The 72,089-nt window shown below is 32.5% G+C and overlaps 2 protein-coding genes and 1 long non-coding RNA gene across 3 annotated transcripts; 1 reads left to right on the plus strand and 2 right to left on the minus strand.

Annotated features, from left to right (window-relative positions):
• Positions 1–25,929: 25,929 nt before the first annotated feature.
• On the minus strand, positions 25,930–34,137 carry LOC115707294 (aldehyde dehydrogenase family 2 member C4). Its single transcript, XM_030635204.2, has 9 exons — positions 33,636–34,137; positions 29,214–29,356; positions 28,168–28,551; positions 27,562–27,651; positions 27,297–27,470; positions 27,047–27,184; positions 26,807–26,944; positions 26,469–26,530; positions 25,930–26,344 (listed from the first exon to the last, which is right to left on the minus strand). The coding sequence occupies exons 1-9, from the start codon at positions 33,733–33,735 to the stop codon at positions 26,071–26,073; spliced, it is 1,503 nt and encodes a 500-aa protein (XP_030491064.1). The 5' UTR covers positions 33,736–34,137; the 3' UTR covers positions 25,930–26,070.
• Positions 34,138–40,530: 6,393 nt separating this feature from the next.
• On the minus strand, positions 40,531–57,079 carry LOC115705373 (aldehyde dehydrogenase family 2 member C4). The gene is made up of 9 exons (XM_061102970.1): positions 56,812–57,079; positions 48,740–48,882; positions 42,253–42,636; positions 42,087–42,176; positions 41,811–41,984; positions 41,565–41,702; positions 41,299–41,436; positions 41,159–41,220; positions 40,531–41,069 (listed from the first exon to the last, which is right to left on the minus strand). The coding sequence occupies exons 1-9, from the start codon at positions 56,930–56,932 to the stop codon at positions 40,796–40,798; spliced, it is 1,524 nt and encodes a 507-aa protein (XP_060958953.1). The 5' UTR covers positions 56,933–57,079; the 3' UTR covers positions 40,531–40,795.
• A 5,517-nt stretch (positions 57,080–62,596) lies between these two features.
• On the plus strand, positions 62,597–65,049 carry LOC133039885 (uncharacterized). The gene is made up of 3 exons (XR_009688829.1): positions 62,597–62,831; positions 63,688–63,750; positions 64,866–65,049. It is a non-coding gene; the product is annotated as an uncharacterized LOC133039885 (long non-coding RNA).
• The last annotated feature ends 7,040 nt before the right edge of the window (positions 65,050–72,089 follow it).

Genomic DNA, 72,089 nt, shown 5'->3' on the forward strand with positions numbered 1-72,089 from the left:
GGACACATGTACAAGTGACCTAAGCAGTGATGAGATAATATATTAAGTATATATGTTGTATACATGCATGAGAAGAAAAAGATTACAAATTGATATTATATGTCTTTTGACATGGTCAATTTTGGAAATATATAATTTGGGAACTAGCTATAGCTCACCAAAAACATAAATTTACTGAGCTTTGTTCATATATTATATTTTTATACTCATATTTTTTTACCTACGACAAATAAATTAATATTTCTTAATGGTGTATCGTAATCTTTTTGTTTGTGTGATATGGGACGGTCAATATGGGTGGGTTCAACGTTTTCTTATTAGACTTGTTCTCTATATTATATATCACCACCTCGAATGTGCAGACATCCTAAAATAGGGCACGCATTAGGATTATTATGCATACGTGTCGCATTAACTTGAGAATTATCAGCATTTTTTTATGTCTTATTTTTCATATTTTCTTTATATTTATCTATGTACCGGTGATGTGGTGTAATGTAACAGTAATGATAGTAGTAGTAATATAATGAAATAATATTGGTAATAAAAATTAATTTTCGTATTTAATTTGTTATTAAAATAAATAACAAATTGATAAAATTATTCATTTTAATTTTATATTTATATAAAGAGAAGGTATTATAAAGTTATTTTAGTTTTACTTTATTTATATTTTGTGATGTAATATTTTTTATTATGTATGCTTTTTTTTAATGTGATATAGGATTCTATTATATAATATAATCATTATTATAATATTATAATTAATTCCATTATGTGCAAACTAAATATATATATTATAATAGGTAATTTAATTCTATTACAATCACTACAGCAAATATAAGTATTTGGGATGATAAAAATTGCTCCTAAAACTATAGAAATTCATCCTTAATAATTCGCGCTTCAAAGCATTATTAAAGGTGTCAAAATAAACATGAATAATACACGAATTTTTGAAATTTACTTATAATTTTGATACCCTTTAAATTCGCTCCTAAAAAACGTGTTAAAAAAAAAAATCTATTTTTGACTTTTAAGAGCGACTATGTCACTCTTAAATGTCGCCTTTAAAAGTTTTTACATTTAAAAATATATATTATTTTATAATAATAAAAATATTGACATTTAATTGATAAAAAATAATTATAATAATAGATAAGAAAAATATTAATATGAATTATAAATTTCATCAGGTTAACAAAGTAGCACAAATAATTAGCATGTAATATTATTAAATAGTACAATAACATAATAAAGTAAATAGTTCTCATTAATATAATATTAGTTACCAAGACAATTTAAATAAAATAGAAAAATTATACTAATGATATGGTTGTAGTTTTTGGTTCCATAACTGAGTCATAAAATCATCTGATCTCTCGTTCTCATTGAATACTGGAGGAAGCGGTGGCTGGCGCTGTGATGTCTACGGTGGCTGTAGCGGCTGTGATGTCGGTGCCCCCATTATCCATTGATATGGAAAAACTAGCTGAGCATGCTGTGATGACGAAGGTTGTGATGATCCATCCCATATTAGTCGAACCTGGAAAGAAAGCAGAAGGATGCTACTGCAAAATTCCTCTGTACATGTATGAATGTGTGTACGGTGGTCCATACATGTAGGAGTAAGGCAGTGGAGAGTGAAATTGTTGTGGTTGAGGCTGGGAGAGGGTGATGCTGAGATTGTGATGGCAAAGATGTAGGCATGTCAGGCTGTGCCGCTAAATGATGAGAATGTGTAGGTGAACCTTGAGACATGTGAGTCTGAGAAGATTGAGGCGTTGTAGTTGAGTACATACTCTTAAGTGAATTAAAGATTGTTAACGTTGTAGGGTCCCCAGTTGACGAGTTGAATTGTGATGAAAAGAGATTAAACATAGCACTCATGTCATTCACCAAATTTTGTGGAGGCGTCTGTGATTGGGTGGATCGAGCGTGAATAGTTGAAGATATTCCCTTCAATCTGCGACCAATTCCATAAATGTGACCCGCCTCTGACAAAATGTCTCTTCAAATAGGCTAATGTAATTAGATGACGAATCAAAATCAAAATCTGTCTGAGGTTGGGGTGCTCGAGCTGCTCGAGATACCTTCAACCGTTCATGTATTAAAGCAAAATATCATAACAATAATGCAACACTAATATTATGTAAATATAAGAATTAAGTTACAAAAACTTACATAATCTTGTTTTGCATATTCATTAATAATTTATTTATTCTTTTTGGTATAGACTTCCTTCCATGTCTCCATGTAATCTAGGGTTTCCTATAATTTTTGAAATAAACATTAGAGATTTTACAATTTAATATAACTTAACTACATTTGTATTTGAACTTACTAATTCAAAGCGCCTTTGAGCTAAAGATTTTGTTCCTTGGGTTGAAACATACTTCATCTTTTTTCAATTTTTCTTGTTTTGTTCAAATTGAGCTAGAAAAGCTGGGCTAGTAAAAAATTCCCACTACCCGTTGAATGTAAATTTAACTAATTGACACAGAATCTGACTAGGATCAAATTTCGCTTATGGCTATCACGTGCGAAATGATAATAAATATAAAGACACAAGAATTTATAGAGGTTTGACCCCTTTGATCAGGTAATGACCTACTCCCTTTTTAGTTGTATTCACTCTTGAGATAATACCAAGCAAATTAGAGGCTGAAACCTTATAATTTCTAGTTATGACTCTCTTCAATATTACAATAATGAGAATGTGTGTTGCTAGTGAAAAGTATAAGGCTATGAGAGAATGCAAGAACTCTGAACACTTAAAATCTTAGGGTTAATGCGTGTTAGGGCTTACAAAGTTTTTATTTAAAATACATAAAAGATGGAAAATATCCCTAAAGAATAGAGTTGTTATTTGTTGATGAAGAATCCCTAAAATCATGGGCAATTTGAACTATTCCAAAGTTGTAGGAGTGTGATAGGAATTTCCTATCAATTTAGTATAATAGTAGCAATTATAGGAAAATAATGAGTTGTATATTGATTTAGAAGAAGAAGATAACAAGTTTGCTGGGTATTCGAGAGACCCAGCTCTCTCCCAAGAGCTATAAGCTCACTTAACTAAATCATTCACACCCCAAAACTCTTCTAATACTCTCCTTTATATACTCTCCCAATATCCTTATTACAATGACCCATATACCCTTTTTATTTATCCTAAGGCCTAACAATACTGGCCGCCTGAAATTCACCTTGTCCTCAAGGTGAAGAAGATCAACTTCAATGCGTGTAGTCCTAAACTTTGCTCTACCTCTGTCAAAGAACCAAGCCAGCAAGTTGTTCAAGCTAAAACACCATTCAACAAGCCGACCTCGCTCGAAAAACTAGCCGAGCAAGGTCGTATTTCCTACCACGCTAGGTCGAGACACTGCTTTCATTCTTCCTCTATCAAAAACCAAGCAGCTGTCGGTTGTTCCCTCCAATTTCTGGTGACTAAACCAGTGAGTAAATGCCCAAATATTCTTTGGCCATTCCTTGTCAACAATCCAGTAGAAGCATAATCCTTAGCACCTAGATGGGAGCATAAAATAGCCAGTCCCACAATGGTGAGTTGAGTCATTCATGGCAAGCTTTGATTCATGCTTTTGTTTGGTGTATTCACGCCCTCTATCAAAAATCTACACAAAAAATTTGAGTATTTTCGTCTTCCATATCCAATCGCTCAGACCAAATTGTCCCCATGAACAAGAAATGCTTGATTTTCCTTTGTCAAAGGTAAAGCCTTCTCGAGTTCTCTTCTGTCTGAATTGAATAAGGATACTATGCGGTAGCAATTTTATCGCTACTTTTCAAACAGAAGCCCAGGAAAAAGTTTGAAAAATATTCATCCGCCATGAATGAACGGAGGAAGAAGGTATATCATTGTAAATGAAGAAACATAGTTGTGGGGAAGAAGAGATCACGTGGGATTGCTCATTAATTAGCACCTGTTTTCTTTTGTATTGTCCAAGCCAAAATAAAACATCTAAATGGGCTTTACTAGGGTCCCATTGGATCAACCCATGAGTCATCAAGTATTTCTTGTTTGAGTGGGCCCACACTAAAAAGAAATTAAATGGAATGGGCTCGAGTCTTACCTGATATTGGTAAGATTTTAATGCTCCAAGAATTAATTGATCCATTATTTTATTAGTATTGTTGTGGGCTTGATCTGAATAGTAACTCCAAGAATTGGGCCTGCCTTCATAGGGTTGGAAGATCATGTTTGTCAATCGTATACTTTTGGTTCGTCTTCTCCACTCCACCGTCTGCGATTGCTCAGCCCCAGGGGCACTATGTTTGGTAATCGACCGGCTCAACTCTTCATTGATCAACACCGGCAACGTCCTCGGTACTGGTGGCGACTTCTTCTCTTCTCCTGTCAACACCCACACCGGCAAAAGATTGTTCTCTGACGACACTTTCTTCTCAGACGACTCCAACAACGGACGAACACAAGGAGTCCATGAAAAGAGCTCTCCCTGTTTCTTCTCCGACGTCGCTTCCAACCTCTCATTAACACTCGCGGAACCCGGTTGCATTAAATATTTTTCACCATGTTCGAATCTACAGTTGATTCCAACGTGAGTCCTTTGATGCGACTCCAAGTTTCCCAATGATGGTGGAGTTGGCGGAGGTTCATTTCCGTTGCAATGCTTCTCCATCTCTGTTGTCTTTTTCTTTCCAATCTGTAGTTCCATTGTCGTGTCGCTGCAAGTCTTTGTCTGCACATGAAGAGTTTGGAATCCATTACACACAGTTTCTAATGAAGAAACCAAGTCACCAGCAGTGAGAACTTCAGCATTGATCGAGCCATCTTTCTCGTAAGTACTTATATATCGTTGTGGATTTATTTGCTCTATTGGAGAGCCACAAATCTGCAATTCAGGGGCTCGATTGTGCGATTGAGAAATAAGACAGTCATTGATGAGTTTTCTTTCCTCCATCTCATCTCTAACGAGATTGCAAGTATGATATTGGGTCTGCAATTCTTCTTCAACAATGAGCGCCTGGGCTAAAACATCAGCGAGTGTCTTAGGCCTTTGCTCTCACACCTTAATCGCCATATCCATTGGAAGATTCCCAAAGAAGATATCTCGCAGAAAAGTTTCTGGAATGTTTGGCAGCATCGTCGCAACCACCTCAAATTGAGTCTAGAAATCTCTCACCGAATTTTCATATTGTAGTGCCATCAACCTCTTGTACGGATCATCTTCGGTCTGACTACATCAATTGAACATCGCGATTCGAAACTCCAACCAGTTCTTGAATGGGTCTTGCGTCTCCACCGCTTGAAACCATCGCCAAGCAACTCCTCTAAGACAGGCCTTAGCCACAGAGACTTTCATGCTTTCACGAATTCGATGTTGTCGAAAATACTCTTCAATGTCGGTGACCCACGCGTATGGATCATCGCCGTAAAAAATGAGCTTCGAGTTTTCCATGGTCGCCAGATCGATTTGCTCTGATACCATTTGATAAGAATTTCCTATCAATTTAGTATAACAGTAGCAATTATAGGAAAATAATGAGTTGTATATTGATTTAGAAGAAGAAGATAACAAGTTTGCTGGGTATTCGAGAGACCCAGCTCTCTCCCAAGAGCTATAAGCTCACTTAACTAAATCATTCACATCCCAAAACTCTTCTAATACGCTCCTATATATACTCTCCCAATATCCTGTTGGGTTTTATGCCCTAAATAAAACTCTGTTTGAATGTAATCCAGATTATTCTATATCAATAAAGTAACAGAAGTAATTTTTCATTCACTTGTGTATGTTTTGGTTCACTTAATCAATTGCTTGTCTATTTGATTTATAAATTCATCCAAACCCCTTTCACATACTTGAACATGTTTATTGTGTTGTCAACACAGTGGAAAATAAACATGACTATGTGAATAAAGTGTTCCTAGATTTATCAGAACACTGGGTTTCACTGATATGACAATCTACAACAGAGTTTACTTACATTTGGAGAAATGTTATGTTCTTTCCAGAACATAGGTTAAAGTAAAGCTCAGGTTGGATGCATGGAGTATGCATTGGAATGGACCGATATTGAACTTTGAATTAGATTTTGAAACTTACCGTAAACATCTATTCAATTCAATATCAGAAGTTGATCCTAGATCACATGATCTAAATCCTGATATGGTTAGGCTTAATTTCAAGAGTGTTATTCGTGTTCTTTGATTTGTTAGTTAAGCCTAAAACTGTAGTCTGGGCAATACATACATTTTGGGAACACGGTAGTGCGATTGAGTGGGAGCGCTAACATAAATATGGAATCTATAGCTTCTATCTGGCGAATAGTAAGCAAAGGGTGATCTCCTTCGAGCTTAACCAAACGAGATAAATGATTGAGTACTCATTTCACTTAGTTGAAATATCATTTATACAGGGTTAAGTGTTTTAAGAATAAAATACATTGTAGGGTGTTACGGTAATCTAAGTCCCTTTACAGTGTAGATCATCCATATAGAGGATCATTGATCACATTAGGATTATAACAATGGATAACTAATAATGTGTCTGTATGGTGGAACATATAGAGCATTCTATATACTGAGAGTGCAATTCTGAGTTCTATGTGTGGATTCAACGAAGAATTAATAAGTCAGTGAATTTAAGTGGTAAATTCAAGATCTGCTTATTGGAAGCTCGGATATATAGACCCATGGTCCCCTCACTAGTTGAGATGATATTACTTGTAGGACTCATTTAATTGATTTTAATTAATCAATTAAGAATTCTCAAGATAAACTTATCAGTTTGAGAATTTAGCACTCATTAAGGGCAAAACAGTAAATAGAGATTTTGAAGGGCATATTTATTAATTAGGAAACTTTAATTAGTTTCATTATTAATAAAATAAATGATAATATATTATTTGATAATTATTTTTAATTATTAAGTAATTAGATTTATCATTAATATGGTTGAACAATGGACATGACAATTTTTCACAAAAGGGAAACTATCAAGTGTAGGAAAAGGAAAGTTGGAAAAGAGACAAGCCTTGTTTCCACATTGCCTAGGCCGGCCCCCTTTACCTTCCTTTTCCCTTGATTTTCTCAGTTCAAAATGTCCACTACTACAAAAACACCCTTTAGAGGCGGTTTTTAAGCCCTTTAGGCGTCGGTTTTCGCGAAATTCGCAACCGACGCCTATCAGGGCGACGCTAAAGGGTTTATTTGAACCGACGCCATATATACCCCTATGGCGTCGGTTCTTAGCTAAGAACCGACGCCATAGGGGTACATATGGCGTCGGTTCCTAGCCAATAACCGACGCCATATGTGGCGTAGGAACCGACGCCAAAACTCCTCAGATTTCAGTTTTTTTCATTTTTTTTTTAATTTAATTATATTATTTTAATTTTATATTTATTAATTTATATACATATTTATTTAATTTAAATTACATATTTATTTAAATTTTAAATTACATATTTATTTAATTTAATTATATATTAATTACATTTTAAATTAAATAGTAATTAAATTTGGGTAAAAACATAATTTGATTTCATAAAAATAATTAAATATTACACAAACATGTAAAATTAGTTAAAAATATTAATAAGTTAATAAATCTAATTACAAGTTAATCTATAAAAATTACATAATGAAGAAAAATTCTTCGACCTTTGAACCTCAATCGTCACCGTGAATCACCGCCATCAATTGTTCGATCCACTTTCGCTGTAGTGGTAAAATTTCTGTTTTTGGATCGTATTGCTTCTTACCCCCAAACTGTTAAAAAAATTAAAAATTTATATTAGTTTATGTATATGTATATTATATATTTGTTATTATAAAATTTATATACGATGATCAATAATTAAAACTTACAGCTTTTTGATCTTCTATGTAACGGTTGGGGTTGGCACGTGCGACGATGTCAGTCATATATTTCAAAACATAAAAACCGCATTCTTGGCTTTTAGGTTGTCTTCGGGGATGCTTGCTTTGCTTGTGCAATTCCTTGCCACGGGCCAAGATACTGATGTGCGTCCCCTATATACATGAATGCCCTGTTTGGAAAAATTATATTAGCATTTCAATTCGTTAGTTAATTTAAATTCGTTACATAAGAAGTCATTAAATAATTACCTTCCGATCATTTGTTCTATTTCTTCGGGAATTGGGCGGCCTTTTAGAGGGTGTAAATGGATAATTTTCTTTGGCGCAACCACCACTAGCGTCCAATGCATCCTAGAAAATTATATTGGAATATAAGTAAGATAGTATAAAAATAATTTGAAGACATAATATAGAAATGAACAATTAGCACTAAAGAATTTAATAAAGTTTACCCGATATTCCAAGGAATAAAGAACATTTGGTGGTTGATGTTCATTAATGATAACCAATTAGCCAATCGTCTTGCCGCATCGTCAAAAGACTGACTCTGTTCTTCATCGCTGATCCCATGCACTGTGAGAAGCTCTGGGTCGTAAAACTTGAAAATTTTTCTCAGACCGTTGATGCTCTCCCATATGTGCCTGCCAAAAAAAAGTGTTAGTGCCTTATAATAATTTAACTATAATTTGATATAAGGTTAATTAGATTAAAGAAGAGTATACATCATTCCAAACAGCATTCCCTGGTTGCCGATGTAGTTACACGTAGCAACCTGCTGCAAATCCTCTCCAGATAAAATGATCTGGGTACGCGGTGCAATGAATCCTCGGGGGACAGAAATTGTGATTATATCACGTTTATCTTTGAGCCTTAGGAATTCATGAATCATCCATTTCAGCGAATTAGGGATCAACGCCATCTTCTCTTCCGTGAACAACTCATCTTCCCGTGCACCACGGCTTTGTGGAGAAAGCATCGGAGCTTTCCCCTTTGACGCATCACGTCTTGAGGGCGGTTGAGCGAGTGGACCCTAAACAAAACAGAACATAATATATATATATATATCAAATTTTATCTAATTTCTACCGAAATTTCGGCAGCATAACGGTTGTAATTGAATGATCCCAAAAATTTTGAACATGGCTGTATAACGACAAATAACACATATATAACAGTAGTTTGTTCATCCATCCCACCGCAGCACATATATTCGCAGAACCTACTTCACTACGGATGAATATTGAAGATATTCAAACTCCACTAATCATTAATAATTAATTTCAGTTGAGAAGTTACCTCGGTTGTTAAAATTAAGTGTTTAGGCCAAGGAAGGAACATCTGGTACACGTCCCTAACATATCTGAACTCTTCAAGTGGGACTGGGATTTCAGCGTCCTCTTGCAGGATTTCCGAAACCATGATCCGAGCATGTGAATCATCGTAATCCTGGCAGTGAACTTTGATCTCACCCACATGCTCGTACAAATACCCTCGGGCCACAATATTGTCGATGTTGTCAGAGCAGAGATGTACTTGCTGATTAAGGGCCGCATGGTCATCAAAATTGTATAGGATACCTTGGTCGTTGAGGGAAATGAACTCCTCAGCATAAATTTGTGGTTGTACCTCATCCTGAGGAGCGTATGGTTGTGGAACATACGCCTCACCAGCCACCTCTCCTTCTTCCTCTTGTTCGGCAGCCGTTCCTCCGCTCGCTTAAGGGATTGGACTTCGGCTTTTAATTGTTCAATCTCCTTCGCTTGCCGAGCCACAACATCGTACACTTCCCTTTTCTTCCTGCCGAACAGTTGAGATGCCCTGGTCAGGAACCTACAAATCCATAAAATGCAAATTAGCAACGATTTCATTTGTGTAACTAAATAAATACATTTGAAGTAATAGCCATACCAGCAGCCCTGACACGTCCAGGATGCTCTGGTGTCCCGAGCGCCTGCGTGAGGATATCGTTTTGGCCCTGGACCTGAATTTGTCCCTGACTAAGCTTCTCCTCTAATTGAGCCTAATGCACGCATATATTCAAGCAATTAGTATATGAATTATATACACTAACTCTAATTGAATTATATATTCAAGCAATTAGTATATGAATTAATATATACTTACTATCTTCTCGGCAATTTCCTTGTCGTAATCAGTGACAAGTTTTCTACTCTTGGTGCGAGATTTAATCCAAACACGGTGGCGGGGAGGATCTGCAACTTCGAGGTCCTTTTTCTACATAACGTTATAACAATGAAATGAGTACCAATTAAATTGTATAGCACATTATAGCACATTAAATTTTTAGTATTACTTACCACAGCTTCCCGTACGTTCACCATCCCACTCCGACCACTTCGATGTCTGGATTGAATTTTTGAGGAACGTTCACGTTGCACCTTACTCAATTCCTACAATGCCAAAAAAATACATTAGATACATGTACTTGTATTTAAGAGTTTATCTTAGTGTTAATATAATTAGCGTACCGGAAATTCAGGAGTTAGTCTACTTTCAACAAATTTGCACCAATCAGCAGCGTCGATCTCCGGGTGCTTTTCAGGGACTTGTGCCAGTCGTCCCAGATCATTCTCTTTCAACGCGGGCATTATGATGTCTTTTGTCATCCTATTCTTGAATTCTTTCTTTAACTTCCCAGCTAGGATGAGACAATCATGTTTGAAGGTGTCCGGCACAATGAACCCCGTCTATTTTGAAGGAAAACAAACACGGTTAGAGTCAACATTTGGAGTAATAGAAAAACAAATCAAAATTCTAACAAATAATAGCTTACCCGAATGTCTTTCCAAACTTTATTTTTCGAGTCCGGTTGACTTCTTTCCAATTTTTATAAGCCAACCCTATTGTCCGCCGACATCCGACTCCCGTAGTGGATACGAGCTTCGCGTAGCTTTTTCCATAGTATTGACCTTTATCATTAACTTCGAGGGCCACTCTTTTGCCCTGATCCATTAGTTTGGATATTTCATTCATTTGCGTCGGCCCTCGTGTAGGTATTGTGGTTGGACACTCATTTTCTGCTCCCGAATCAGATCCTGATTCTGAGTTCGCCATGTCTACACCATTAACAAACAAACTTCAAAGTTAGCTACATATATAACAAGTAGTGTATATGAAATATTAAAAGCATAAACAAATTGTTAAGTATTCAGGACCATTCACAACCACAATATAAAGTAAGCTATATATCAAGTTACCAATTAGACACGTTTTCTTTTCTTTTTTTGTTTATGTTTGCCTGAATCACAATTGACCCATATTCCCTCATTGATATCGTTTCTAATGTATTCAGCGTCGTCTTCCTCAATGTTACGATCAATTCCCATGAGTTGCTCATGAATTGGTTGTCCAACAATGAAGTCATCGTAACATAAGTCAGCATTCTCCTCATCCTCTTCATCTCTAAGAACCTCCTCTCTCGGTGTCGATAAAACAATAGACCATTTATCATTAGCCGGATCAGAAATGTAAAAAACTTGAGCTGCTTGGCTAGCCATGATGAATGGATCATTCTTGCTTCCTCTCTTACTTAAATCAACCAAAGTAAAACCAAGCTCGTCAGTTTTTACTCCAACGTTGTTGTCAACCCAAGAACACTTAAAAAGTGGAATTCGGAACGCAAAATAATTGAGCTCCCATATTTCTTCAATGACCCCGTAATACGTCATAGTACCTAAAACAGGGTTTCTATCTTTTGCACTTGCAAAGTGCATAGTTTCTGCGACGATACGTATACCACTATTTTGAACCTCTCGAGCATCATCTCTTGACTTTGTATGAAAACGTTTACCCCTTACAATGTACGCTTCATGCTTTGCAACCGCAAAAGTTGGTCCAAGGGCAATACGACTCAACACATCAGATACTCCATGATTCGGTTCGTTCAACTTTGCTATAATGGTATTCCTTAACCACCCAATGAAAGTTTGACGATGTTGGTCTGCAACCCATTTTTGTTTATTTTTTTGATTTCTTGGAACCATTGATTGTAACAGCTCCATATGGTCACTGTAAAACAAGTAAGATAAATCAAGTTATTGTTCATCGTGACTTAAGTAATGTTAATCAAACAAAAGGTACTTACGTTATATATGATTGAACCTCTGCGTTATTGTTCATCACGACTAATTGAGCTTGATCTAGTTCAAGCTTGGACACTGTCACCATTGTCCCTTTGCCCCTTAATCCTCTATCAACATCATCCGGGTCGGTTCTTGGTTTGCTCATTCCTATTGCCTCAACTCCAGCCATGTACTCTGAACAAAATTCCACAGCCTCTTCGTATATGTAGCACTCAACCATACATGCTTCGGCCGATAGTGGTTACGCACATAACTTTTAAGTACCTTCATATTTCTTTCAAATGGATACATCCATCTCGCCCACACCGGCCCACACAGCCTTGCTTCTCTCACTAGATGAACCATTAAATGGATCATGATGTCGAAAAGATGGCGGAAAAAACTTTTCCGGGTTGCACAATGTTTTGACTACATGTTCATGTAATGCATCTAACTTATCCAATTCTAATTCCTTCCCGCACAGCCTATTAAAGAAAATGCAAACATGTGTCAAACACTCTCGAACATTTTTTGGCAAGACTGATCTAATGGCAATTGGAAGTAGATGTTGCATTAACGCATGACAATCATGTGATTTCAGACCCATTAGTTTCAATTCAGTCTCATTCACCAAGTTTTTGATGTTAGACGAGTAACCATCGGGTACTTTCATATTTGCAAGTGATTTGCAAACTGTTTGTTTCTCTTTTTTGGATAAAGTGAAACAAGCAGGAGGCAAATATAAACGTTCACCTTTCTTCTCAGGTGCCAGAGATTGTCGTATACCCATTTCAACGAGATCTAAACGACTATTTAGACCGTCCTTAGTTTTGCCGGAATATCAAGTAAGGTACCAATAATACTCTCACACACATTTTTTTCAATATGCATGACATCCAAACAATGTCGAACTAGTAGACTTTTCCAATATGGAAGACGAAAGAAGATTGACTTTCTTTGAAAACAACCATTAGTTTTTTTATTTTTTTGCGTCTTTCCATACTTAAAATCTACAAGTTGAACTTGTTGGAGAATTTGTTTCCCAGACAGTGGCAAAGGAGCCATATCACCCTCTTCAGTACCATCGAATGCTTTCTTCTTCCGTCTATCAGGATGATTTGCAGGCAAGTACCGTCTGTGACCCATATAACACATCTTGTGTCCATTTGCCAAGCGACGAGCCGATGTGTTAGTGCAACAAATCGGACAACCTTCGTAACCTTTTGTGCTTAAGCCTGATAAATTACTATAAGCAGGGAAATCACCGACAAATTCACAACAACACAGCTTTCAGATTAAAAAATTCTTTTTTAAAACCATCATAGACCTGAACCCCGTTCTCATACAATTCTATTAAATCGTCAATCAATGGTTCCAAATATACATCGATATTATGTCCAGGTTGTTGCGGGCCTGATATCATTAAAGAAAGCATGTTAAATTTCCTCTTCATCACTAACCAGGGAGGAAGATTGTACATAACTAGGAAGACAGGCCATGAACTATGACGACTACTTAGAGATCTATGTGGATTTACTCCATCCGCGTACGGCACCGAGACGAATGTGTCTTGGTTCGATTTGAATTCGTGGTTTATGTAGTTCACTTTTTTCCAAGCTTGGGAATCATGCAGGATGTCTAAGTTTTCCATCTTTCACTCTCTTGGTCTCATGCCAAATCAAATTTTCAGAATGTTCTGCACTACGATATAATCGTTTCAGTCGCGGAATCAAAGGCATGTACCACATCACTTTTTGGGGGATAAGTTTCCTATTCTCCTTACTCTTGTTTACTTTATGGCGGGATAAACCGCAAGTCGGGCAATAATTCATGTCTGCATATTCCTTACGATATAAAATGCAATCGTTCGGACATGCATGAATTTTTTCATACTTCAATCCTATAGAATTTAACGTTTTTTTCACTTCATAAGTAGATTCCGGAAAGCAGTTGGCAAATGGTAAGATATCTTTAAAAGCAGCTAAAAATTGAGTAAAACATTTATCGCTCACTCCATTTTCTGCTTTTATGTTGTAAAACTTTACCATTGTTGGTAATCTTAGTTTTTTACAACCATCGAACAGAGGTTTATCAAAGATCACTAAGAAAATTATCGAATTTCTCGGGATCATTAAGAAATTCCTCCCGTGCTTCGTTAAGCAAGTCCAATGGATAATCATCCAAATCATTACCCTCGATATCATCTACCCCCCGCTTTCCTAATGGATATGGATCATTAGGTAAATGTTCGCCATGGTAATACCAATTAGTATAACTTCTATTGAAATCTCGTAAATACACATGGTCCTTAATCATTGTAATATTCCCTTTAGATACATTACAACAATCTACACACGGACAATGAATACGATCGTGATTTGTAGAATTCTTTAAGGCAAACTCTAAAAATGCATCGAACCCTACTTGAAATCGCAGTGTGTCTCTCTCCTCACGCATCCATGATTTATCCATAACAAAAATCCTATCCAAAAAAATTCAGTATTTAGTAACTACTTATAGCTAGTTACTAATTACACAATGTAACTAACTAAGTTTCTCACAATTTATTCATATTAATTTATAAATTACTTAAATTCTCGTTTTAGATTAGTTCATATTATTAGGTTGTTTTGTTGATTAGAATGTTATTAAAATGTTAAATATTTTTAATAAATAAAATTGAGGGGAAAAATTTTTGGTAAAGCAATAAAGGTATTAACTAATATTTTCCCCTTTTAATTAACTTTTGCTCTTTATTTTCTTTGAAAAATAAAAATCCACATTGAACCTCTCAAATGAAAGATTTAAAAAATAAAAAAAGAAGGATTTTATATGTTTATTTTGTTAATTTATTTAGTAACTAATTATATCTAGTTACTAATTACACAATGTAACTAACTAAGTCTCTCACACAATTTATTCATATTAATCTAAAAATTACTCAAATTTTCGTTTTACATTAGTTCATGTTATTAGGTTGTTTAGTTGATTATAATGTTGGTAAAATTAAAAAGTTTTCATAAATGTGAATATTATTATTTTTTATGTGACCTAACTTCTTATTACTATGTTATAATTAACTATATTATGAATGGTTTTAGTAAGATTTATCCTAATTCAACCGAAATTTCGGCAGCATAACTACCGTAATTGGACGTTCCCAAAAATTTTACAAGTGCCTAAAATAACAAACAAAACAGATAAACAATACAAAATTAATCCACCCATCCGACCGCAGTACATGTATTCGCAGAACCTACTTCACTACGGATGAATATTTAAGATATTCAAACTCAACTAACATGCATTGATAATTAATTATATATTAAGAAAAAGTTAGTAAAAGTATATACCTATAATTGCAAGCCCAAATACGCTACACACAAAATTATGCCGAACCCCTATAATATAAAGAAATACAACGAAATTACAAAATTAATTATTTCATAACTTATAACTAGTTATAAAAAATTGTAACAAGTTACTTAGTTACTAAATTATACATACATATATATAATCAATTATATCTCACACTATTATCTCAAAAAATAAAATTATATCACACACTAATTCCATTTTAAAATTTTTATTTCTAAACTAATTTTTTTTTGAAACTAATAAAATCCCTCCAATGTCATTTTATTCACAATAAATATACATTGCAAAAAATATATAAAATACAATTACAAAATTTATTTTCATAAAAAATATACACACACTATATACACACACAATATATACACACATTATATACAAATATTCAATAAAATATACAAATACATATATATACTATACATTGTGGTATAAATTATTACCTAATAACCGCAATCCGACGACCACCGTAAAAAATCCCGACACTATACACATAAAACACAATAATATTACTAATAAAATAAAAAAACTCAAATAATAATTTACAAAAACATAAAATAAAACAATATACATAATACAATAAGAATAGAAGCAATATTTATACCTTAAACGAGGTTGAGATTGAACAATTTCTCAACAAAAATGGGTGGCCGGATTTCACACCCAAAGTTTACTATTTGGGTTCGGATGACACTTTTAGAGGCTAAAAAATCAGAACTTTTTAGGTGTATGTTATTAAGTATCGAAAATGGAGGATTTTAAAAAAAAATGGGCTGAAATGGTTGAGAAATGAGGGAGATAGGGTGGGGAGAAGGTGGTGGAGGCGAGGGTTTTGGCTGAGAGAAATGGGTCTCTGGTTTTTCTGGGTTGCTGAGTGAAGTGGGGAGGAAGAAGGAAGGTCGAGCAAAAGGGATATAGTCTGATCGACCCTACGGCGTCGGTTCCTTCATAGGAACCGACGGCATAGGGTACACGTGTCAGGTTTACGTGTACCCTATGCCGTCGGTTCCTATGAAGGAACCGACGGCATAGGGTAATTCAGAAAAAAAAAAAATTAATTTCCAACCGCCTCTAAATGGTATAATGCAATTTTATACCTACGGTTTTTATCAAAAAACCGCCTCTAAATGTCAATTTCGAACATAGCGGGTATTTTCACACCCTTTAGCTTCCCTTTTTATAAATGGGGTTGAAAAAACTGCCTCTAAAGGCTAACATTGTAGTAGTGGTCAATCATAGCCCTTGGTGGTCTTCTATAAATAGAAGGCAAAGGCTTCAGAATTTCACACATCTCTGTATCTCTGAAAAAGCTTTTCTCAGCATTATTCTGAAAGAATTTTCTCTCAGAAAATTCTCTCTGAGCCGCCACCCTCTCTCTCTCTATACCTTCACTGTTTCGAAATGTATGAGTGCTAGAGTAGTGCCCACACACATCAAGTAATACCTCAATCATAGTGAGGAAGGCTGTGTAGAATTCAGAGACAACAAAGAAGGACTTTCGGGCTCGGATCTTGATTATACTCTGCTACAGAAAGGAATCAAGGGTTAGAGATCTGAGTGGGAGGAGACATATATATTCCGCTGCAATCACTGTAAGATTTCTGATACTCTTATGTGTTTAATTTCATATCGTTTTAGAAGTTCATATTTAGGTTGTTAAATCAACATACTTGTGAGTAGATCTAAGTTCCTGGTAAAATAACTTCCAACAACTGGCACCAGAGCCATGGTAATTGATTTGCTTGCAAGAAATTTGGACTTAAAACGATTTGTTTTTTTTTTTTGGATGGTATCATGTTGCTTTGAGTGTCATATTGATGTTTGAATGTTGTTTGTGAATTCTGGGAAAAATGGTTACTGTTTTTATTCTGTAATTATTTTTGTTGGATAGTTTGGAAAATTCTAAGCAATTTACTTTTTTACAGAACTCGATTTCGATTTAATTTGAATTAGTTATGAATTTTTGAAAATTGGAAAAATCGGGGTGACGAGCAACCTCATCACGCGCGCGGAAGGGCTGCTTGCAGCCTCCCTGCGCCGTGATTTCTCGGCCAATCACCCCAGATCCGCGCGCGGATGGCCATGCACAGCATGCCATCCGTACAGTTCATCCAATTTTCCAATTTTTTCGATTTTTCATGCTATTTCATGGAATTAAATTTCGATTTTTTGTGTAGTTTTGTATATTGATTTTTGTTTTTCAAATTTCAAATCTAATTATCAGAAATATATTAATTTTAATTTTTAAAATTAATTTTAGATATTAGTGTAATTTGATTTTGAAAATAGGAAAAAATCAAGTTTTGCTTACCTTTTTCTTATTTCCTTTAAAATTTGATTATTTTATTTTTTTAAGGTCAGATATTAATTTTTTTTTGGTAACTTGACCTTAATTAAAATAAGATCATAATAATCATGATAATTTTAAAAGAGGAAATAAGATTTTTTTTTGTTAACTTTTTAAATTTTGTTATTTTTTAATTAAATTAAATTGTAAAACAAGAAAAGGGTATGAATTTACCATTTTCTATTTTATTTTTTAATTTATTAAATAACATGAAATTTAAAAGGAAAGTTAGCAATTTATTTTGAAATGACATTTAGGTTACCCAAAACCTAATTTTTCAAAATGGTAGGTTTAATTTTATTTTTATTTTTCGAAATAAATGATTAAAATTAAATAAATCCTACATCCAACTATCCAAATCTAACCTTGTTGCAGGAGTATGTGTTTTAGATTGTTTGTAAGTTTTTTAAAACCTATTATTGCTTGATCTAAATTGCCTTGGTTAAATTGATGATAGATCAGTTGATCTAATTTTAACCAAAGGTTCAATTGACGATAGATCAAGTAAATAATTTGTAACAGGTGATTTTTACAAACTTCTTTCATCTGTGTATGACTTAGCAACATGATAGGATCCATCCAAATGTGTATGCCTGTGTGAGCCTATATGTTTAATTTCTATTATAGATACATATAGGTGGTTGTTGCTAAATAAAATATCATAACTGATAGATTTTATTTAGGCTCATTTAGTTGTGAGCCTATTCAATTAATAACAGTTATTCATTGTAAGGTTAAATTCCTCTCTTTTGGGCCTTGTGTGAGAGTTGGGAGCCTTAGAAGTGGGTGCGACATACTGGACCCAGCTCCCCCTCACATGAACAACCCCAATTGTGAAGGCCCATTTGCCTGATTTGGATAACTGTGCTAGGTTAATTATATTAGTTTGACCTAATAAAAGATTGATTAGCAACATAATTAATTTCATGGTTCCTTGTTATTAATTTAAGAAAAACATAGTTTGAATAGTCATATTCTAGAAAGCTATATGTATTTTTCTTGTTTTAATTAAATATGGAATTATAACCATATAAATTCTTTCTGAATCTTAATTTTATAATTTCATTAAATATTCCTATTTAAGTTGAGATTTAGTTAAATCTATCAAATCAACTTAGATTTGAATATTTTTGAGTTTCCTATTATAAATTAAGTTGAGGAATTTTGGCAATTGGTTATTAAGATTCTTTAGATATTTTTTAAGTTGATATTTTCTAAATATGGGAACTTAAAATGGAATATCTTCAAAATTAAGTGGTTACTACTTAATTGGTAATATTTAATTAAGTCATTGTTTGAGGAATATTTTAAGTTGGGTATTTAGATTTTCTAAACAACTTAAATAAGATATTTTTCAAATATATTCCATTTTTGAAATTTAATTAAAGTTTTTTACTTTAATTTGTAATATTTCATTATTGAGATATGGAATATAAATGATTAGACAAAATACATGATTAAATAATGAGCTTTAATCAAAGAGAAATTCGATCTCCATTGTTGGTTTTACATAGCTATTGTTTTAGTGAGTAATCCTCCCTAATGGAGGAACGTTCATTAGCAAGTTAGCGCCTTTTAATCTCGAAAGATAAGTATTCTTATAGGTTTATTTATATGGTTAATGACTACCCTAATGGTGGCAACTATGTAAGACTTATAAGAATGCGAAACAATGGTAGAAGCTCATAAGATAGAATTGCCTTGACTCTCGCCTAAACGGGACAACGCTGAATTCCAATCTTGATCGAATAAAAGGTTGCTAGAATGTTTGACATTTTAGATGAATTGACAACTCTATTCAATGGATGATGCTTTGACTCTCGCCTAAACGGGACACTGTATCAGTTCGTTGGAAACCTTGGAAAATAAACTATGTTAGATTTAGTATTTTTATAACATAAGTGATTGTTTGTTTTCTGAACCTGTGTATGAATTTATAGAACCAAAACCTTACTTCTGTTTATTGATATGTTGTAGTGCCAAAATGAATAACCCTCATCCCGATCCACTCCTAGTTAGTATCTTTGCAAAAGAACTCAATAGTGTGAAAATGCATCCTGGTAGTTGCATTAACTCGCACCTATTGTTGATGAATCTGAAATTCCAAAAGACAAATCTACTAGGAATTGATTTATCAAAGGAACAATGGGTGAAACTCATACTTTACAGTCTTCCTCAGGAGTATAACAGTTTTGTTCTATATTACTTATTGAACAATCCTAACTCCTCCGACATGGACAAACTCGAGTTTGAGTTGAGGGCCCATGAGCGGGATCTGATTGCAATGAGACCTGCTAACATTGCAAGTTTTAATCAGAGGAAGAAGATTAAGCATGAGGGCTCCAACAAAGCTGTTTCTTCAAGTACAAATGTCAGACATCATGTTCTATGTGCGAATTGTAATGGAAAGGGACATAAAGAAGAACAATGTCCCAGGCTTCTAGACAATTCAAACGAAGGTGATGCTTTTGTATTTGAATCATATGTTTTAGAGAACGACAAATCCTCATGGATTGTTGATTCTGGATCTACTAACCATGTATGTTCTTCATTACAGCTGCTTGAAACTTGGGAGAATCTTCACCCAGATGAGTTAAAGCTTAAAGTTGGAAATGGCGAGTTGGTATCAGTTAAAGCAAGAGGAACAACCCGAATCAAGTTTAATTCTAAGAAGTTTTTACTTTTAGAGAATGTTTTATATATTCCTAATTTTAGTAGAAACTTGATTAGTGTTTCATGTTTACAGACACAATTTTATATATTGAATTTTTCGAGTTCAAATTGTTCAATTTCTCGTAATGGATTTCATATATGTGTTGCAAACATGGAACGAGGGCTTTATGTTTTAAGACCTGATACTCAAATCTCACTAAATACTGAACTTTTCAATGTAGCTAGACCTAGAAGCCTTAAGAGAAAAGAGATTGATAATGATGATCAAACTTATCTATGGCATTTACGTTTAGGTCATATAGGCTTTGATAGACTCAATAGGCTAACCAAAGACGGTCCATTGAAAAACGTCGTCTTAGGAGAGCTGCCAGTCTGCGAGTCTTGCCTAGAAGGTAAAATGACCAAACGTTCTTTCTCTGCACAGGGAGAACGTGCCAAAGAACCCCTAGGGTTAGTACATTCAGATGTTTGCGGACCGCTGAATGTAAAAGCCAGAGGAGGTTATGAGTATTTCGTCACTTTCATTGACGATTTCTCTATATATAGTTTCCTTTACCTAATGCAAAAGAAATCTGAAACGTTTGAAAAGTTTCAGGAATTTCATGCTTTGGCTCAAAACCAATTGGGTAAAACATTAAAGATCTTGCGAACTGATAGGGGTGGAGAATATATGGATATGCAGTTCAAAGATCATTTAATTGAACTTGGGATTGAATCCCAATATACTGCCCCTAGCACTCCACAGCAGAATGGAGTTGCAGAAAGAAGAAATCGCACTCTCTTAGAAATGGTTAGGTCTATGCTGAGTTACTCAACTCTGTCTATGTCCTTCTGGGGATATGCTATTCAAATGGCAAACGACATTTTGAATGTTGTTCCATCTAGCAGTCCCTAAGACACCCGTCGAACTATGGAATGGTCGCACACCTAGTTTGCGCCATTATAGGATTTGGGGGTGCCCTGCTCACGTCTTAAGAAAGAAAGAAAGCAAACTGGAATCGCGAACTGAGGTTTGCATGTTTGTCGGAAATTCTAAAGAGACTAGGGGTGGACTATTCTATAGTCACAAGGATAACAAAGTGTTTATCTCTACAAATGCTACTTTCCTTGAAGAGAACTATATGAAAGACAACAAACCGAAAAGTGAAATTGTATTAGAGGAAATGCTCACAGATACTGTTCCTTCAAATGTACCATCTTCTTCTACTCAAGAAGAGGAACATCCCACTCCCTCGCCAGTAGCAACTGAGAAAACTACTACTAAAGCTCCTGTTCAGAAAGTCACCGCTCCTCGTCGTAGTGGGAGGGTTTCAACGAAACCATCTTGTTATGGCTTGGATGGTGAAATCAATATGGTCGTTGGTGACGGTATTGATGACGACCCATTGACCTATAAACAGGCAATGGCAAGTCCGCAACGGAAGCGATGGTCAGCCGGTATGGATTCAGAAATGGATTCCATGAAGAAGAACAAAGTCTGGGAATATGTAGAACCACCTGAAGATTTTCGTCCAATTGGATGTAAATGGGTCTACAAGAAGAAAGGAGGTGCTGGAGGCGAAGTCGAAACTTTCAAAGCTAGACTGGTCGTCAAGGGTTATACCCAAAGAGAAGGTGTGGACTATGAGGAAACTTTTAGTCCTGTTGCCATGCTCAAATCCATCCAAATTCTTCTCTCCATAGCTGCCGCTTTAGATTATGAAATCTGGCAAATGGATGTCAAGGCAGCCTTTCTTAATGGGCTTCTTGAAGAAACCATCTATATGGAGCAACCAGAAGGTTATGTTCTTCCTGGGCAGGAGAATAAAGTTTGCAAATTAAATAGGTCCATATATGGGCTTAAGCAAGCTTCTCGCTCATGGAACAAAAGGTTTGATGAGATCATCAAGACCTACGGCTTTCATCAGAATGAAGATGAACCTTGTGTTTACCAACTCAAGGAAAACCAAGTAGTAGTATTCCTGGTCCTTTATGTTGATGACATTTTGATCATTGGAAACAATGTCAAGAAAATGACTCGCATCAAGGAATGGCTTGACACTCAATTCGACATGAAAGACTTGGGTGAGGCAGCCTATGTTCTTGGTATTCAGATTGTCAGAAACCGAAAGAACAAATCCCTTGCTCTCTCTCAAACAGCTTACATTGACAAAGTTCTTGAGAGATTTTCCATGACCAATACCAAAGGGGCAAACATGCCCTCTAGACATGGTATCCGTTTATCTAAGGAACAGTGTCCTACTGATCCTCAAGAGATAGAAGACATGGCAAAAATTCCTTATGCTTCGGCAGTTGGGAGTCTGATGTATGCTATGCTATGCACTAGACCTGACATCTGCTATGCAGTTGGAATCGTGAGCAGGTATCAGTCAAATCCAGGAAGGGTACATTGGAACGTGGTTAAGTATATTTTGAAATACTTAAAGAGTACAAGAGATTATGTATTAGTCTACAAGGATGGTGCTTTGAATCCCTTAGGCTATACAGACTCAGATTTCCAGGGATGTCTTGAAGACAGGAAATCTACATCTGGGATGGTGTTTACTCTTGGGGGTGGAGCAGTAGTTTGGAGAAGTGCTAAACAAACTACGATTTCGGATTCTACCATGGAGGCAGAATACATAGCTGCGGCTGAAGCAGCTAAAGAGGTTGTCTGGCTTAGGAAGTTCTTCACCAGTCTTGGTGTAGTTCCTGGAATGGAAAGGCCTCTAGTCCTGCTTTGTGATAACACTGGAGCTATAGCCAACAGTAAGGAACCTCGGAGCCACAAGAGAAGTAAGCACATAGAAAGAAAGTATCATATTATCAGAGAATATGTGGCAAGAGGGGATGTACTGGTGGAGAAAGTGGATACGCAGGATAACTTGGCTGATCCATTCACCAAAGTCTTGGCAGTAACTTCATTCGAAAAGCACCGTCAGAATTTAGGATTAATTGAAATGTACTGATTTGTTTTATATTAGTGCAAGTGGAAGTTTGTTGGGTTTTATGCCCTAAATAAAACTCTGTTTGAATGTAATCCAGATTATTCTATATCAATAAAGTAACAGAAGTAATTTTTCATTCACTTGTGTATGTTTTGGTTCACTTAATCAATTGCTTGTCTATTTGATTTATAAATTCATCCAAACCCCTTTCACATACTTGAACATGTTTATTGTGTTGTCAACACAAGGAAAATAAACATGACTATGTGAATAAAGTATTCCTAGATTTATCAGAACACTGGGTTTCACTGATATGACAATCTACAACAGAGTTTACTTACATTTGGAGAAATGTTATGTTCTTTCCAGAACATAGGTTAAAGTACAGCTCAGGTTGGATGCATGGAGTATGCATTGGAATGGACCGATATTGAACTTTGAATTAGATTTTGAAACTTACCGTAAACATCTATTCAATTCAATATCAGAAGTTGATCCTAGATCACATGATCTAAATCCTGATATGGTTAGGCTTAATTTCAAGAGTGTTATTCGTGTTCTTTGATTTGTTAGTTAAGCCTAAAACTGTAGTCTGGGCAATACATACATTTTGGGAACACGGTAGTGCGATTGAGTGGGAGCGCTAACATAAATATGGAATCTATAGCTTCTATCTGGCGAATAGTAAGCAAAGGGTGATCTCCTTCGAGCTTAACCAAACGAGATAAATGATTGAGTACTCATTTCACTTAGTTGAAATATCATTTATACAGGGTTAAGTGTTTTAAGGATAAAATACATTGTAGGGTGTTACGGTAATCTAAGTCCCTTTACAGTGTAGATCATCCATATAGAGGATCATTGATCACATTAGGATTATAACAATGGATAACTAATAATGTGTCTATATGGTGGACATATAGAGCATTCTATATACTGAGAGTGCAATTCTGAGTTCTATGTGTGGATTCAACGAAGAATTAATAAGTCAGTGAATTTAAGTGGTAAATTCAAGATCTGCTTATTGGAAGCTCGGATATATAGACCCATGGTCCCCTCACTAGTTGAGATGATATTACTTGTAGGACTCATTTAATTGATTTTAATTAATCAATTAAGAATTCTCAAGATAAACTTATCAGTTTGAGAATTTAGCACTCATTAAGGGCAAAACAGTAAATAGAGATTTTGAAGGGCATATTTATTAATTAGGAAACTTTAATTAATTTCATTATTAATAAAATAAATGATAATATATTATTTGATAATTATTTTTAATTATTAAGTAATTAGATTTATCATTAATATGGTTGAACAATGGAAATGGCAATTTTTCACAAAAGGGAAACTATCAAGTGTAGGAAAAGGAAAGTTGGAAAAGAGGCAAGCCTTGTTTCCACATTGCCTAGGCCGGCCCCCTTTACCTTCCTTTTCCCTTGATTTTCTCAGTTCAAAATGTCAATCATAGCCCTTGGTGGTCTTCTATAAATAGAAGGCAAAGGCTTCAGAATTTCACACATCTCTGTATCTTTGAAAAAGCTTTTCTCAGCATTATTCTGAAAGAATTTTCTCTCAGAAAATTCTCTCTGAGCCGCCACCCTCTCTCTCTCTATACCTTCACTGTTTCGAAATGTATGAGTGCTAGAGTAGTGCCCACACACATCAAGTAATACCTCAATCATAGTGAGGAAGGCTGTGTAGAATTCAAAGACAACAAAGAAGGACTTTCGGGCTCAGATCTTGATTATACTCTGCTACAGAAAGGAATCAAGGGTTAGAGATCTGAGTGGGAGGAGACATATATATTCCGCTGCAATCACTGTAAGATTTCTAATACTCTTATGTGTTTAATTTCATATCGTTTTAGAAGTTCATATTTAGGTTGTTAAATCAACATACTTGTGAGTAGATCTAAGTTCCTGGTAAAATAACTTCCAACATATCCCTATTACAATGACCCATATACCCTTTTTATTTATCCTAATGCCTAACAGAGTGTTGTGGACGATTTGGAAGGCTTGTGGGAAAAAACACAAGTGTTGGGGCATGACTCCTGAATTTTTTTGGCCGTTAAAATTTCCCCCTGAACTATTGAGATTGTTAGATTTAAGGATTTTTGTCTAATTTTAGTAAAAAAATTCTAACATAGAAAAAGTTCAGGGGGCATGATTTAGTACATATCAAAGTTTGAGGGGCATGATTTGGTAGATATCAAAGTCTAGGGAGCATATAGTTTAGTACATAAACAATCACTGTAACAGTAAAATTGAATGAAATTAGACAAAAGTCCTTAAATTTAACAATCTCAATAGTTCGGGGGGATTTTTAACGGCCAAAAAAGTTCAGGGGGCACAATTTAGTACATGTCAAAGTTCAGAGGGAAAAATTACTAATTAGCCTTCTGTTTTAGCCAACTTGTACTTGTTTTTGATCCATTTTTTATTCAAACTTGGTTTATAAATAAAGGTAGTCTCAATTGATTTTGGTTAGCAATTCGTTAACCCTTTCTAGCTAAGAGATTCACCGCAAACTCTCTCTTCTTTCTCTTTCTTCCTCCTTAGACTTTACAACTATAGTTTCTTATAATTAATTTACTTAAATAAAGTGGGAGCGAGCTGAAACCTTAATTAAATACAATGTAACAAAGCATCAACAATCAAAGCAAAGAGAAAACACACAGTATACGTTTTTATTAAATCAACATTTTAATTATAAAATTACATAAAAATATTAATAAAATTAACATTGCCATTAAAGCAATAATTAATATTATTACATATTGAAAGATATATATATATATATGTTTCAGAGCCAAGGAGAGTTATAAAGAGGAGTAACAACTGCCTTAACTTGAAGATACTTGTGGAGAGCGTCCATGCCGAAATCTTTACCAAAACCACTCATTTTGTATCCACCGAAGGGGCAATCATTATCGATTGCGAGGTAGCAATTGATCCATACTGACCCGGCTCTCACTGATCTTGAAACCGTATTCGCCACATTTAAGTTATTTGTCACAACCACTGCGGCTAGTCCATACCTTGTCTTGTTAGCTCTCTCTATTGCCTCCTCAACAGTCCTATATATATAGATTAATTTATTATATTTGGAATTATACAAATAATATAACACCTCTTATGGTGGTTTAGAGTAGGTAATATTCCTTAGTATTTTTTATAAATATATATAAAATTTATGCTTACTTGAACTTCATGAGCGCCAAGACAGGACCGAATATTTCGTCCTTTACAATTTGCATGTCCTCCTAATATAATATTAAAGCAAACAAACAATATTAATTTTATATCTTCAAACGTATATCATGTAAAGAAAGTTTAAACACTTTTATTATTGTTATTAATATTTTCGTAAAGTCATTTCATTAGTATTTTCCCTCCCTATATTAGGACATCTTTTCTGTGCGTGTGTATAATTTCACTTCAGCAGTTCAATTTTTTATATCCCATTATTATAGATTAAAAAACATTCCATATTAAATTGATAATTGAACAAAAACTGATCCAACTTATTAATTAATTACCTTAGTATCGGCAAATATGGTTGGCTGAATGTAATATCCAGTGTCTCCTACACGGTTACCACCAGTTAACAAAGTTGCTCCTTCTTTCTTTCCCTGCTCAATGTAGCTTAGAATTTTTTCAAACTGTCTTTTGTCAACCTGCCATTGTATATATGAGTAGAGTAATATCATTAATTTTCAGATGGATTTCTGTTTTTTCTTTTTTGAAAAAATAGATAGATATTATTATATTATAATCACCTGGGGTCCTTGACGAACTTCAGGATTAAAAGGGTCTCCAACAGCCCAAGCTTTTGCCTTCTCAACCAACTTCTTTACAAGCTCATCGTATATTCCTTCTTGAACGTACAAACGAGATGTTGCTACGCAAACTTCTCCCTAGAAAACATAAAAGATAGAATAAAAATGTTTTAGTAATGTTATATATACCAAAGTAATAATTATTAGAAGGATGGAATGTAGAATATTATAAATATAGTATAACACACACCTTGTTAAATAAGATTCCCATAAGAGCAAGTTCAGAAGCCATTTCTATATCAGCATCATCAAAAATGATGATAGGTGACTTGCCTCCTAATTCTAGTGATACTTGTTTCAAATTGCTAGCTGCTGCTGCTTTCATTATTTCACGTCCTACCTCTCCTGACCCAGTAAAACTTACCTGAACACATGAATAATTAATGAAAATATGTAACTCATGAAAACCATAATTATTCGAAAAACTACATATGATTATAATGTTACGTACGTACCTTGTCAATGTCCATATGAGAGCTAATGGCAGCACCAGCAGTTGGTCCAAACCCAGTTACCACATTCAGCACTCCGTCAGGTATACCAGCCTAATTACCATTAATTATTTTATTAATACCATAATAATACATATACAAATTTATGTGTGCTTCTCAAACTATTTTAATGATCATAGTAATTTTAGAAACATTATTATCAAGTATACTATTAGAATTATATTGTGAAAGTGTGTTTTAGAAATTAATTAGTAAAGTGACATCAAGCTTACATTGAAAGATATTAGATTTTATATCAAAATTAATTGGTGATAATTAAAGTAGCACTTAGTATTATCATCACAAATTATTAGAGACTGTAATAATAATATAATAAAATATACTAAAAAGCATTTAAGCTGCGAAATATTATAAAAGGTTGCTTACATTATTATCAATCAGTGTATTTTAACATTAGATTTTATATATTTTGATTTAATAAATAACATTGAAAACAGAAAAAAAAAAAAACTAATTACAAGATATCAGGTTTATGTACATATATAATCTCAAATAAGAGCTTTAACTATTTATATATAAGGTATATATTTTGAGTTTATATATTATTACCAGTTTGGCGAGATGAGCATAATAGAGAGCGGAGAGGGGAGTTTGCTCGGCGGGTTTGACGATCATAGTGCAACCGGCGGCTAAGCAAGGGCTGACCTTAAGAGAAAACATGGTGCTTGGGAAATTCCAGGGAATGATGTGTCCAACAACACCAATGGGTTCAAGCAATGTGTATCCATGGAGTGGACGCGACATCTTCAGAACCTCACCGTGGACTTTGTCAGCAGCGCCCGCGTAGTATCTGACGGTCGCTGCGGCCCCAGGAATGTCTATGCTCTTCCCCACACTAAATAATTTCCCAGCATCAAGGCTGTCCAAAGTCGCTAGTTCTTCAACGTTTTGGCTAATTAAGTCTGCAAACTTCATCATAATCTTTCCTCGTTCCTATAAATATAAATATAATCATTTTAATATATCAATACAGTAATTAATGTATAGTAAGTAATATTATATACATGGCCGGCCAGAGGGTGGGGCAGCCGGGGCCTAGGCCCTAGGCCCCACAAATTTGGAGGCCCTGAAAAATTAAAATTAATATTATATACATAAAAATAAAAATATAATATATGTATATATATAAATTTTGGTCCAAACATTCTTATAAAAGGTCTTACAGCACAATTGGTAGAGGGAATTTATGTTGGTTGCTAGGTACTGGGTTCGATTCTTGGTTCTTTCACATTTTGGTTGTTTTAAAAATTTTAAAGGCATTGATTAGATTTAATAAAGATTGTGTAGGGTTTCAATGCATTATTTAAAAATGATTTTTTTTTTCTTACAAAAGTCTTAAAATATATAATACTTCAATAAAAGATGCTATTAATTATAATTAAATATTACGTTAAGTTAGGTTATGTGTGAGAAAAATTATTTATTATATGAAGATAAAAGAGTTAATTATATTGTGTCAAAATTTCAATAATAAATAATATCTCAGAGCAAAAAAAAAATTATTTTAATTTTTTGTAAAAAGAAAAGGCCCCATTTCAAATTTCGCCCTAGGCCTCTCAATACCTTGAGACGGCCCTGATTATATATATACTTACAGTGCCAGACATGCGAGGCCAAGGACCATGGTCGAAAGCAGCTCGTGCTGCTTTGACAGCCAAATCAATATCTTCCTTGTCTCCTTCTGCAACCCTTGCTATTACCTCTCCGTTTCTAGGATCTATTGTCTCCAATGTTTTCCCTGTTTATTTATTTCATTTATTAATATTATTATGACAAGTTCAACAACAAATACAAATGACTGTCTTAATTAATCATCAAATTAAGTAAATATATATATAATGATTACATATACATGATACAAAAGAACTAGCTAAGACCGACATCTAGTTCTCCAAATATTTGCTATTACAGAATAAATAGTTTATTTATTTTTTAAAAAAATAGCATAATAAAATAGAATGCAAAAATAAACGTATATATAGTATTAATTATTTGTAACACCTATCTAATTATTTTTAAAATCCATTTTTAATTAAATGAAAAATAAGTTTCTAAAGAGACATTTCTTCCATGAAAAAAACTGATTATGCTATACGAATATATTACCAAAATAATAGTAAATTATATTATCTTTATAATAATATATAAAAAAAAAAGCAAATTAAGTTTCTTATATTATATATTATCTTTACAATAATATATAAAAAGAAGTAATAATAGTAAATTATATTATCTTTACAATAATATATAAAAAGAAAAGAAGTATTATATTATGGTGCCGTTTGGTAACACTTTTGTTTTTTAATTTTTTAATCACAAAATAAAAGTAAAATTTTTGTTTTTAAAAAATTTGTTTTTGAAAAATAAAAATGCTTTCTGTAACCACTTTTGTTTTTCAATTTTAAAAACAGAAAACAAAAGTGTGTTCTATAAAGTTTATTTTTATTTTTATTTTTTGATTTTATTTAAGTCGGGTCTAGGTCCGGGGTCGGATTCGGGTTCAAGTCAAAAGTCGGGTTTAGCGCCAGGGCCGTAGGGAGGGGATTTGGGTCTGGGTCTGGTCCTAATCTAAAAGATTGATTAAGAAAAAAAAACTGTTTAAAAAAATATTGAAAGTGATTTTTTTTGTTTTTAAAATTTTGATTTCTAATTATAAAATTGAAAAGTAAAAACAGTTTTATAAGACATGTTTTTGAAAAATATTTTCACTTTTCTACTTTTAAAAACAGAAAACTGATTAAAAAAGTGTTACCAAACGCCACCTATATATATAAAAGAAGTGAGTATTTAATTACATGAGGTAATTGTGGGAAAGTAAAGTGACCGAAAAAAATAGAAGTAGTGTAAATGTTAGTGAATTAAATGAATGAGAAAACAGATAGACATGTGGCAGTTATTTGTTGGAAGGACAGGGTTGGGATAGGAAAATTGGGACAGGTGATTTTTTTCCCCAAAATCCAAAATTCAACTTCTACTTGTCATGTTTACTTTAAAGGTTTATTTATTAAATTTTGTAATGATAGAAATTAGTGGGGCATTTAAAAGAGTAAAATTTTCCTATTTTTAGAAAGAATATATATTTCCTAATTTATTTTACTTTTATTAATTTAAAAAATATGCCTCCACACAAAATTTATAAATTAAATATAATTACATTTTTTTTAACAATATTAGCAATTAAGCTAAATTAAAACATTTGTTTTTTTTTTTAGTGTAATTAAAACATTAATTTTGATTATGCTTTTTTCCAAAAAAAAAAAAAATAAGAAAAAAATTGATTACCTTTTCTAATACTTAGGTAAATAAAATAATTATAATTTTTTCTGATCAATTTAATACACAACATAATAAAATATTATTTTTGATTAATTTATACATATTGTAAATTCATTCATTTTTATTATTAATTTATTCAAATTCTGATTTTATTTTATTTATTTGTTTTTGAATGAAAATTCATCTTATTCAAACATTAAAATTGTTATCAATTAGAGATAACAACTGATGAGACTAAATTTTATTTTTGTAAATCTAGTTTTAGTTTCTCAATGTTTTTTCTTAAAGAAAAGTTATTACAAATTTATTATTTTATACGTACTTAAATTAATATAAATAAATAATTTAAAAATTATCTAATTAAAATTATTAAAATATAAGTTTTGTTTTCTCTTTTTCTATAATGTTTTAATTTTTGTAATTTTGTCCTATTTTTTGCTTTATTTAATTTGAATAACACCGCTTTCTCTATTATCTTTCAAATCTTTGTTCTATTTTTTTTTTTTTTTTTTTTTTTTTTTATATATATATATGTATATCTTGTGTGTTAATAGTAAATACAAAGGAAATACTACATCTCCTAAATAAATCTATATTTAGTTTTTTAGTAAATGTATATACCAATATTTTAGTTTGCTCTTTTTTTTTTTATCATTTTTCTTACTAATATTTACTATTACATTAATTGTATGTAAAATATATAGATTTTTTAATTTTGAAAGAATTCTAAATGTTAAAACCATGATAAATTGAAATAGTATTTGTAATATTTTGATTAGATTACTGCATATTATATATATTATAAAAATTATATAATATATATTAGGGTTTTTTTTTTTTATTTTTTTTTTATTTTTACACTTTAAAATAGTTTTTTTTTTTTTTGTATTTTTACGGAATTTTATATAGAAACCCCTATTGCAACTAGCGCTACAACTTAAATTGCAACAAAAAATCGTACAGAAACTCCTATTGCAACTAGCGCTGCAACCACTTTAAAAACCCAAACCATAAATTTGAAAAAAAAAAGTAAAAAAAAATAGTATATGAGATAATTCCACTATATATTATGTGTTAGATTTATAATTACTAAATTTAAAATTTGATATTTGTATGCTAAATTATTTAATTTTCTTTTAGTCTATATATAATGGTAGGTGTATAATAAACAGATTAATGTAATTGTTTTTAAGTATTATTATTGGGTATTGGAGGTATTCAACACTTTTTATAGGTGGTGCTCTATGATTAATTAGTGATATTATCTAAAAATTATTTTCTTTATTAAGTTATATGAGACTCCAAATACTTAATTACATAAATATCATTATTATATCAAGAAAAATGCTAGATATTATCTGAGAAATGCTAAAGGGCACCACTGGTGCCTAGCACCCTCCTACGTGTCAATATCGCTATTGGTGCAATTAAGTATCGGGTCCTATATAGTTTAATATAATAATTTTTATGGAGTATCGCTAACCAATTGCTAGTCGACACATCTAGAAGGTGCTAGGCACCACTGGTGCCCAATAACAATGCTCTTATATTAACAATTCTCTCGTTTTTACTATATGTTTATATAGGGATGTGTGCAATTTTGTTTATCTAATATTTAATGAGAAATTTTTTAAAAAATTTCACATAATTTAATTTAATAATTATTATAAAATATTTACAATTTAGTGCCTGAAATTGGTATCAAACAAAACTACGAAAATATTTATATTAGTTTATCAAAGTAATATATATTTTAATTAATTACATTAGTGATATGATAAGAAGAAGTTGTTACTTGTTAGGTATTCACTAATCTTCTTACAATCCTCTTTAATTAACTACTTAGTTATAATCGTCGAGAAAAGTCAGACCGTGCGCATAATTAATTAAAGGACCTCGTAAATAATAGTGGTAGTTGGTGGTGTAATATATATATATATATTTATATATAAAATGGTAGGTGTATAATTAATTAATTAAAGGAGATTCCTTAAAAATAAATAAATTAAAGGAGCTAGATTGAAAATGATAAAAGGGACGAGGATGGTGTGTGAAAAAAAGAACATAAAAAATAATAAAAAAACAAATTAAAAGGTTCAAAATATAGAATTTAACGCCGTTAAACGTTAATTAACAGCTGCTTACACAAGTCACAAACTAGATGCTTCAGGTTCTACACAAGTAATATCACAGTACAGTATCACACGAAAACCTTGCAATTTTGTTTTTTTCTTTAAAAAAAAATAACATAACTTTTTTTTTTTTAATTATGTGTATTCTCAAGTTTTCTTTCAACCAAACCCAGTTTCATTCCTCTCACTCTCTATGATCGATTTTGAAGTAATTATACGTTCTCCTAAATTATATATTTGTTATTTCAGAGCATCATACTTAATTGTTCATACATATATATATATATATATGTATATAGACTGTATATCTATTATGCATGAGTTGCTGCACACTGCACACATAAAAGAAAGCACAGATATATACTATAGAAAGTATACACACACAACTATACAAGAGAGATTATATATATAATTGCCTACATATAACATTTATATCAATTATTGAGTAGAGCATATGAATATAAAAAGAAGGGATTAATATAGCTATGCAAAGGGTACGAAAGAAAGATTATAGAGATACACAGAATGATGTGAAAGAAATAACCTGAAAAAGGGTCCGAAAGAGTATATATATATATTTATACATAGAAATATATTATTATAGGTTACCTGAAATTGAATCAACAAATTGTCCATTAATGAAGAGCTTGGTAAATTTGATGGTGGGCATGTTCACAAGAGACTCGTTAGTGCCACCGATATCTCCCATCTCTCTCTGTGTTTCTCTTTCACTGATAATTTTCTCAAAAATATCTCCTTGCTCTATGGATGTTAATCTATGCCTCTCCTTGATTGGTGCTCGGTTTAGTCTCTATTTATATACCACACACTTTATGTGACGGATAATTATATTAAGATAAATATATATATTTATATATATCATTATTTAAATACATATATAGAGACTAAAATTATTATTGCTATAAATACTATGTAATCACGAGATACCCTTCTCGAAAAAGAAAAAGTAAAAAAAAAAAAATTAACCCCAAGATATCCAAACACGTAGTATATAGCTATTAATGAATTTGAAACTGATTTTATATATTTTAATTTAAATAGATTCGACCCGATATTTAATTTTGAATAAATATATTTTTTGCTCTATAATTACACAATAGATCTTGCCTCTGAATTGTTTTCGTATTATCTAGCAAATGTGGTGCTAATTTGACTACATGCGATGATGTGTCACATTGTCATATTAGTATCACTCCCACATATATAATTAATAAAAAAGAATTTTATAATATAAAAATACATCAAGAAAGATAAAAAAAATAAATTATACATAATATGTCTAATAATAAAAATATTAGTATAAATAATTAAATATTATTAAAATTAATCAACAAATTAATTTATATATTTCCTTATTTTTTTGATTAATTACAAAATATATTATTAATATTACATAATTTAAATCAGATTAAATTAATATTTTAATTGAATTATATATTTGACACTAACATATTATTAGGGGTGTTTATTAAACCGCTTAAACTGTCCGCACTGTAAAAAAAATGTGGTTTGAAATTCTTTGCGGTGCGGTCGCAGTTTGAATTTTTCCTAAACCGCGCGGTGCGGTGCAGTTTGCAGTTTTAAATTGTTAATGTGCAGTTCAAATCGCACCGCGCACTGCATATTATAAAAATACCAATTTTATATTTATTTAGGTCCAATATGTGAAGCCCCAACCTAAGCCCACTAATTATTATATTGTTGAAACTTGAAACTTTTTTTGTTTTCATATTTATTTTTAAGTTTTATGGCATTTTTGACAAGTGTTGCTCAAACTTTATTGTATTTGTGATAGTTTAATTATTTAGTGATAGTCCTAATCGTACAAACTGCATAAACTGCACCGCACTATTTTTTGCGGTGCGATTTTTGCGATTTTTTAGTTTCGCGGTGCGGGTGCGGTTTGAGAAATTAAAAAAACCGCATGAGCGAATTGATTTAGAAAAATAGTCAAAAACCGTACCACCCGCACTGCGAACACTCCTACTTATTACTATCCACATCGTGCCAAATAAAGCACTCTATTGTACAAAAGAGAAAACTAACGAAAGTCTCACAATATATAGTATAACGTAGATTAGTATAATTAATTAGAGACAAAATTATATTTATTATTTAATTTAATTCGATATATATAATCATATATTCACTTGAGATGCCAATAAGTGTAAAACTAAAATATAATTCACCTAGAAAAAAATATGTGCTTTAATAATATGTCAAAAATTTATATAAATTTGGTAACACATATTCTATAATGAAAAATTATTATTTTTATTTATTATTATATTTAGTTATAGTATTAAATTATAAACCTTTTACATTTATTTTTATTGTCTTATATAAAAATTTATTATTTTTTATATTTTTAGTAAAAATTATTTATTAGTATTAAATTTTGTACGTATATAAGTTTTACAATTATAGAATATTATATTAAAAATGAGGCAATTTATTTTTGTGTGAAATATAAGATATGTTTTTTGTAAGGGATTAAGATATGCTATTTAATATTTCTCTTTATTTTCTTATATAATTTTTCTATTTTATTTCTTTCTTTTTTTTCTTTTTTTTATGATTATGACTATACATACATAGTTGACAAAGTGATGGGGCATTTTTTCTAAATGTCGTGGTATGAATTCGGTGGTCAACTTTTTGATTAGGCTGTGTGTGGCAGATGGCATTGGGTAGTTTGGGTGTACAAAGATTAATTATTTGTATTGGCGGCCGAAAGACATGCCGACCCACACCAAAAAATTCCAAAGGACAATAATAGAAAGGGAGTACTGGGACATAATCTGTTGCAAAAAGTTTGATACTGGCCATATTATGATGAGCATTGTAACAATGAGGCACTCTTGATGTTTAGGATGAACTGTTATTTTATAATTAGTTAACGATTTTTTATAATAGGCTAATAATTATTTTTTTTCTCGAACTTTGACATATACTAAATTATGCCGTCTGAATTTTTTTGTTTGTTAAAAATTACCCTGAACTATTAAGATTGTTAGATTTAAGGACTTATTTAATTTTAGTAAGAAAATTCTAATATGGATGAAAGTTCAGAGGGCATGATTTAGTACATATCAAAATTTGAGGGGTATGATTTGATAGATATTAAAGTCTGGGAGCATGTTTTAGTACATAAATAATCACTGAAACAGTAAAATTTAATGAAATTAGACAAAATTCTTTAAATCTAACAATCTCAATAGTTTAGGGGGAATTTTCAACGGTCAAAAAAGTTTATGGGACATGATTTGGTATATGTCAAAGTTCGGAGGGAAAAATTACTAATTGGCCTAATATTTATTAAAGTAAAATAAATAGACCTGATATTAAATTATACCAATAATAATATTATAAGTCATAAAGATACTAAGTAAAATAAGTGTCATTTAACATTTCTAAGCACCAAAATTTTAAAGGTTTTTATTACTGTAAAATAAAATACAAAAAAAAGTTCAGCATGTTTCATACTTTAATATAATTCATGTATGAAAGAAATAGTTTGACAGAAGTTGCATTCAAATCAAATAAAGTATGGTGAAGGGCGGCTGTTTTGAATAAAATTATACATTGCTAAATGTTATAAATTATCTCAAAATTTCTGTGTTACTCTTTTCTCAACCCAAAAAAAAAAATCACAAATATTTGTGCTGTTTAAATTCAATTATTTAGTTGGTGGATCTTGACGATCCTTTATATATTAATATACTTATACTTACTTGTGGAGATGCGTTAGTAGGTAAAGACATACCCAGGGCCGGCCCTGAAAATTTATGGGCCCAAGACGAATTAAATTTTGGGGCCCTCAAAAATATATCAAAAAAAGAGTATCATGGGATTTGAACCATGACCTTGGACATTATGTCCTCCACCTCAACCAACTAAGCTATAAATATTTGTTGTTTATATTACACTTAAATTTTACTTAAATAAAAGCCTAATAATTTTTTTTTATTTTTTTATTTTGGGCCCCCGGAAAGTGTGGGCCCTAGGCACGGGCCTAGCCCGCCTATGCCTAGGGCCGGCCCTGGACATACCTAATATTAATTAATAATTATTATATAGATTAATTGTATTAAATCATACTTTCTTGGACTTTTAAGATCGTTAAAAATATCGTCTGAACTATTGAGATTATTGGATTTAAGGACTTTTATCTAATTTTATTCAATTTTACCATTTTAGTAATTATTTATGTACTAAACTATACTCCTTAGACTTTGATATCTACTAAATCATGCTTCTCGAACTTTAACATGTACTAAATTATGGCCTCTGAACTTTCATCTATGTTAGACTTTTTTACTAAAATTGGAAAAAAAATCCTTAAATCCAACAATCTTAATAGTTCAAGAGATATTTTTAACGACCTTAAAAGTTCAGGAGTCATGATTTAGTACATGTCAAAGTTCAGGACAACATTCTTAATTAGCTTTATATATTATTGTACAAAGAGTTTGTTAATAAAAAAGAAAAATAAGTGAATTGTTCAGTTAAACTAAATATAATATTAATTAATAATAGGTGCACACCTTCAAATTATATCATATTATTATACACATACACATAGCATGCCATTTTTTTCGCTTGAATGACCATAATTTTCTCCTTTCGAAGCAACAAGTTTTTGCTGCTATCAAGAGAAATCGATAACTCAACACATCAAAGAACCTCCTCCAGCTGATTTATTGAGCAATGAAGATCGTGCAGCTAATATAATCAATCCTGGTTATGTCGATTGGGAAATTTACTTTCCACTTTCCACAATTTTTTTTCTTAAAAATCTTTAAAATGAACAACTTATCATATTGTTATTATGGAACATTGAAATATTGACCACAATAATTGTCATGCTTATTTTGGTCTTACCAAGAAAAAGAAGAGTTATATAGTCCACGGCCCGAGGATATGATTAATTAATATATAAATAGATTGGACAAATATAGGGATACGATTTTTTCCCGTTAGTATACTTTTACGGAATGTATTTCGTGATGTACTTAAGCCTTTAGGCGATGTACAACGGTCTTTAGATGTGTCTCAGGGTACGTAATAATGGGTCTCAGGGTACGTTACTATTTTTTAACCCTAATTACCCCTAGATGAACCCCAGCCCTCAGATTAAATAATTACCCTTTCTAACGGCTGCCGTATATCACGAAATACATTCGACAAAAATGTGTCCCTATATAAATATATGATGCAAATATTTATAGATACTAGTTGTAGTTGTGGAGTTAAGTGCTAGACAACAAGTAATAGTATTACAGGTAATACCTGTTAAAATTTGTGGGTTATAATCATATTTTTTATTTTCATTAATTATATTTAAACAATTATTAAAAAAAATTATATTTAAATAAAAACATAATATGGTATAGATTTATTTATTGAAGATAAGGTGATTAGGTGTCTTGTCTAAATGTAAACTAAATTGATTTTCTTTGCTATTATCTACTAAGTAAAGTTTAGAAATAAAATAAAATAATACTACTAACAAAAAAATTATGAAAAAAAAGAATAACAATACAAAATAAATTAATATCATATATATGCACATATATTTGTATAGTCTTTTACAGTATGATTATATATTTATTAATAAATAAATAAAAAAAATAAGTAAAATGCATTAAAAAAAATTCAAATATATTCAACTTTGCATCAAAATATTATAAAGTTATTAATTTTTTATACTTGTAATAAAAGTATTAAATTTTGCACCAAACTTTGTAATTGTACATTGGAGCATAATACTAAAAAATTGATGCAAATATAACAATTTTTTTTTTTTGCCAAATATAGTACAATTTTTACATATTTCATTGGAGATGTTCTTGTAAACTTATGTATAATTAATAAAAACTTAAAATTCTAATTGAAGTTTATAAAGATATGTGTACATATTAATAACGAAAATGTTAAGGGCACTACTACAAATATTAGAATTTGCGACGGTCCTAAAAATGATTTTTTTTGAGACCGTCGCTAAAAAAATTAAATAACTATTTAAAACCGCCGGGAAAAATTTAATATTTTCGACGGTTTAAAATCGTAGTAAACAAAATAGGCTATGTTTTTTTAATAAAATACGAATTTTTAGGAGAGTCTTAAGGACCCATTAAAAAATCGTCACCTACTTCGCGTCACATTTCTCACGTGCCCACCTACTTCTTTTCTATTTCCCACTTGCCCACCTATTTCTTCTCCATTCCCCACACCGTAAAACGAAAATCTTAACTCTCCAAAACCCCACCCACGCCTCCGCACCATCGCTCTCCTCTATCGCCGTTTTCCTCCCTCTCTCGATCTCCCTTTCTTCTCGTCTCTCTCATCCATCAATCTCCACCCACCCCTCCTCCCGTCGGTCTCACTCTCCTCTTCGTCGCATACGTCGGACCACCACCACCTCCCGTCGGTGTCCCTTTCATCTCCGTCTCATATGTCGGACCACCACCACCTTTCGTCCATCTCCCTCTCTCTTTTTCTCTCTCTCCGAGCTCGGTATAAATACATTTATTTATATACTTTTTTTATTTATTATATATATTTATTTTGTTATTGTATAAATTTAATGTGTTTTAAAGTTAGTTGTTATTGTAATAAAATTAATTAGTTGTTTTATTTTAGTTTAGGTAAAATTATAAAACTAATGCAGGAAAAAAATGGGGAAAAATACAGATTTTTCTGCCATTAATGGCAAAAAAATCAGTATTTTTTTTCTCTTTTTTTATATTTCTGACAATTTAAAACTATCGCCTATAATAGGGTATAAGCGACGGTTTTAAATCGTGCCTTATACTATAGGCGACAATTTTAAACTGTCACCTATAGTATAAGGCACAATTTAAAATCGTCGCCTATACCTTGTTATAAGCGACAGTTTTAAACCTTCAGGAAGTCCACTTTACTGACAGTTTTTAACCGTTGCCTATTTTGCGACGGTCGTATAGGTGACGGTTATAGAAACCGACGGGAGTACTTTAAACAACTGTTTAAAATCGTCGAAAAAAACTATTTTCATAGTAGTGGGGACACATTAAGATGTCAATCACCACAAAAAATAGCAACCTTTATTGGTGCATTTCAATATCATCTCACATAAATTTTAATTTAATAAATAATTTAGAAAATTACTAATCAACTATTGGGTACCACATCGATATGGTATTGCACACCTTAAGGAAAAAATTTAAAATTTTAATCAAAATTAATAAAGAAATGTATATATTAATAACAAAAATATTAAGAGGCACATCAAGATGTCAAGCACCGCAAAATGTATCATACCGTTATTTGTGTATTTCCATATTATAGCTCCTACAAATTTTAATTTAATAAATAATTTGAAAAATTGTTAATTAATAAAGATATGTTATTGAACACTTTAAGGAAAAAATTATTTAAAATTCTAATCGAAGTTAATAAAGATATGTACATATTAATAACGAAAATATTAAGAGTCACATTAAGGTGTCAAGCACCATAAAATATAGCATGCTGTTATTAATAGTGTATTTCAATATCAACTCTCATAAATTTTAAATTAATAAATAATTTAGAAATAAGTACCACATCAGTATAATATTAAGTAGCTTAAATACCACATAATAATAATATAAAAAATTACAAATATCTTTTTTTTTTAAAAAAAAAAAAGAAAAAGACAAAAACAAGTTGTTTTTGTTTGTCTTGCAGTGAACTTACTCTTATTGATAAAAGAAATTAAAGAGTTAAAGCCAAGGAGAGTTGTAAAGAGGAGTAACGACAGACTTAATCTGCATATACTTGTGGAGGGCATCCAGACCAAAATCTTTCCCAAATCCACTCATTTTGTATCCACCGAATGGGCAATCATTGTCGATTCCAAAGTAACAATTGATCCATACTGACCCAGCTCGGACTGATCTCGAAACTGTGTTCGCAACGTTCAGATCCTTTGTCATTATCCCTGCTGCTAACCCATACTTAGACTCGTTTGCTCTCTCTATGGCCTCCTCTACACTCCTTTATATATACATACAAAAATTACAATATTAATCATACAGAAATTACAAAAATATATAATTAATCAAATCATTCATCTACTTGCTTACTTGAACTTCATGAGGCCCACAACAGGCCCAAATATTTCGTCCTTTATCATCATCATGTCCTCCTGATGATTCATATGTATATAGATTAATTGCCATATACAATATACAGCAATATGAACATATCTTAGTCACGATTATACCTTAACGTTAGTGAAAATGGTAGGCTCAATGTAATATCCCTTGTCCCCTATTGGCTTACCACCAGTTAATAAAGTAGCTCCTTCTCTCTTGCCGTGCTCAATATAGCTCAGGATTTTTTCAAACTGTACTTTGTCAACCTGAAACATTAATTAACAATTGTTGTGTTTTGGAGACGTACCCAAAAGGGTTTTGTTTAATTAATGATCTACCTAGCTATAGACATACATTCACTATACACATATTAGCTAGAAATAAATATATATACCTGGGGTCCGTAACGAACTTGAGGATCAAAAGGGTCTCCAATTAGCAAAGCTTTTGCCTTTTCAACTAATTTTTTCTCAAATTCATCATATATACCTTCTTGAACATACAAACGAGTACTTGCCGCGCATACTTCTCCCTAAAACATAGAAAAGGAAATCATAAATGTATGATATATGAATATACAGTATATCACTTGCAATAAATATGAATTTGAATATAAAACTTAAAGTTACTTGATATAAACCTTGTTAAAAGTAAAGCCGAGTAGTGCAATGTCAGAAGCCAAATCAACATCAGCATCATCAAAAACAATGAGAGGTGACTTGCCTCCTAATTCTAGAGACACATGTTTCAAATTGCTTGATGCTGCAGCTTTCATTATCTCACGCCCCACTTCTGTTGACCCAGTAAAACTCACCTATATATATACCAAAAACCATTATTGATTAATCACTACATATAACTTAATTATTTTATGCTTTTAATTAACAATAATAATAATAATAATAATAATATATACCATGTCAATATCCATATGATGGCTAATGGCAGCACCAGCAGTATGTCCAAATCCAGTAACCACATTAAGCACTCCATCAGGGACACCAGCCTATATATAATTCATTAATCATGGTCATATTTAATTATATAGCTAAGATTTTTTTTGTTACTTAATAGATATATACCAGCTTAGCAAGATGAGCATAATAGAGAGCTGAGAGGGGAGTTTGCTCGGCGGGTTTGACGACCATGGTGCAGCCTGCGGCTAAGGCAGGGCTCACCTTAGTGAAGAACAAGGAAGTGGGAAAATTCCAAGGAATGATGTGTCCCACAACTCCAATAGGTTCCATCAATGTGTAAGCTTGAAGTGGTCGTGACATTTTCAGAACCTGTCCATGGATTTTATCGGCTGCCCCAGCATAGTACCGGAGAAGTTCTGCGGCCCCAGGTATGTCTGTGGACTTGCCCACACTAAGCAATTTCCCAGCATCAAGGCTGTCCAAAATGGCTAGTTCTTCTATGTTTTGCTCAATTAAGTCTGCCAACTTCATCATAATCTTTCCTCTCTCCTAATATATGTGCAGGTATCATCATTAAACAAATACAGATTAAAAGACAAATAATAATTTAAGTTTTTTATTTTTAAATTTCAAAATAGTTTTTTTTTCTTCTTAGAGTTAGCATATTTTCAGTTAGTTAGTTAGCCTCTTTTTCTGTTATTTCAGTTTGCAACTACTGTTAACTTTTGCCTATATATACTTATATCCTCTCTCTGTAAAATCACAATTGATAATTCAATAAAACTTTTCTTTTCACAAACACTCTGTTCTTAGTGTTCTGTTTCTAATATGGTATCAATTGCAACAACTCTGAAGCTTTACGCATTCAACTTCCAGCTTCAAGATTCAAGATTTCTCCTCCACGATTATGGTGAGAACACGGGCCACCAGTTCTGCTACCATCTCTGATGAACCTTCCAGAGTCGAAGCTCCAATGGCCCCTCCGCCACCAAATCATTCCGTTGACAACCCAATTTGATAGACTCTTCCCAATCTTTCTGCTGTTCATCATCCTCATCAAGTCGACAGACCAACCTATGAAGACATTCGATCACCATACTACATCAACACCGCTGATCATCCCAGATTATCTCTGGTTACTCCGGTACTTTCCGACAAGAATTTCCAACCTTGGAAAAAGGACTTCAAGCTCTCCATTGGAGCAAGAAACAAGACACCGTTTCTCGAAGGTACTCTCCCTCAACCTCCTGAAAATGATTCACTTCTTGATTCTTGGATTCGTTGTAATCAGCTTGTAATGTCATGGATATTACATTCGGTTTCTCCTGAAATCAAAAGCAGTATCATGTATTTTGATATTGCAATTGAAATGTGGACCGTGTTAAACAATCGGTTTAACCAAGGCAATGGTCCACGGATCTTTGAGTTGAATGAAACACTAACATATCTCAATCAAGGAGATGATTCTGTTAGTGCATATTTCACAAAACTCACAGCCATGTGGGATGAAATCAATCAATTGAGGCCTAAGATTCCATGCACATGCGCTGTTGTTGCTCAGCACTTGGATCATCAAAATCATGATCAAGTGCTTCAGTTCTTGAAAGGTCTGAACGACTAATACCAAGCTGTGAGTGATCAAATACTTCTTCTTGATCCATGTCCTCCCTTGAACAAAGTCTTTTCTATGGTAATCAACCAAGAAAGACAAAGATCCATAGGCCATCGCATGCTTCCCCCCATGGCTGCCTCGAGTTCTTCTACTGCACCAGAAGCTGCTCCTACAACAAATGCAGCCTCCAAAAATAAAAGGCCAAGACCCCATTGTACCAATTATCAAAAGCCTGGCCATTACAAAGACAAATGCTACTTTTTAATTGGGTTTCCCCACGGTTATGGCTCTCGAAAACCAGCAGATTCAAACATCAAAAAATCTGATGCTGGTAATACCTCAAAGAACAACCCTCAGGCCTCTCAAGTTGCATCATCCACACCTGACATTTCCAATTCCCAACTCACACAAGCTCAATGTCAACAGCTCATTTCTATGTTGGCACAGAAATTGCAGCCCATAGATGCATCAACTTCAACTGACAAAGCATGTGTGAACAACTTTTCAGGCATTTTTCACCCTTCCTTATGGATAATCGACAGTGGTGCAACCCGCCATGTCTGCTGTCATTTAAATTCAATTTACTGTCAGTAAGTGCACTCACACACACAACTAATTACAAATTTCTATTTGATTCTAACTACTGCCATATCCAGGACCCTTTGACATCGAGGATTGGGACAGCTAAACGGCTTGGCAAACTTTACTACTTGCAACAAATCGACTTTGAGGACAATTTTTCTGTACAAACTTGTAATGTTCATTTAAAAAATAACCAATGGCATACACGCCTTGGACACCCTTCTGTAAAAGTTTCAAATAAACTCAATAAACAATTACAAGTTCCTGCAATTTCAATTCCATTCAATTGTCCAACTTGTCATATTGCCAAGCAAAAGAAACTTCCATTTCAATCTCATAATAACATAGCCTCGACTATTTTTGACCTTCTCCATATGGATATTTGGGGGCCATATTCTATCACCTCTATTGAAGGTTATAAATATTTTTTAACCATAGTTGATGATCACTCAAGCCACACTTGGTTATATTTTTTAAAAACAAAATCAGATGCTATCTTGGCAATACAGAGTTTTTTCAAACTCATACACACTCAATATAAGACTCACATCAAAGCAATAAGAACCGATAATGCAAAAGAGCTTACTCTCACTTCTTTCTATGCTTCCCAAGGGACTATACATCACACTTCCTGTGTAGGAAGACCACAGTAAAATGCTGTGGTAGAGAGGAAACACCAGCATATTCTGAATGTTGCCCGAGCCCTTGCTTTTCAATCTAATTTACCTCTCCAATATTGGTCTTTTATGATATCTACTGCTGTCTATTTGTTGAATACGACACCATCTATCCTCCTCAAAGACCAAACATCTTACCAATTATTACACAACAAAACAACCCAATACAACCACCTTCGAAACTTTGGCCGTCTTGCATACACATCTCACATTAGCACATCAACCAAGTTTTCTCCTCGAGCAAGAGCTTGTGCATTTATTGGTTATCCTCCCAACATGAAGGTCTATACTCTCTTAGACCTTCAAACAAAACAAATATTCCATCCAAGAGATGTTCTCTTTTATGAAAACATTTTTCCATTTGGGTCAGTTTCTGACACTCAGACTATAGACCAATTTTTTCTACCTAATCCTGAGACTTACCCATCTCACATACACAGCACTCCACCAGCCAACACTGGGAAAAATTCATCTCAGTTGCATATATCAGACTTACAATCTTCTCCATTTCATACAGTCAGTTCACCTACTGAACATTCAAACACTGAACTCAGTCAATGCAAACACAACAATTCCAATAAGCAAAATGAACAACCATGCACTACCAAGTCTGACCGTGCTCCTAAAAAACCTGCTTATTTAAAAGATTATCAATGTGAATCAGTCACAACACATCATAGCACAGATCAGCCTTTGATGATCAACTACATGTTATACCATAAATTCTCCTCAAAATTTCGAGTTGCTATATTATCCATTAGCTTAATTCCCGAACCAACCTCTTACACACAAGCTTCTAAGTTCAAAATCTGGAACAATGCTATGGATACCGAGATCGATGCTCTCGAGAAAAACCATACTTGGATTGTTGTCCCCTTACCACCAGATCAACATGTGATTGTCAATAAATGGGTTTATAAAAAGAAACTAAATCCAGATGGCACTGTCCAACGTTGCAAAGCGCGATTAGTTGCCAAAGGATACACACAATTACCAGGTACAGATTACTTCGATACATATGCCCCGGTTGCCAAATTCAATACACTAAAACTAATATTTGCCTTAGCTGCAATCAATAAATGGCATTTACATCATATGGATATCAACAATGCATTCCTACATGGGGACCTCAATGAGGAAGTATACATGAAACTTCCCCAAGGTTACAAGCCTAAATATCCTATTCCAACCAACGCTGTTTGTAAATTACAGAAGAGCATATATGGTCTCAAACAATCTTCACGCCAATGGTATGCAAAATTGAGTTCCACATTGAAACAACAACACTTCACTCAATCTCCAAATGATCATTCCCTATTCATACGGAACCAATCAGGTGTCTTTATGGCTTTACTAATATATGTCGACGACATTGTCGTTGCCATAAACAACACAAATGAACTACTGAAGTTCATCACAACTCTCGACACAAGGTTCAAATTGAAAGACCTTGGTTCTCTACGTTTCTTTCTTGGCCTCGAGATAGCCCGTTGTCCCCAAGTAATCAGTCTCACAACAGTCATTCACCATACAACTCTTAAAAAGAATCTGGTTGCCTTGGTTCCAAGCCTGCATCAACCCCCATGGAACCAAACAACAAGCTCAGCAATGACATTGGGGACCTGCTTCCTAATCCAACACAATATAGACGCCTTATTGGGAAGCTCCTTTACTTGACCATTACACGGCCAGATATCAACTTTGTCGTTAATAAACTTAGTCAATACCTCCAATCCCCAAGACTTCCACATATGCAAGCTGCCACTAGAATTCTCCAATATCTCAAAAACTCTCCAGGACAGGGCCTCTTTTTTTATGCTTCCCCAACACCCTCACTCAAATTGCAAGCCTTTGCTGATGCTGATTGGGGAGCCTGCCTTGACACCAGACATTCCATCACAGGCTATTGTGTCTTCCTCGACCAATCTCTCATCTCATGGAAATCCAAAAAGAAACAAACTATAACTCGATCTTCTGCTGAAGCAGAATATCGAGCCATGGCACACACTACTTGTGAACTCACTTGGCTTACTTCAATCCTTAAAGACTTCAACATCAACATCACATTACCTTCTACCCTATACTGCGACAACAATGCTGCAATCCACATCTCTGAGAATCCAGTATACCATGAAAGGACAAAACATGTGGAAATAGACTGTCATACAGTTTGAGAAAAAGTCAGCCAAGGCATCCTTTGCATGAGCCATGTCCCTTCAAAAGCCAACTTAGCAGACATACTAACGAAGCTGCTCTTCCCTACTCAATGCAAAGAGATCTTATCCAAGTTGGGTGTTCGAAACTTCTACGCTCCAACTTGAAGGGGCCTCTTAGAGTTAGGATATTTTCAGTTAGTTAGTTAGCCTTTTTTTCTGTTATTTCAGTTAGCAACTACTGTTGGCTTTTGCTTATATATACTTGTATCTTCTCTTTGTAAAATTACAATTGATAATTCAATAAAATTTTTCTTTTCACAAACACTCTGTTCTTAGTGTTCTGTTTCTAATATATTTTTTTTTTTTTTTTGCATTTTTATAAAAATCCATGTAGCAATTGACATAGCAAAAAACGAATAACCTAAATTACAACTAAAATTCATATAACAATTTACTTAGAACGTAACCCAAATAATAAATATTTTAAAAAACAAATAATGATATATGAGTAATTCCCCTAATAACTATTCATATTCAATTAATTAAATAGTAGTGCAAATATCATGAATTTTTCAGTAAAATGAAGAGAGAATGTAATAGAATGAACACACTACTTACAATGGTTGTGAAAACAAAAAAAAAACAAAATTACTGTTAAAAAAGTTCATATAGCAAAACTCCCTATATATATAGTTCATGAGGATCAATATTTTATTTATCTTTTTTTTTTTTTTTAAAAAAAAAAAATAAATAAGTCATTGCATTGCTTTCAAAGAAAACAAAGCTTAGATAAATCTCAAGCTATCAAACTACAACAATTTATTGTATTTATCCTTTTTTTTAAGGACTTATTGTAATGCTTTTTATCAAGGAAATATAATGTTTTCTTATTTGATATTTTTAATTAGTATTTAGTTCCTTTAAACTATTGGCTTTAATCAGATCCTTATATAATTAACAGGGATAATCCAGTTTTAATAATCCATTAATTGATAACAATATTTGTCTTTTAATGTAATTCGTAAACAAATTTTGAGAACTTACCTATATAAACAACAAGAGCATATAATAATAACAATATGATACATGTCAAAAGTTAGCTTATTTATCCGGTAATTAGCCTAATGTGTAATTGTTGCCTTGGTTAACTGTAAAAATTATATGTAAATATTTATACCCGGTATTCATGCACTTATTATGTTTGTTTTGCTAAGTTGTTTAATTAATCATAATTTGTTAAAAATTCGAAAGTGTATGATTATGATTAATTTTTTTAAAATTATAGCGGTACAACTGCAAAATCTCCTTACATTAATGTTATATATAATATTAAGTTAGGTATATATAAATTAATTAAAGTATATTAATTAGAGAAAAAATTAAAATTAGAGCATTACTATTAGGTACCATGGACATGGTGCATAACACATTCTCGACATGTCGTTTTGCGATTGGCTAGCAATACTCCTTAAAAGTTTTTATATTAAACTATATGATACATGATACTTAGTTGAACCAATAGCAATATTAACACCACCATTAGTATCCTTTAGAATTTCTCTTAAAATTAATGAATAGTATTAAGTTAGGTATATATAAATTATATATATATATATAGTACATACAGAACCAGACAAACGAGGCCAAGGACCATGGTCAAAAGCAACACGGGCGGCTTTCACAGCCAAATCAATGTCTTCCTTCTCTCCCTCTGCAACATTTGCTATTACCTCTCCATTTCTTGGATCTATAGTCTCGAATGTTTTTCCTGTTTATTTTTAATTATATATTCAAAAAAAACTTATTATTATAAAAATAAATAAAACAAAAACCAGAGAGACCCTCCAAAATAAATTTGTTAGTGTATTGGTGAAACATTACTAGTATATTATTTCACATGAGAGAGAATTTTATGATATTATTTTCGTCCAACAAATGATATCCATGAAGTTTCTTGTAAAATATTCAAGCTTTTTCTTTATTAATTAAAGTAATTGAAGCATTTAAAGGATGGAGGAGGAGAGATATATCTACGGTCATTGCTTACTTAGCAGTTAATATTAATTATTTTTAATGATAGTGATGTATCAACTATCTGTAATTTGTTCTTTCAAAAAAAAAAAAAAACTATCTGTAATTTGTTTCATTATTATTGGACTATTCCAGTAAATAGAAATACAATTACCTAAAATTTTAAATTTATAAGCGATCCCTAATGTTATGTTTCTTGATCTTATACATAATAAGAGTCTACCCATGTGAAATAAAGAAAAATTATAATTTTTTTTAAATATTTGATACTTATATTAGGTTATTTATTTTTTAATTAAATAATGACCAACAAACAATAATTATAATTTGACATTTAGAAAAAATAAAAAAAAAAATAACAGACAATTTTAATATGATCCACTGTGTGTAGATCTTTTATACAAACCAAGTGATAAAAGCATTAAAAATGTAACACTTATTAACAACCCAAATTCAATTTTTCTTCTATTGTAAAAAAAGAAAGAATCCAAAATAATATGCGGTCAAAAATCAGTCACAGTCACATATGCCAGTCATGTATTGTAGCCACTAGCTATACATATTGTTTTTCATTTCTTTTTCAAAATAATATATTTTTCTAAGAAAATATGTTTTAAATAACATCCTTATATCATCTCTTCTTAATTATTATATTTGAAAGAAAAATAAAAATCTTTGAAAAATTAGATTACCCAAAATAAAGTGGAATATTGGTAATTATTTATGGAGAATATAAATATGGTACCATATTTGATACAATTTTTATCATTAAGCTTCAATAAAGATGATGCAAAAATTAATCTTTATACTAGCCAGTGTCCGTTTAATATTTCTTCAAAATATGCTAATATATATTAGAAAAATTATTTTATTGCTGACTACATAATAAAATAAAAAATAAAAATAGAATATTTAGTGTTTAATCAGTATCACGTTAGCTAAAAATAATAATAAAGTAATAAAAATAACATAAAACTAAAATGTAAAAGTATAACATTGGTGATGTAAAATATGGGCTAAAATTTTACATACTATTAGAACAAATTTATCTAGAACTAGCTAGTTGAATTTTAAATTAAAATGAAAAAAAAGTAATACATTACTAATTTAATAGATGCATGTTTTAAAAAGATTTGAAAGTTATTAAGGATACGTATTGTAGTATATACTATAATATTATACATAATATTTTTATATACTATCATGTTTTATATTAATTAATTGTATGTATATATATGCGCAATATTTTAATATAAAGTATTATAAAAAATATTTTAAATGATATAATACAATACAATTTAATCCAGCTTACTAAATGAATCTAAGAGGTTTTTTATCTTATAATTAGGGTGAGCATATTCAATCTATTTTTTTTTTTCTCTAATCTGATCAAATTTAATTGGTAATTGAATTTAAAAAAAACATCTCTGATTCAATCTAATTAAGCTTCCAAATTCAATCTGACTAATTGGATTGGATCAGTTTTTTTAATTAGATTTCAATTCAAAATTTAATTATAAATTTTAATCAAAAAATATTTAAAAAAACACATAAAAATCAAACTACACATAAGTTTTTAGAGTTCCTTTTAGGAAATTCTATAATAAAGTATATAATAGAATCCATAAAAAGTTAATAAACAAGAAGTAAAAATGAAATTTAAATATTATTTTATTATATATAAATAAATATAATATTGTTTATTTATATATTTTATTTATATATAAGTAAATTAGATCGATTTTTAATTAGATTTTGAAAAAATTATTAATTCTAATTGAATATTTAACTTTTTATAATTAAATTACGTTGAATTAGTTTAGTATAAATGGATTGGTTTGAATATAATTATATATAGTCTTCACGTAAAAAGAAAAATAATATATAATGGGCAATTTCTTTTTTTTTTTTGAAACTGAAAAAAGTTTTCTCACCATCTCTCTGTCATCTTTTTTGACTTCCCTTCTTATTCAATGAAATAATAATAATAATAATAATAATAATAATAATAATAATATACTTTGATATATAAATGAAAAAAATAGAAGATAAAATGCTTCGCATATATAGGCAGGCGTATCAATAGGACTCTTTTAGGGGTAAGTTGAAAAATACCATTTTTATTAATCAATTTGAATACCCTGACATAAGAGAGTTACATGGAGAGTATCTTGAAGTGACAGGGGCATAATTGGTACAATGTTTAAAAAAAGAGGTAAAAATGATAGACTTTAAAAAAGAAGGTAAAAATAAAAGAGAACAATATAAAAAGGGTATAGAGTGTAATTTCCTCACTCTTTTATGTGTTTTAATATTGTTATTGGCCCAACTAAATATCGGGTCCCATATAATTTAGGAAAATTTACATCTCAGTACATTTATTTCATTCATTTTACAAAAATGTGATGGGTTTAATTTTATACTAAAGTATACCGTTTTGAGTACCGTTTTAAATTTAATTATTGAAAAAGCTGACTGAGACGTGTGTGGCGTGTGCTGACGTCATCATCACATCCATCACGTCTTCTTTCTTGCAGGCTTCAACTGTTCACGCGCCCATTTTTGCAGCTCTTATTCAAATTGCTGTCAGTTATTAAGTATTAGAAAAGGTTTATATTCCATATTTTTTTTTATTTTTATATATTAATTATCAATTTTATATGGTTTTGAACAAGCTGAAAAGAAAGATGACATCAGCGACAGTTGGATGGGACGTGCGTCAGGAGGTGCAGAGCACATGATCACGGTTTTCTAAATTTTCTATAATTTTTTAATACCTCCTTCTGTAAACCTCCTTTGTAAACATATTTTGCAAAGCTGTCTCTTATAAATTTTAATACTTTTTGTTGCTTTCATATCAAGTTAGATGTTCACAATCAATATTTTTTAAAGCTGATATGTTTACAATTATTAATGGTGTTTATAATTTTCTTTTTATTTTCAAACTAAATATTGAATATATTCATGATATTGGTTTACAAAGCTGATATTCAAAAGAAAGATAGATCATACAAAGTAATTTATATAGAAAACATACTATTAGTTATGCTAATAAATCTATTAGTTTATTTTTGCATATTAAAACAAATTTTATTTTTCTTTTGTATATTGGAACAACAATTTATTTCATTTCATATAGCCTACAATATGTTAATAAACCTACTAGTTATCGTTTGTTGGAGGAATAATATTTTATTTTTTTCAATACAAAGTAAACTATAATCAAACATAATGATATACGCCAAGAAACACATTAGTCTAATTTTCGTGTATATTGAAACAACAATTTATTTTTTTGTTTCAAACACAATGTGTGAATATAAAATAACAAACTAATTAGTCTATTTTTTTTTTTTCAAGTTGAGACATCAAATCTGATTGTATACAAAGTACATTACTGTAACATGTCTTATATAGTAAACCTGAATAACAATATATGCACTTGTCAAATATTTGAATATGATGAAATTCCTTGCTCATAAGTTTATTTGACATATATGCCTATACTCTTATATGCCTAATAAACTTATTAGTTTATTTTGACATATTGAAATATATTTTCATTCTTTGTTTACATAGTAGCCTTTTCATATAGCCTATCATCGGATATGCTAATAAATCTATTAGTTTATTTTAGCATATTGAAACAAATTTTTATTTTTCTTTTCGTATATTGGAATAATAATTCAGTTCATTTCTTATAGTCTACCATTATATATGTCAATAAACTTAGTAGATTCTATTTGTTGGAACAACATTTTTTTTTTCAATACATAGTAAACTATAATCAAACATACGTCAATAAACTTATTAGTCTATTTTGATGTCGAAGTTGACGTACTTCTTCTTCCTCGAAGCAACGATCTATGGTTTTTGTTTTTTTTTTTGGTTGTGATTAGCTGATAGGTTTATTGGTCGATTGAATTGTAGATCGATTTAGAGAGATGATGATTTGCTTGTTGTATACAACAACGTATTTGAGAGATATGATGATCGATTCTCCAATTTTCAGATCTGTCGAGGTCTCCGTCAATGGTGTTTTTTCGTTCAAGTTTGGTTTGGTTTCTGTTTTTTGATTTCGTGTATTATTCCTATAGTATTTATAGCTTTCCGTTTTAATCAGGTTAACCACGCGCAGGGATGGCCGAGAAAAGTAGAGTTGTGGGCGCGTCTCCTTCATCGCCAGTGGTTCCAAAATAATTCCGGCTAATAACGGTATGGGTGATGGCGTGTCATGGTATATGGATGGATTGTTTTTATATAACGTTTTTTTGTAATATTAATGTATATAATGTATATATATAAAAATTTCCCTATAATTTAATATAATAATTTTGATGGAGTATCGCTAACCAATCGCAACGCGATAGGCCGAAAAAGTACTAGGTACCACTAGTACTTAATAGCAATACTTTTTAGAAAATTAAGCAAAGAATCAATTATACCATATAACCATAAAAAAAGTTTGAATTGAAGGACAAAATGAAGGAAAGAAATAAAAGAGGGGAAGATACATAAATATATATATCCTTGAGATAAGTTCTTTATACAACTTTCTGAATTTCTTATATATATATATATAAAATTTCTATGGTAGGAACCATTATTTTGTCTTCTATGAGAATATTTTCTCAACCATTGATTTAGTAGACTTTTGAAATTACAATGACTTCTTGTATACTTGTATGTACACAATTAAAATTTTAATTAAAAAAAATTGAAGTGTATTGGTACTATAAAAAGTTGATAAAATTTATATATATATTTCTTCCACTGGTCAAACGCTCGTGCTATTAACTTTTGACAATAAATTTATTTTATTTTTTTCCTATACAATTAATATATTCTATTACATATTTTTTTCTTTGGTTTTGATAGTTTCTTTTTTTCATTAAAGAAAAAAATAAAAATAGTTTTCTTTTTATAATTTTATTTTTCTGTTATGTATAGTCTATTATTTTCTTATTACTTTTTTTTTGTCTCCTTTATACTCTAAGAATATTTTATTTTGTATATTATTTTTCCTTTTTTTATTATCTTGTTTATATTTGAAATCTTTTTTTATTTTCTTATTTTTTTTCTTATATATTTAATATTTTATTCCTTTATTCTTTATCTAAGGTAAAAAAAAAATACTTATTTATTGCACAGACAACATTTTTTTTTAATTTCTTATAACCAATTTATTTATTTTAATAAAATACCAATCCTTTTTTGTTCTATTATTTTTTAAAATTAAAATTAAATTAATTTTATTTTATTTTAATAATTTAGTTGAAACAATATATTTTAATTACTTAACAAGTTCATAAAACTCTTTTACATAATGAATTTAATTAATTCTACATGTTTAATCATGTGTTAAATGTGTCAAATTTTTATTTGTGTCATGACGTACATTTATAAAATGTATTATTGTGTCGTGTAATCTGTTAAGAAATTGTATTGTATTCGTGTTTGAAATCTTGATATAATTAATGATCGTGTAAACGTGTCAACACGAACACAATACGATAACACGAATTTTCATCCCTAATTGTAGTTTTAATACATATATTAGCAAAATATAATTAATGAAAACAAAGAAATTGTACATTCTGGGTTCCAGTATAATTTTTCAGTGTTAAATGTCAAAGTATTACATATTTTAAATGTAAAAATATAAAGTTGATTAAATTTTAATTAATATTTTTATAAAATTAAATTTATATATTTGTATATTGAAAATATTTTATTTAGAATTAATTTTATCTTTGTTTATAGTTAATAATTAGTATTTTTTTGCATAATAGAGGAAAAAAAAAAAAGAAATGCATTATTTTTATTAAGAGAATTAAAAATTAATTAGATTTTAAAATAAATATTTTCATTGATTTAATATGATATATTTTTTTATTAAAAATATTTTGTTTGTGTTTGATTGAGAAAATAGTATTTGTAAAAAGAGTAAAAAAGAAATAGAAAGATGATAAAAGTGTGGCCCAACACAAGAGAAAAATAGTATTTTTGAAGACCAAATTGACTCCAAGAAGAACTAGGCCCATTTTCTTCTCCACCAAACATGCTCGCCATATGGCGAGCTCGGGTTCCTTCTGCAGTCGTTGGGTCCAGCAGAATCAGGAGCCCCCCCAGCCCGACTCACGCACAACGTTGTGTTGTCCAGGCGTGTCACGCACGCACCAAGCGCACAACTCCCTCTCTTTTCAGCCGTGGTACACAAGCTTCAAAAAAAAAAAAAAAGCTTGTCTCTTCCTTTTGGCACACAACATGTGTCGCCCAGTAGTCCACTTGCTCCCGTTTTAAGGCAACCAACACTCCATCTGTGGCCGAGATTCATCACATCCACTAATCTAAGGCTACCACGTGGCACTCCAGTTTTGACTATTGGGTAATTTCAGTTTTACCCTATGCAATTTGTTATAAGTTTTAATTGCGCATTAGTCTTTTTTACTTTTTTTATAAATAGAAACTTAAGTTTTTAGAATTCAAAGTTTCAGACAGAGAAATCTAGAAAAAACACTCTAAGCGCTCAATGTTAGATTACCGCTTTTTCTTAGTTAATTTTCTTATGGGTTTCTAAGTTTTCTTAATATTAAGGTGGACGATGGAACTTAGTGTATTTAATTAAATAAATATTTTTATGTTGATTCTCAGTATAAATGCTTATAATTTTTCGCTTCTTAAAATAATTTCTTTCATCTTTAATATCACATATTTTTTATAGTTAGAAATTATTAATGTTTGGCTATATATTTTATTAAAAATAATATTATTTAATTTATGTATTTACTTTAAATTATTTCACATTTAATGCTTAGAAGTTATAATTTTAAAGCGAATGAAAATCTATTTTTGTTAGAAAATAATTAGTTTGATTACTAATTAAATTATGAGAATCGATATAATTATAAATATTTTTATAATAATTTCTCCGAATACGATTAAAAATATATGATACTTGTCAATTGTCATATTTACTATTAAATACTTTATTTTATTTTGTTACCAAAAACATCATTATTTTTTGAACTAGGTTAGAATTTTAATAATTTAAATTAAAAAGAATTTTCTTCGATCTCACGCAATTTTCATGGATTTGACAATAAATATTTTTTTAGTTTTTAGTACAATTCATAAATATATTTTTTTTTTGTAGTTTTTATTTTATTATTTTTTAATGTATATTTAGGCTTAATTGTTATTTAAAAAAAAAAAGAAACAAATATTTTTTTTCTCAGAGTTAGAAGAACAATAAATAATAGTATGAAGGGACATGAGAATTTTTGAAGTAAAATTAATAAGTATTTTTTAAGTAAAACTAATAAGTAAAAAAAAAAAAAAAAATCTGAATCAAAAGTGAAAATAATTTTTTTTTCCTTAGTATTTTTTTATAAAAATAAAGGTGAAAAATTATGCGAAGTAATATAATTTTTTTTTTGTTAAAAAATAAAATTAAAAAAATATTATTAAAAAATTAAAAAGGAGATATGTTAACATACACCAAGCTCTACATTTACTTTTATGTACCCTACTCTCTTATCACCTTTAGATTCTTAATCTAGGTACTATACAAAGTCTTCACCCATAAGGACAAAACAAGGATCTCTACTATAGAAGTGTTCTATATATATAGGAATAATAATTATAAATTGAAGAAATTTATAACCTGAAAGTGAGTCAACAAATTCTCCATTGATGAACAGCTTGGTGAATTTTATGGTTGGCATAATATTCCCAAAAGTAGTAGTACTGCTGCTACTATGACCACTATCACTTTGACTCCCCATATATATCACCTCTATATCGATTTCAGATTCTCAGCTCCAAAATATATATATGGGAAAGTAAGAAAGTAGAAATACTTATATATGGCCGTGTTCTCTTTGATTTAATTATCTCTGCTCTATATTATATGTATATATAGCTACTATACAAAACCACAATGTATAAATGACATTATTAAATTTATAAGTAACTGATGAAAGTGCTTACCTAAGCAAACAATAATTATGAGAGATAAAATGTATAAAATAAAATGATATTGTATGTGTCACATTTTGTGTCGCCCACATAGAAATATTATTGTTTGATTAAAACTCTTAAAAAAAACCTAATTATTGTGATCAAAGAAAGTCTTCATGGAACTTTTACTAATTAAACAATTAAATATTGAGAAATTCGATGTGTACCTAATTTGTTTTTTCTTCTACGTAATTAATTAGAATAAACTTTTTTTTTGGTTTTAATAATTTGCTGCATATGTGAAACAATTTGTTTTTATTATATTTTTGACTGTTGATCGAGGTTTTCGGCAACCAATATAATAATAGTATTTAAGAAAGCTGTAAGGAGTTAACGCACAAGATTTTTACGTGGTTGGGGCATTAATGAACCTTAGTCCACGAGTCTGTATATTTATGAGAGTATTTATTACAGAGAATGTTCTTGGTGGTTTTTCTCTCTAGTTCTTATGAAACCTAGAATTCTCGACCCCTGCCTTAATGAGTTTGGGGGATATTTATAGTGTTTTGTGGGGTGATCCCTAGAACTGAGGTACATGTCTTTCTGTAATATTCAGTAAAGGCACACATTCCCAACGAGTATATCAGGAGAAGTGCACGGTCTAATCCCTAGGCTTTTTAGGGATTTAATGGATGTAATCCATTATCCTTTCTTGACTGATGTGATTTCTCATAAAGTAGTCGTCACTAGGCTCATTAATCATAGCGTAGTAGCTGCAGAAGGGGGGGTTACGCCGTTAGACTTTAATACTTATGGCAGTTTCGATACGCCTTCTCCCACGCGGCATTAAATGCGAGGTGACTGTTCAGATAGGATTTGATACCCCCCGGAGGTGCTTCGTTATAGCCTTGCTCTCCGGGAGTATGTGAAACCCCCATGCCTTCTCCGAGAGGCATGTTAAGTGCTGATCCTTTTAATTAAGGGGACTTAGTCGAATCATCTCAAAGTCTTGCTTCTTCAACCTACATGTCACGGTCTGGTTGGTCCACGTATTCTGGATAAAATAAGGGGCAACATTTACCTCCTAAGTCTTGTTTGGTAGAGAGTAAACGAAGCTTGCTTAGGTGCCTCCGGTTGCCTTATTAGCTTCCTGACACGTGCTCCGGGCGCGTGGGGATGCATTTATGACCATCATTACTACAGTTATTCGCTTTTTGCAAACAACGATTTGTTTCCTATCCATTTAATGATACAGCGCATTAAATGGGTGTCAGTCGAGTACTCAAGTGTTTTCTACCGCCTTGATGAACGCTTGTCCCAACCATTGGATCTGTAGAATGCGAATCGAATTCTATCCTGTCCGTACGATGATGGTCGATCACAGCTGTCTCACACCCTTTCTAGCCTATAAAAGCCAGCCTTCTCATTTCATTTGGTTACTTTCACCATTTCTCCAAACTTTTTCAAAGCTTTCACAGAGAGGAAAAATTTCAGGCACCATAGGTCACTTGCTTCTCTTCCTTCGCCGTTGCCAGTCTTCCCTTTACCGGCGATCAACACCAACCCCCAGCCTTCAATCTTCACGTAAGTTCTCAGTACACTTTACACTTGCTTACTGTTTGTTTATATCGCATGTTTATGATTTCTAGGTTGAATGTCGAACTTCTAGGAAATGGTTTTGCCTGAGTTTGCTGTGTAATGCATAAAATTTCCTTTTCTTTGAGCCTTGGTTGTTTCTTTTTACTACGTTTCCTTTTGGGACTTGCCTTTTTTTATTGTAATCACGCCTTTAGGGCTTAGAGTGGCTCTGTCTTCTTTCCCTTTTTCTCTTTCTTTTTACAATGTCACTGCCTTTGGGATTTTTGCACCCGATGTTTGCCAAGGAAAGTCTCTTAGGGTTATCTTATTTGGCAAGCATTCGGAGGGGGCCTCTTTCCAGCGGTTAGGGGACCCCCATTCCCTTTTTACACATTAGGGTTTGGTTTGGGGCCTAACTGCTGGATTTTTTTAATTTTTTCAGAACCAAAATTTCTGCTTCTGCATCTAGTTCCAAGTCTTCTAAGAAGGGGGCAGTTCCACTGGCCACCCTGGAAGAAATTATGAAGGGTCCCGTGGCCCAAGAAAAATTTAAGTCTCGTGCCAACGGTTGGGAGGGGGACGAGCTCCGTTCCACACTGACTTGTGCCCACCAGCTCGAGAAGATCGTAACGGTGGCAGGAATCAAGCCATCAGCCTCCGGGACCTTTTACCGCTTGCCTCGAGATGAGGAGACCCCTAATCATAACTATAGGGGGTTCGGAGCCTGAAGCCAGACCCATTCGATGTCTGGGGCTATGCTTCCCCTCCAAGATTACTTTGTTAATTTCTTAGTTTTTGTGGGCCTCGCGCCGTACCAATTAATTCCTCAAGCATACCGCCTACTTTCAGGCTTGTTTATCTTGTACGCTGCCCGGAGCTGGGGTTCGTCCAGTCCAGCTAAAATTTTATACTTTTACGAACTTGTTTCTGTTCCCAAGAAGGGGGACAAATTTTAAGATGGTTTTTATGGACTTCGGTCCCATCCTTTGAATGAGGGCCTAATACCTTATAATTTTCAAAAGCACGTGAAGGAGTACCGCCACCGCTTCTTCTTTTTCTCTGGCTTCCAGGCCATGGACCGCCCGGAGCTTCTCACTGAGTGGGTTAGGATCCCTCCCTACCTGAGGACCGCGCCTACTCAACTGTTCCTCCAGCGAGCCAAGACTTTCTCTACTTACGACAAGGAGGCCCTCAACATCGGGGACTTGGTCACGACGGAGAATTGTAAGAAGGCCAAGTTGATATCCAGGAATCAGCCGGTGGATTACTTTAATCTTTCCAAGGTCATCTACCTGAATGTCAGGACTCCGGCCGCAGAAAGGGCGCTCCAGGTGGACATAATCATTTCGGCAGAGGAGCGATATCAGAAGTACCTCTTCAGGAGGGAACAAGAGTTGGCTTACATCAAGGCCCAGGCTGCTGCCGGGAGGCCTTCGCCTGGGAGCTGGCACAGATTGGAGGCCTTCCAGGCCCAAGCCTTTGGTCCTGGTTCCTAACACTGGTGCTCCAGATGCCAGTACTTCAGGCTCCGGTAAGTCTCCTTTAGTAATTCACCATGTCCCCTCTGTTCGAGAGTACACCAAATGTAGGCCCATAGGATTTGATGAGCGCCTTTGTAAGTTTAGGATGCCTTCCACTCGGTGGGGGGATCATGCCAAAGACTTCTATTTTTCCCACTTAGGCCATTTTTTAGGTCGATCTCGGATGGGCTCTGGACCTCCTGCACCCATTCCTCTGGATCATTCAGCCGACTTGTCCTCCAGCTGGTTTCTCCCCTCGGACGGCTTTCTTGGGGATGACGAAGCCAGCACTATAGTTCAAGACTTTGCTAGGGCAGAATTAGAGAGTCGGGGTAGGATTAGTTTTATTGTTTTGTTGTTGGGTACATGCCTTCCTATAGTTGTTCTAATACTTAGTTTATTTCTTTGTTGCAGCAGCCAATCCAATGGAAGATCTCCTGGCAACCCTCGCCGGGGCTCATAGCCCGGATCCTTCTCTGCCTCCGGCCTCATCCCAACTGGTGACCCCTGGGAGGTCATCGTCCAGTGCCCCGTTGGGCACAATAGTCTTGATAGACGAAGAAGGGGAAGTTGAGGAGGATGAGGGCGAGATTGGGGCTGCCCTTGAGCGCAAGCGGAAGGGGAAGATGGTTGAGGCCGAGTCTTCCAAGAGGCCTAGGAGGAGGGACACTCCGGCTGTTGGCACCGACTCCGGGATTCCTTCTGAAGCGGAGGAGTACACTGTGCCGCATGGTATTGTTCTCACTCCGGTCCCGGCAGACGAGGAAAGGAAAATGCTCTGGATCGCCAAACATAACTACGCCCTGAACGAGTTCAGCCGGGGGCATGCTGAGGTGGAGGCTTTGACGAAGGTCCTGCGGGAGGAGCAACAGAACACCTTGCGCGAGGAGGCCTTCAGAAATCCTTGGGACCTGAATATGGATCTTCTGACTGATTGGTTTAACCGCTTCGTCGATCCTATTCTCGCCCCCTTTGCCTCGGAGATGACCAGCCAATTTGTCTCCCATCTGACTCAATTCCCTCCCAAGAGATATGCAACATGTGCTTCCACAAACTCTATCTACCAGGTTCAAGATATCAGTGCTGCCATGGCTGCGGTGAGTTCTTGCGATTCGTTCCTTCCTTTTCGCTTGTATTTTGTCTTAAGGCATCTGATCTCATTCTTGTTTCTTTTTTCGGATCACTACAGAGACCAGCCGCCTCTTAAAGACCCTGATTGATCATGGGTACGTCATGTCCGAATTCGAGGGCATGGACGAGGCCGTGAAGAGTCTGCGGGACTTGTCAGCTGAGAGGAGGGCATTCTGGGAGGAGGCCCAACAGAGGGAGGCTCAGGCGGAGGCAAAGCATCGGGAGGAGCTGAAGGCGGAGGGTGAGGCTACAGCCAGGGCTAAGCGTGAGCTGCGGGAAGCCAGGGAGGCTATGGATGAAATGGCCGCTAAGTTAAAATCTTTGGAGGAGCTGCACCAGGCGCACTTGCAGTCGACAGCCAACCTGACCGTGGAGGTGAAGGAGCTCAGGGACTTTAAAGATCAGGCCTTGAAGAAGGCCAAAAGAGATGAGCTCTTGACCCCCGTCTCCTATAAGCACTGCGTCAAGCGTTTTGATGATGGCGTCTACATGGCTTGGCAGTCGAATGACCTGAAGATCAAGCTTGACTTTTATCCCAAACCTGAGGAAGCCCTCGTTCGCTTCCGGGAGAAGAAGAAAAGGCTTGACGCTATGCTTGAAGAATGTCAGGGCCCTCGTCTATTGGAAATTATTTTACCAGGATCTTAGATCTACTCACAAGTATGTTGATTAACACCCTAAATATGAACTTTCTAAAACGATGAAATAAACACATATAAAGTTTAGGAAACCTTACATTGGGTGCAGCGGAATATAATGACTCCTTCCGTTCAGATATCTAGCCCTTGATTCCTTTCTGTAGCAGAGCATTATCAATATCTGAACCTGGATGTAATACCCAGAATTAAGAAATGGATTAGCAAAACCCTAACTAGATAATTATGTATAATGGAGGAATTATATTATTATATAGTTCAATATATGTGATTTATATGAATTTTAATATATTAAAGACCCCATTGGTGAGCTAGGGGCATTTTGGTAATTATGACCCGAGAAGGGTAAAATGATGAAATTAATTTAATTACGTGCTTAATAGAACTATATTATTATATAGTGTGCCTATGTTGTCTTTTCAGGTGTGTTCTGACAGGTTGGCGCGGTATAGTCACAATCGGGAATTTCGGGCCGAACCGGGTTCGGGCCCGAAATGCAATTGGATGGAATGAATTGGCATTTTATTTGATATTTGATAATCTGAATTTTATTTGGTATTAAATATGCATGGAATGACAAAAATACCCTTGTGAGGGTGAATATGTGTGCTTTGGCCCTAAGGGCATTTTGGTCTTTTGACCTTATTTAATTTATTCTAGTAAAAGCTGAATTTTGAGTTAATGAGATGAAAATTCTGGTATTCCCTTCCCCATAACCCTCTCTCTCTCAAACCCTCTCCTTATTCTAGCTTTGATTTTGATGGGAATTGCTTGTTTTGGAGCTTGGAGTTTGTGGATTAGTGAGCTTGAAAGTGAAGGAAGTTTTAGCTAAACTTGAGGTAGCTTTTTCAGATTTTAATTTTGACTTCCTTGCTGAATTTTCTTGATGATGGAACATGATTTTGGTTGTTGAAAGTGTATGTTGCATGAGGTGTTATTCTCTTGTTAGTTTGAGTTTGTTGTGTTTGAATTCTTGGTAAATGATTGTTTGATCTCTAGGTAAGAATTCTAGGGTTTTCTCTTATCTTGAACTCAGGCTATTGTTGGTAATTATGGTTGAAAAATTGATGGAGTTGTTGGGTTTGAAGCTCTTGTTCAAGAGCTTGAATTTTACAAGTTTGGAACTTGATTTTTTTATACTTTTGGGCAATCTGAATTTTGAGTTTAATATGTGATTTTGATGCATGAAATATGTGTTTTAGACCCTATAATATTTGCAAGCTGCTGTAAGTGGATTAATTGTGATTTTGGATGTGAAAAGCAAGCTTGAGTTCATGGAACTCAAGCTTGGTGCTTTAATGGCACTTTTTGATTTTTAGTGCAATTGTTGGGTTTAAGTTGTGGAATATGTTTATTATGACATATATTGATGCTCTGGAAAGTTTGGGAATGTTTGGGGATGATTTGAGTGAGTTTTGGGGGTTTAAAGATTGAGAAATTTCGTGTTCTCTGCCCAGACAACCGGAATTCCGGTTGGTTCATCCGGAATTCCGGTTGGAGTTCATCGGGAAATGCTGAATTTTGTTTCGGCCATAACTTTTGACTCGGGACTCCGTTTGGGACGTTCTTTATACCGTTGGAAAGCTCTTTTCGAGCTCTATGTGATTATCTATATTTGAAATGCCATGAATTTATTTTATGAATGTGAAATCAGGGGTTAACCCTATTTGTGAAAATCCCGGATTGTGTGACTAGGATTACCGGCACCTGGTCAGGAGCACCCGGGGATTCGGAATCTCTGCCTTTGCGGGACAACAGGTAAGACAGTAGTTGCACGTAGAGATATGCACGGTGGTGCTTATATTGAATATTATATTGGTGATAATTAGAAACCGAGATTAGGGTTATTACCCTAAAGTGAGCGGTTTAATGGCCTAGGGTTATTACCCTAGTAATTATTAATGTGTAAATGCTATGCCATGCTAAATATATTGTAATAAAGAATTATGCGCACAAGGCATAATTAAGTTAGACTCGGTAAATTAGTACCTTGAGTTTGATAGTAATGCAGTCTAGGGTTATTATCCTAGAATTTATGTGAAGGTAAGAAAGTCATGATGTACAATAATATTGCTAATCAAGTGAAAGCATGAATTAGGGTTATTAGTCTCTATAAGTGTTATTTTGAGCATGCAATAATATGTTATATGAGAGACTATTTGGTATGCAAGTTAGGGTTATTACCCTAAGATTTTATATGTTACAGTGTATATGGAATGTATGTATATATATATATCAAGAGTTATGTGTATAAGACATAACTTGGTTAGACCTGGTATATATTATCAGGATAAACCACTGAAAGAACGTAATGTATGGATTACGTAAATATATATGAATAGAGTTATGCGAGCAAGGCATAACCAGGTTAGACTCGGTAATTATAACCGAGATAAACCTTACTAAGGCCTTATTGTAAATAGACGTGTGAGCGTAACACGTAGGTCTATGCCACATAGACATATATAGACGTGTAAGAGCAACACGTAGGTCTATGCCACATAGACATATATAGGCGTGTGAGCGTAACACGCAGGTCTATAGCAAATAGACAAATAGTGCAGTGGCACCATTAATTATGTGATAAATATATATGTTGAGATTAAGGGTTATGCGTTCAAGGCATAATCAGGTTGGACTCGGTAACAAGAACCGAGATGAACTGTTCTAAGGCCTTATTGTATTTAGACGTGTGAGCGCAACACGTAGGTCTACGCCACGTAGACATAAATAGGCATGTGAGCGCAACATGCAGGTCTGTGTCACACAGACAAATTTGAATGGCATTGTTGTTTATATTATATGATGAGCATATTGTTGATATGTTTTATACTGTCTTGCTGGGCTTGGCTCACGGGTGCTCTACTGTGCAGGAAAGGGTAAGACTATTGCTCATCAGCCATGAGTGCAGGAGCTGGGCGAAGAATGTACATGTCCGGGCCATATCAGACCAAGCGGGTTAAGGGTCTATCAGTGATGAACTTTTGAATTCTATTTTGCCGTTTAGGTCGGCTAGAAGTAAATGACTTGTAATAGCGTTTGTAAATATTTTTGGGATCCCAACTATTTTGACAAGTTTAAATATATTACAAGTTTATTTTCAGTCTGTTTAATATAAAAGTTTAAATTCTGCGCTATTTTAATTAGTAATCCTGATTAGGGGATTAGGGTTTTATAAGCATTTTGGGTAGCGTGCCTAATTATTTAGGGCGTTACACTGGATCTCTTTCTCTGAATCTTTGATGCTGAAACTCCTTCTTGCTGAAAGTCTTTCTTCACGATCTTCCTCACTATGATTGAGGTATCACTTGCTGTGTGTGGGCACTATTCTCACACTAAGAATTTCGAAATATTGAAGAAGAAAAGAAGAGGGAAGTGGCGGCTAAAGATAGGGAGAGAGAAGGCTCAGGTTTTTCTCTGAAGGAAAAATAGAAAATTTAAGTGTAAATTTCCTGAAGCCTTCACTATCTATTTATAGTATTACACTAGGGTTAGGTTTGAATTATTTGACATTAAAATAATGAAAATATCAGTTTAAATTTCCTACAAAAGTGGCTGGCCCTATACTAGTGGATTTGGGCCTCACTTTTTGCAATTTTGCAGTTTTACCTTTTCTGCATCTGATTTTCTCAAAAAACGCCAATTTTCTAATTCAACCATTTAAATGCCAATTCTAACTATTTAATAACTATAAATAATTATTAAATAATATTGTCATTTATCATATTTATTAATTGAACCATACAAAGTATCATAATTAACAAATATGCCCCTAAAACTCTTTCTTTACAATTTTGTCCTTACTTAGTGAAAAATTCACAAATAGACATAGTCTAATTTGAGAATTATAATTGATTAATCAAGACCAATTATATGAGTCTTACAAGCGATATTATCTCAACTAGTGCGGGGACCATGGGTCTATATAATCGAGCTTCCAATAAGTAGATCAAGAATCTATTACTAAAATTCACTAACTTATTAATTCTTCGTTGAATCCACGCATAGAACTTAGAATTGCACTCTCAGTTATATAGAATGCTCTATATGTTCCACCATATAGACACATCATTAGTTATCCATTGTTATAATCCTAATGTGATCAATGATCCTCTATATGAATGATCTACACTGTAAAGGGAATAAATTACCGTTACACCCTACAATGTATGTTATCCTTAAAACACTTGACCCCGTATAAATGATATTTCAGCTTATGTGAAATGAGTACTCCACCATTTATGTTCGTTTGGTCAGGCTCGAAGGAGATCATCCTTTGCTTACTATTCGCCAGATAGAAGCTATAGATTCCATGTTTATGCTAGCGCTCCCACTCAATTGCACTACCGTGTTCCCAAAATGTACGTATCACCCTGACCTAAAAGTAGGCTTAACTAACAAATCAAAGAACACGAATAGCCTTTCAAGATTGAGCCTAATCATAACAGGATTAGAACATTTGATCTAGGATCAACTAGGCGATATTGACTTGAATAGATATTACAGTAAGTTTAATAAATCTAAGTCAAAGTTCAATATCGGTCCCTTCCGATGCATACTCCATGCATCCAACCTGAGCTTTACTTTAACCAATGCTCTGGAAAGAACATAACATTTCTCCAAATGCAAGTAAACTCTTGTTGTAGATTATCATATCAGTAAAACCCTGTGCCTGATAAATCTAGGAAACTTTATTCACATAGTCATGTTTACTTTCCAATGTGTTGACGGCACAATAAACAGGATCAAGTATGTGAAAAGGATTTCAGATGAATTTATACATTATGTACATATAATCATGAAATAAATCATGTGAACCATGCAACATTAAATGTTATTTCTGATCTATATTAATAAGTAAATCTGATTATATTGAAATGAGTTTTGTTTAGGGCATAAAACCCAACAAACTCCCACTTGCACTAATATAAAACAAAAAGTGCGTTTCAAATAATCTCAACACCTTGATATACAAATCAAGTGTAGTAGTAGTAAACTCCTCGTAATAGGATCTGAAAGGTTGAATTAACCACAACCTTTTCTCCACCATTACTCTTCCTTAATCACAAAATCATTGATAATGTGAAATTCCTCTCTATATGTCTACTCTCTTGGGATACTGGATTCTATATCTTTGGCAACTACTTTTGGTTAATCAGGAAATTAACACTAGTAGTTTAGGCAATTTGGAATGGTGCCAAAAATGTATAGAACTTTCCTTGGACTGAATAAGTACCTTTCCTGCAACTTTAACATTCAGTCCCTCTCTGGTAGACCTAGAGACTTCAGATAGGTTTTTACACTTTTCCAAAATCACTATTCCACCCCCAGAGTAACCACCATCTTATCAGAAAGATTTTCTAGCACAAAGGCAAATTTTGAAATCTGATATGGTGTAGTCTAAGAGTTTTAAACACACCCTTATAGACTAACATATAGTTCCTCTTCTTAATCTTAAGATTTACTTGATTGTCTTCCAATGTTCTTCTCCTGGATTAATCTGATACCTACTCATTACTCCCACTCAACAGCAGGTGTCTGGTCTAAGGCATACAAAAGCATATCTAAGACCTCTCACTGTTGATTTAAGAAATTCTTTCATGGCTTTATCTTTTCTGGAATAGTTGAGACTTTTCCTTAGATAAATAAAATCTATGCCTAAGAAGTTGTGAAGCTTCTATAGATTGCCATTAGAAAGAAAATGCTTCAGCATCTTACTAAAGTAAGTTGCTTGCATTAGAGTAAGTAATTACCAGGTATACCACTAGCCATAGGTTTAGATAAACTCAAACCTATAATACTAGGAACATGAAGTTTGTTAAGTCCATTGAATAGACTTATAAATGAAAATTTCCTTTTATGTCCTTGTAATAAAAAACTTTAGGTTATTCCATGTGAATGGATTAAACCATAGTTCTATTGGCTTTCTTCTTAGTTTCTTATCTTGACAATCCATTACTTGTTTAAACTCACAATGGATTTTAATCACTAGTGTCTCCCAAGTCATAAGAAGGTGAGTTCCTAGAAACTCTCCCACTACGACGAGGTACCGTGAATTATGTCTAAGAAAACTAAATGGTATTGACCTCTTCGGTTGTGACAAGACAACAGAGGCAGTGGGATCATCATATGTAAGATGATAGAACACTTTTTGGAATCAAGAATTAAATATCTCCTTTATTTGCTACTTGTTTTTCAGACTTAGTCATTTTCTTAGAAAAGTAGTATTTGTTTGAACAAACACTTTCTTATCTATTGACAATGGGATGGTCCACCCCTAATCACTTAGAACAGTTTACAAACCATGGTTAACAATTCTAGCTTTTCTTAAGATTTTGATTAGGTCATTCATGAATCTAGTAATAATTTACATTAAGTATATAACCATTACATCATTCTGAAATTGTATTACCATAGAAGGAATTAGGCAACGACTAGTAACTAATCATCAACATGCAACTCGAAATTTCTGGGGAGGTAAGTTTGGATATAATTCAAAAATCAAATTAATGATCTTTGAACTGCATATCTACTAACTATTTCTCCACCCCTATCAGTTCGCAAGATCTTTAACCACTGAATGTACATTTCAAATTTCTTGCTAAAAGGTATAACAGAGTTATAGTTTTAAGAATACAACGAAAAACTCATATCCACCCCTGAATGTACATCCATCTGCGAATGAGATGAACTACTTTTAGTGGATATAGGCATATTAACTCTTTGCAGAGATTGATCTTGTCAAATCCATTATGAACAAGATACAAATGCCATAGATTAAAAAAATGTGGTAGTGTCTTTTGATGATTTAGGTATAGTTACATCAATGAGTTCATAGAATACTGCAAGTGGATCCTGGTCACAGAATACCTAACTCATATTCCATACAGTTTTAATCCATTAATAGAAGATGGATATTAAACACTTGAGAAAGTGTAACTGTATTGTATTCTGGAATTAGAAATATAAGAAAATTTCTATTTGGAATCTAAAATTAAAGTCAAAGACTTAAATTTATACCAAATATAATGAGTAATTCTATCTTGGACCAACACTACTAATACAAACTCTAAGTCAGATTTGCCCATACAAGTAGGAGATTTCTAAGATTGAGGATTTATATCAATTGCGAATAGAATTTCAGGATTATAATCATATGCGTCATTTAATTTCTTAAGAGAAAATATAATGACATGAAATGATTTATAGACCATTCATCCAATGATATGTTTTGAAGCTAATTCGAAATGAATAAGCTAAGAGGAATTAGGATAATTTCGTTTATAAATAAGAATCCAACGATGCTTCGATTAGCGAAAGACAAAGTAATCTTATTTATGTAATCTTCTTGTTTCATATTGTAAAAATACTAGTCTAAGGTGTCATCAATTGATGAACAGCTAGATGTTGTATATACAATATTTATCTTTCGAGATCTAACACTATTATGTATGTCTAATGGTGAAAATCCACTAGGGATTTATCTCATTAGATAAACAAAACAAGTTAGACCAACAATGAAGATTCGAAATTAAACTACAACTTAATAACAGAAAATAACATGGTTCAATATAAATTCATACACAATTTAGAAATTATAAACATATAGCAAGTAGGAATGACTAGTGAAAATACTAAAACATACAATCCTAAATAATTTTCAAGGTTTTCAACAAACTGATACAGTGTCCCGGTAGGCGAGAGTCAAAGTATCATTTATTGAATAGAGTTGTCAACTCATCTAAAATAGTAACCATTCTAGCAACCTTTTATTCGATCAAAATAAGAATCCAACGTTGTCCCGGTAGGCGAGAGTCAAGGTTATTCTTATTTTATGAGCTTCCACCATTGTTTCATGTTTTATGAGTTTATCTCTAAGTAGTCACCGTAGGGGAGAGTCTAAATAGAGACGAAAACTCACAAAACACTTATCAAATGAAATCTTACGGTGTTAAATGCGTTCAACGAATAACCATCCATAGGGGGACGAAGTCTAGCGTCTCGAGGTTATATTGAAAACATTTAACTTTTGTAAGACCAACAATGGAGATCGAATATCTTAATAATAATCAAGCTCATTATTTAAAGTGAGTTGTATTTTCTTTGATTCTCTTTATTTAATCTATTTATTTTAAATATATATTTATTTAAAATTTCCAATTTAGAATGAAAAATTCTAAATATAAATTTTAATTTAATATTTATAAATTTTACTTAGATGGATATGAAAATAAAATGAATTATTTCCATCTTAGTAATAATTTCCAATAAATATTTAGAAAAATATTCAATTTAAGTTGTTACAAAATTAATTTAAATTAATTTACAACTCAAATTTAATTTTCTATAAATATATATTGCATTTCGAAAAATTAAAGTATTCTAGGACACAATTTTTGAAAATGCATGTTAAAATAAAAAATTAATTAATTCTGGAAAAATTATTCTAATTTAATGTTGGCCCAAAATTAATTAATAAAATTAATTTACAACAAAAAATATAATTTTCCTATTTAATTAAATATACAAGAAAAATTTCAAATATTTAAGTATGATGATGAAAATCAACTTAAATATTAATTTTCTATTTAATTAAATACACTAGAAAAATACTTCAAGCAAAAATATCATCTATCTAGATTTTCCTTTGACTAATTAATTCAATTTCTAGCAATATACTTTAATTCAATTTATTTTAAATTAATCAATAAATGAAAAAAATTATTGATTTAAGTTGATCCAAGAATTAATTAAAATAAATAATTAATTTACAACTTAATCTATTTTTCAAGATAAAATTCGAAATTCTAGCATTTAAGAAATGCAATTTCGAAAATTGATTAATAAAATAAAGAAAAAATATATTTTGAAAATTATTTATATTTAGTTGAAAAAATAAATTTCAACTAAAAATAATTTTCTATTTAATTAAGTGTCATGAAAAAAAAATATTTAAGTATGATGATGAAAATCAACTTAGATATTTAATTTGCAAATTAATTAAATGTATTAAATTCAAGAAATAAATAATTAAGTGTAGAGAAGGCTTAATTATTAGTCTCTAGTTTAATACTAGGAAAAATATACTTAAAATAAATTGTACCAAAATTAATTATTTAAATAATTAATTTCACAATTTATAATATTTTCCTATTTTAATATTAGAAATAATAAGTAGTCTAGAAATAACTATCTAGAAAATATCTTATTTGACTAAGTATCTTTTTCACAAAATTTGAAAAAATATCTAATTTAAGTTGTATTAGAAAAAATCTAGAACTTAAATATTTTCAAATTTAAATTTAATTAAATATCAAAAATTAAGTTGTAACCACTTAATTCAAAAATATTCCATTTTAAGTTAATATTCGAAAAGATATTAACCTAAAAAATATCTAAAATATTCCATTTTAAGTTAATATTCGAAAAGATATTAACTAAAAAAATATCTAGAGAATCTTAATAACCAATGCCTAAAATTCCTCAACTTAATTTTGAAATTTAAATCCAAAAGATATTTAGATTTAAGTTGGTTAGTTGTAGATAACTAAATATCAACTTAAATAGGAATATTTAATGAAAAATTTAAATTAAGCTCCAGAAAGAATCTAGATGGTTATAATTCTATATTTAATTAAATACAAGAAAATACATATAGTTTAGCTTAGAATAAAGAATTCTTTAAACTATAATTTTCTTAAATTAATTTCAAAATAAATGAAATTAATTATGTTGCTAATCAATTTTATTAGGTTAAACTAGTTTAATTAACCTAGTACAGTTATTCAAGTCAGGCAAATGGGCCTTCACAATTGGGGTGGTTCATGTGAGGGGGTGCTGGGTTCAGTATGTCGTACCCACTTCTATGGCTCCCAACTCTCACACAAGGCCCAAAAGAGAGGAATTTAACCTTAAAATGAACAACTGTTATTAATTGAATAAGCCCAAAACTAAATGAGCCTAAATAAAATCTATCAAGAACTATGGTATTTTATTTAGCAACATTAACCTATATGCATCTATAATGAAATTAAACACATAGGCTCACACAGGCACACTTTGGATGGGTCCTATCATGTTGCTAGGTCATACACAGA

Source organism: Cannabis sativa, chromosome 1, assembly GCF_029168945.1.
Source record: "Cannabis sativa cultivar Pink pepper isolate KNU-18-1 chromosome 1, ASM2916894v1, whole genome shotgun sequence".
Classification (NCBI taxonomy): domain Eukaryota; kingdom Viridiplantae; phylum Streptophyta; class Magnoliopsida; order Rosales; family Cannabaceae; genus Cannabis; species Cannabis sativa.

What these genes read in the sequence shown, in the direction of transcription:
- LOC115707294 (XM_030635204.2), bottom strand. Translation starts at nt 33,735, where the DNA reads ATGGGAGATATCGGTGGCACTAACGAGTCTCTTGTGAACATGCCCACC. An exon ending in CCATATTTGCCGATACTAAG is followed by an intron (nt 26,531 to 26,806) that starts GTAATTAATTAA and finishes ATATTATATTAG; the next exon opens with GAGGACATGCAAATTGTAAA. An exon ending in TTGGCGCTCATGAAGTTCAA is followed by an intron (nt 26,345 to 26,468) that starts GTAAGCATAAAT and finishes CTATATATATAG; the next exon opens with GACTGTTGAGGAGGCAATAG.
- LOC115705373 (XM_061102970.1), bottom strand. Translation starts at nt 56,932, where the DNA reads ATGGGGAGTCAAAGTGATAGTGGTCATAGTAGCAGCAGTACTACTACT. An exon ending in ATCATATGGATATTGACATG is followed by an intron (nt 41,985 to 42,086) that starts GTATATATTATT and finishes GTATATATATAG; the next exon opens with GTGAGTTTTACTGGGTCAAC. An exon ending in GTGGGCCTCATGAAGTTCAA is followed by an intron (nt 41,070 to 41,158) that starts GTAAGCAAGTAG and finishes GTATATATAAAG; the next exon opens with GAGTGTAGAGGAGGCCATAG.